Raw genomic sequence first — 70850 nt, forward strand, 5'->3', positions numbered from 1 at the left:
CAGACATTTCACTCTGAATGCAAAATGTCAACCTGCAAGTGGCGCTAGAGGGAAAGTCATCATACATTGTTCATTTTTTTTGCACTGATTAAATAAAGAACATATAGTGTGTTAATTACGTGAGCTCTTAAGGCAGTAAGGCTAGCTGTTTCCTCTGTTTCCAATCCCAGCTAAGCTATCCAGCTGCTGACTGTAGCTTCATATTTAGCGTACAGGCATGAGAGTATTGATCTTCTCATCTAAATATCAGCAATTTAGCAAATAAGTGTATTTCCCAAAATGCCAAACTATTTTTTTATTTTGCCTTTCTGGGAGGATATGGTGGACAAATTAATGGCAGCGTCCTCAGCCAGTGTTAAATATTCATCAATTAAATTCATAAAAGAAATTCTCTGAGTGACCAGGTTAAACCTTTTATTAAAAGTGTATTTGAGCTGACAATGGTTTGAGCAGAGAGATAGCAGGGTGTGCGCTTCCTGGTCTGCTTTGCAGGAATGCCAGGAATCATCTGAGTCCAACTCAGTTAAGCAGCGCAATCTTCTTTCACTTCTGCAGACGAAAAGGTCTGAGTGTGTTGTTTGGTGAAGTCCTACTTCACTTTGGCAGCATTCATATCAGCAACCGCTGTACTTATCACACTTTCTGAAGCCAAATAAACCTCTTGTGGTGCTAACCTTGTGAAGGCAGGAGAGTCAGGTGAAGCAGGTGGGGTTCCTTTTCAGTGGCATCCAGTGCCAAGTGTGGTGCCAAAAGGACATGTGGCAAACCACCACACACAGCTGAGGATGTAGCCTTTCCCTCCAGTAACATTCTGAAGTCCTGTTTGTTAATTATTCATCTCCTTAATCAGTATACTTATTTTTCCTTTTACATATATAAATCAGCCAAACCAGTCAGTCAGCTAAACAACCACATTTGGAGGAGGAGGAATTATGGTAAGAGACGATCACTGTGTGCAGACAGGGACAGGAGTCTGTTTTGGTAAAAACAACAGAGTGTTTGCATAGCAAGTCTGTGCCACTGAATGAATGGGCAACTCAACAAAAATGCCTTTAACATGAGACCTGCTGACTTGACTGATGCTGCCTTTCTCTGTGAATGTCAACATGTTACAAATAAAATGATTGCGCAACATGCATGACCAAGGGGCCACACCAGACCTGGTTTGAGGCGTTGGCGGTGGCAAAATGTGGACAGTGACGACCATGATGTCAAGAAACCTTTTAGAAATATCAAAGGGCGTGGTGATGGATGCCATGCTTTAACTTTGGTCATTTAATTGAAGACTCATTTAAAGGTGTAAATGTCGTATATGCCTCTTGCCGTACATTTGATAAACAATCTAAGATAGTTGATTTCACTTGAAGATGAACATGAGCTTTGTAAGTGTCTTGAGAAGGCAGAGCAATCAGGTGAAGTACATTTGTTTCTTCAGGCGTATATCCAGTGCCAAGTGCTTTAATTAAGTGATTGCTCAACATTTTTCCAAAAGGTCCACACCAAAACTGGTTTGTGTTTTGGTGGCAGGCAGCAGCTAAAAGACAGTCATAGCAAGGGAATCCAGGGCATCAAGAGGGGTGTGGTGGTGTGTTGTAAATCTTAAAAGTCAAACCTAGAACCAAACTGTGACTAAAAACTGAGGACAATAAGTCATCTATGTCTAAAACCAAAAGAGTCAGTACTGACTTTCACATGATCACATAGTCATCTTAGTCATCTATTGATGTTTTAATAGTAACAGCAAGATCTTGTGAAGTTTGAGTACTTTTTGGGCTTTCTTACTTAATGCTTGACTCTGACTCACTTTCTTAGCCTGAATCAAAAGGCCCTGGAGATTTCCTGCCATTTTTCTCTGGAGTGTTTTCTCTCAAAGAACAGGAAAGGCCGCTCTCTTTCCCACACACTCACAGAGGTTCAATATCAATGCCATTTCACAGTGCGACCGCCACAGCACACAATCAAGCAGCTGCAGAGTCATTGTGGGAGTCTCTGAGGCTTTGTGCTGCAATATCACGCTGAACGAATGATGCTTGTTTGTGTTTTATTGAGGCAACATTATGATTATAGCCTCTAACCGCTTGTAAAAGTCTTCTAGTACTGGTTATGCAGTCAGTTTATGCTGTTCATACAAATTCTGTGATCAATCTTGAAAATCTTATTTCATTTGTTCCCCCATCTGAGGCTGTTCAGAGTGGGAAACTGCAAATGTCTTTATTGGGCTAGCATCTGCAATGAAAAGCACGAGCAAGCGAGACTGTGAAGATGTTCTCGCTCTACATGCTGACCAGAATAAACATGTTCCCAATCCTATTTTAATGTTTCATTTTCACTGGGAGTCAAATATTTCCAAAGTGTCTAATGGCGAGTAACGATGCATTGTGTTTGTTCGCAAAGTTTTATCCCTTTGAAAAGATTGTGTTCTCATGTTAATCAGCCAATTGCGGCAGAGTTTCCTGTTTAGATAGATTCTAATCAGGCCTCTGCAAGAACACATGCTGCTGTGTGGATTGATGTGGAGCCAATTGAAACTAAACGAAGAAGCAAACACAGATGCTTCAAAGGCCAAAGGGTTAGACCCCTGGTGATATTGTTATCAGTTCCCTGTAATGCATCAGTTCTGATGTGAATTTGTATTTGAATGTGGAATCATCACAACTGGAATAGCCTTAAAAGGAAGCACCTCTCGGTCTTGTATTTTTCATGTGTCTATAACCTTTCATTTAAACTGTAACCCGTCTCTCTTAATGTTACAGAATGGCCAATGAATCAAATGACCAAACAAAATCTGTGTCATCACGCCGGACTCATCTAGAGACAACTGTCAGGTTTTCCACTGAAGTACATTTAGATGCATTCTACTTCTGCTAACTAACTAGTGAACTATAGTGTAAAATTGTTTCATTACTGTTAAAGTAAAGCTTTAACATTTAGAGAAATGCATTGTCTTGCTTAGAGTTTGATGAACAGACTGACACCACTCTTGTATCTGTAAGGTAAAGGTGAAGTACACCACGCAGCCTGTTAGCTTAGCATTGGAAATGTGACTAAAAAAGAAATAACCTTAACACTGAAATCCAGTGGCCCTGCAAACCCACTTCTACATGGGACTGTAAGCCTTTTAAAGCCACTAAATTGTTTTTATTCAAAGTCACACCCAAAAACTCAGTTAATCTGCTTCATCAGGCCTGTTTTGGTGTGTTTTGATCAGATTTGATTGACAGCGGCCTGGCAAAGCGAATAACACTCTTTTCCACTTTGGTAAAAAATACATTGTGTCTTATAGGATCGCATTGCTTTTAATGAGAAACTGATTGAGAAAATACATTTTAAGGGCCTTTAAATATGTGGTAAATCAATCTGTTTATTAATGATCACAATCACCAAGCAGATCAAATGATACTTTAGTGACTGATCCCGTGCTGGGCTACTGTATATCCTACAAGGCGCAGGGGACAGACCCCCTGCGATGCTCTCTGGAGGGTAAAGTGGGATTAGTCCACTGCCCCTGGACCCCTGCCAGAGTTTAATGGAGCAGGAGTAACTGAATTGACAGGGATGCTTGCTGGCCAACAAAAGCCCAAAAACACTTAGGCTTTACTTAAAATTGGGACATGCTGATTTACCCTAAGCTGATTCAGAGCCAAATGATACAATGCTGGTTATAATATTAATTCAGATTAACTGCAAATGCACTGATCCAACAAAAAAAGGCAAGGCATGCATATCCCCATTCACACAGTTACAGTGTATTCATAGAAGTAGTTTGTGCTTTCCTGAAATAACTGGCTAGAAGTGAAGAGTGTGAACAACAGGGGTCAGCTAGGAGGTAGAATCAGGTCTGAATTCCCATGAATCACTTGGTGCAGCCACCATAAGGTGCTACAATTCGAGTTCACCTGACAAGGGAGCTACATCCTGGTGCAAATAAACTTGAGCGATACATGGTATGACTGTCTTGGAGGAGAAACCCCACACCCTAAATAATTTCTTAGATGCCCTTTGTTAAAATACAGGGAAACTGAGATGATTAAAAAAATTGAAGGAGTCAAAATAGAAGTGAAAATGAAAGTGGTTTATTTTTAGCTCATCACAATTGGTGCAAAACATGACGTATTCAAAATGTGGGAGAGGACACAACAAGGTGGTCAGAACAAACAAATAGAAGTCAATAGAACAGAACCAGGCCCAGCTGCACAAGCTAAAGTCCTATTATGCTTATCTAAAAAACAAAAAGAACTTCACCAAAACAAAAACAGAGGTGGTACCAACCAATAATCCTACTGTCTCTAGAAAAAGGTTAACGACACACCAAATACCTTTCTCTAGAATCCATACCGAGTTCGCAACAATTCTTGAGGCGTGCTCCTTTTATTGAACACCCCGTACAGTGATGGTCCAGCTGGTAACCAGCAGTGGTTGGATAGATTACAATGAAATGTGTTACACACATTCATGGTCCCGTCAGGGTGAGTTATAAAAACTGCTATAGCACCATCATCAGGTTAAACTTAATATTTGTCACAATACATTTATTGTTTTTGACTGAGAACCTACAAAACCATTCCCATCAGCTTAGGCTGCTACATGCTAACTGTGGTGCTAATATTTATTTGCAGAACATGCAAAAATATGTTCTGTGATGCATCAGTGAAAAGTTTAAAAACTCTGTTCCCCAAGGGCAATAATTGCAAGTTATCAGTGAACTCAAAACAACTTAATCCACTCTGATCTCTGTTTGGTATCAAATTCAAGCAAGCAGGTCAGGACCTTTAGGCTGCTCACAGTATCACAGAGATTATTCTGGATTTACATATAGCAAGTGACAATGTGTCCTAGCCGTGACCCTAAAGTCACACCTAGGAACTAAAGAAGGAGAGGCAAGGGGCTCCATTATGTGAGGTCTCCCTGTGGCAGGAGCACCCATCCTGCTCTAATCCTCACCACTTAAGAGCCTTGGCAATATCTACTTAAAGAGACATTATGCAGGAAATGTTATGCAAATGGATTGTTTATCACTTCATCTGCGTGTCAGCCACTTCTTTTGTGGCCTGTCTACAGCGTGCCACGCTGATCTCTGGCTTAGGGAGGAGCATAATCTTTTAACACCTATCTGGTAGATATCTCTATTGTTGTCAAATCTGATATACGGCAGGAACTCAAATCGGATACTGTGTTTACTTTTTCGCAACCAGAGCAATACTTCAGGGAGACATGAAGGGTATGTGAGGTCTTCTTATAGCATACATTCGCATAAATTCACAGAAGTCAGACACAAGGTGAAATGGATTTTGAAGTGTGCTGTGTGTATACTGGGGGCCCTCCCTAAGCTGCACACATTGAGACACCCTTACTAAGCAGATTACCTCTATAAATCTATGTCAGGATACATTTCTGCATGTCCAGTCATGCAAAGAGAGAGCGAGAGCGTGAGAATGCAGATACAAACATGTTTACAGTTGCTTCCCAATTGATCATGTTTGGACGCTGAGCTACTGCTTAAGTCGTCAGTGCACTGCTGACATCTGCTGCACAGGTTACAGAACATACAAACCTTGCAAACATGTTTGCATGCAGTTGTGCCACAGTGCCTGTATTTGCATTTGTAACACTGAACAGCGGCTTACTGGTTGATCTGTGATGATAAAAGTGACTGTTACAGGAAAAAGAATCTTTGGATGTGGAGATATTTAAAGACCGTTTCCTGTGTTTGACATTTACCTTGGATTAAGGAACAGCATTGTGACTCACAGCTGCCAGAGGTGTAGCATGGGAGCCGAGCTGGCAACATGATGAGTGTGTGTGTGTGTGTGTGTGTGTGTGTGTGTGTGTGTGTGTGTGTGTGTGTGTGTGTGTGTGTGTGTATGTCGGGGGTGGGGGTGGACCAGATGTTGTCGTCCTACCACGGGGAATAAATTCTATCTCTCACACCGCAGGTGGTGGGAAAAAGGGGGAGAGAAAGGGAGAAGAGAACGAGTGAGTGAGAAACAACGGCAAACAGGAAGCAGAGACCTTACAACACAATGCTTGCAGAGTTTCCTGCAGGCTCAGACAGATAAGGAGCAACACTTTGTTTAAAGCCATATTTTCACCCCCAAACGTTTCCCGATCTCTGAAACCACATCTTGCAATGCTTGTACAATTTTTCTGCGCTATGGCTGTGATAATGTAGGGGCCTAATGCAGATTTTGAGTTCTTGAAATTGAAAAAAAGGTTAAACCCTGATCTCTCCAGACTGTAGAACTGCAGTGGTGAGTTTGATAAAAACAAAATACAGTAAGGCAATGTCTAATTATTGTTCTAAACCTTTGTTATTACCTCTATGACAATGTAGGCCTGCCTCGTAAGGTCAGAGGCCAGACACAAGAGTTAGTGTGATGGTGTGAAGGCTCTACCATAAGCATCCCCATCATCATAAAACAAACCATAAATCCTGCAGCTGTGCACCCAAAGCTGTTCAGTGCAAAAGAGGCAGTACAAGGTCAATGTGTTATATTGGTGTTTTTTGATGTTTTGTAGAGAACAGGTGCCCAAGTATCAGGTATTTCTTCAGTCCAACATCATTATGTTGATATTGGTTCCACCTGCACACACAAACCAAATGCATGACGGAAATTAAGAGCAAATGACATGATAATGTCAAACAGTGCAAATAAACACTTTGAACAGACTTTCTCTGTTAAGTAATCACATTACGACCCACTTCAGAAATACAAGTTCAGCATAATATTAGCAAGACTAACAGGGTTAATGACTGTATATGACATTCACAACCTCTTTCTTAGACTGCACTGTGACTGTGTGAGAAAGAACAATTGATCCACGCTTACAGTCCAGTTTGTGCACAGCATGCTGCACTAGTCACTGCACAGTGCACATTCCAAATGATCATTATCTTTTATTTGTGGTATAGTAGTTATTTTGCAGCGTAATCTGCCAGTGAGTGTTTGTAATAGTGGATTTGTGAGGAGTCAATTATCTCTAAAATCACATTATTATTATTATTATTTGTGTTTGTGTGTGTGCGTGCGTGCACACATGTGTGTGTGCATGTATTTATGAACCCAGCCACCCTGAAAAAGACAGGATGAAACATGGAGTTTCTGCTATAAACTGCAGCTGATGACAGTCTAACAATGCCCCCTCAGCTGTGCCCTTTGCCCCTTTTACATGGGAGAATAAAGCTGTCTTTGAGTGCTTTTCGGAAAAATGAATTTATAGATTGGGGAATATGACAAGGCGGCAAACAAGTCTCTGATAATTAAAATTCCTGTGATACCAAAGATACTGATGTTTAGAGAGCTTAACTGACAATGAATGAAAGTGATGCCAATTGAAAACCACAAATAGAGACCACAGCATATTACCATAGAAGTTAAATATGAGTCTGATTGACCGTGATTACAAGTCGTAGCAAGTTCTGTAACCGTAGCTTGACGGACAAAACGTTTAAGAATAAATTGAAGAATAACATCCTAATGAAGGTGCAAAGTGGACGCCAACATGTATTAACCGATGCTGGAGCGACACCTCCCTCTATGGACCGATAGTGGTATTACACTCCATTATTGGACGAATTCATTTTCGGTGCGACAGACTGATCCCTGACAACGACAAAGGCATCACATTATTTAAATATATTGCACAAAATCCGCTTTTAAAGACTATTTTGCATTTAAATCTAAAAGAGCAGGAGTTGTCTGCTGGAGTTTATGCATATGATAGACAGCAACGTAGAACTTGTATAAAGTTTACAGTCGAGTTTATCGACATAAACACTTATTATCAGTTACTTTACGGTCTTCATCATCATCAATCAGCTGATCTCGTGGTCATGCCCGTCTTGGTGGGAGTGACTATGTTCATCTGCATCAAACGGAAACAGACAGTGTTGGGGCATCTGATTGGCCGCCTTTGTCCTTTCAAATCGAGGTGTCCTCTCGCCTTTATTGGCACCAACGGGTCGCTGGGGGGCAAGACACGTTTTACAGTAATGCTGCACTCTTGCGTGGACCTTCCTGCTGCTTGGATAATGGAGTCATGATCTGAGGAAACATGGCCGGTCAGAGATCTGACAAATCAAGCAGACTGAGAGAAGAGCTGAGCTGCATGCTGGTCGGTGATGGAGCTGTGGGGAAGACCAGCATGGTGATCAGTTACATCTTCAATGGATACAACAGCGAGTACAGACAAACAGCTTTTGATGTGTTCACTGGTGAGTGGAGGTTCTGCTTTCAATGGTAATGGATGCTTGAATCAATGAAACTTATTTGTACTTAAATTACAGGTGTGGTTCATGTGAATGGAAATCCCACTCGTATCAAGCTGATAGATACTGCAGGACAGGTAGATATTCCCCACCACATCAGGATTTCTTTAGTTACTTGCTCCTCTCCTCCTCACCTCTCTGTATTTCTGGTCCAACAGGAGGAGTTTGGCCATCTTCGCTCTCTGTGCTATGCCCACATGGACGTCTTCATCCTCTGCTTCAGCCTGGTCAACCCTGTCTCCTTTGACAACGTCACTTCCAAATGGATCCCACAAATCCGTGCTGGCAACCCGACCTCTCCCATCATTCTGGTTGGGACTCAGTCAGACCTTCGCCACAATGTGGACATCCTCATTCACCTGGACCAGCGGAGCACCAAACCAGTGCACTTCAACCGGGCCAGAAGGCTGGCACACACGATCAGAGCTCATGACTATTTGGAGTGCTCAGCTCTGACGCAACACAACCTCAAAGATGTGTTTGACTCTGCTGTGTTTGCTGCCATCAAGCACAAGCGCACAGGCCTAAAAATCTCCAAAAAGCTCAGCCTGCTTAAACGTTTGAAGGCTTTTTGTGATTGTGAATGGAGGAAAATCTTCAGGTTCATCTGATGTGGAATCAAAGAGCACATTGATTGTACTCAGCCTGGTGGACACGGTATGTCAGGGGATTTTTAAGACAAATTATGCATTTTTATCGTGCAATGTGGATGGTTCAATAAAGCAGCATGATTTAAGACCACTGAAAACCTGCATTCAACTCCATCCCCTAAGAAATGTGACATTTGTCCAAAAGTCATTCATGAAGACGGCTAAATATTCTGCTCTTTTTATCCTCCCCTTCCTTCCATGTTTTGTTTGTTGCTGTTTTTCATATTTGTGTGTGTGTGTGTGTGTGTTTTTGTAATAAATGCACTACAGTGTAACATATTTAATTCTCAGTTGCTGTGGGTTTTTTGTTTTATTTTAAAGATTTGCTTGACTTCTGGAAACGCATACAGTCTGTAGGGTACAGTGGAAGGGCCTGTCAGTGAAGAAATGGAGGGAAAACACAAAGTGCTATTTGAGACAAATGGTCACCTGCTGACACTTTGAAGTGCTACTTTACAAGACAAAAGCCATTTAAATCCATCCCCTGATTGAAAGCCTATGCTGAGGCATGTTTCCAACAGTTACTTTGAACAGCCACCCACATGGATTTTTTAGTTACAGTAATTAATTTGCCCAAAATGTTTGGTGCTGGAAAAACTATTGCAAAAAATAATATTTATTCAGATATATTTGCTATACCAACTCAGACCAAGATCCCCTTATTTTACATTGTCTGTCTTTCTCATTTGTATGCTGGAAAAGAGCAGAAAAACACAAAACAGGAAAATCACCAAGCTCCTACAAATACCATGCACATCTCCAAAGGAATTTTAAATATATGGCTGTGCTTCTTCCTGTCATCTTTTAACAAATAGTAGTGTTTTACTGTGCAGAAATCCAAGATGTCAAGATGGTTTGAGTTCCTAACCTGCCTGTTGGAAGGACTGTGAAGAATGAACCGCTTCCCCTCCCTCAACAATTATCTACATGCTGAACTGTCTAAACCCAGCAGCTCTACGGCCAACAGGTTTAAGTTTTGCAGCAGTCATCATTTACAAAGCTTTTTCTTGTGAGCACCTGACAACGTCTATGAAGCTGCGTTTGTCCGCCGTGTAGAACTACGTTTCCCATCATGCAACGGCGCTTTACCGTCCTCTGACCCTGTGACTGAAAATAATCTGATCAGCTGATCTGACCTGGCAACAAAATAACGTAGCTAGAGAAAGCTGCTAGGGAGGGGGCTGAAGAACAAAACAATGACACTGCTCGGAAGGATTCAAACACAGTAACACTTTTTAAAGACTTTTTTACACGGAATCGCGCGGATTTCCCTCCCGTTTGAAAGTGAAAGAGTCCGCGGATATCCGAGCTTTTGACATCGACTGGCTGTTGTTTTTGTTGATATGTTGGTACAGCTCAGTTGACAGACTGGGGGCTAGCTGCTTGTTAGGACGGCTGTGTACTGTTAGAGCTCGCTGGCTCGCTAATTACAGTTTTTCTTTGGAAAAAGTTGAAACTGTCCGTCGAAACCAAGTAGCTGTGAACTACGTATCGCTGCTTTCTTGCCAAATTATCCACCGAGTTTGCCTGCGAGCTATTGAGGGTCAGTTTGCTAAGCTAGCCTGTTGTTAGCATCAACATTTGCACATTCATCTTTTCAGGGAGAGTTCATTGTCTCGGTTGGTACAAGCTACCTGCAAATGTTTCTGCATTATTTCCGTTTTATTCGCTCACCATACCCATATGTTATGTAACGCTGCAGCTAACTGCTAACTTAGATACATGAACAAGCTAACTTGGTGGTAAAAAGATATCAGGTGTTACTCAAGGAGACGGCTGTCTCTGCTTCATTGCCTCACTGTTTGTTGCACTAAATTATATTAATAAACCCTTTTTAAGTGTTTGAAATTCGTGCTGGGAAAATTTGTTTGACAGGCTATTATTGTTGGGACGTCATTGATCGGTAGCCTTGTTACCATGCAGCTGTTTTAAGTTGATGTAGTCACTGCGTTTGTTGTCAGTATTACTGCTTGTTGGACATTTTTCATTAATTGCAATTGCAATTAGAAATTGTTGGTGCTGTTGTTAAAGGTGTTCCAATCAGCACTGATTTGTATTTACTTTGTAAGAAACGATGAGTGGGCATGGCTTGTCTTCAGAAAAGGGAGTCAATACAAGTCTAATATGTCAGGAAAGTTATGCCTGTGGTGGCTCTGAGGAGGCTGCGTTCGAGTGTGATGAGTGTAAGAGCTTGCAGTGTGTTCGCTGCGAGCTTGAGCTCCACAATCAGGAGCGTCTGAAGAACCATGAGCGGGTTCAGATAGGTCCCGGGCATGTCCCTTACTGTGACAACTGTAAAGGAGGTAATGGAGACAGTGGGAAACGCCATAGATCCGTGGTCCGCTGCCAGAACTGCAAAGTTAACCTGTGCCAAGACTGTCAGAAACGTACCCACAGTGGAGGCAACAAGAAGAAACACCAGCTCACATCTTACCCTCCCCCACCCAAACCTGCCGTGGTCAGCTCTGTCCAGACATCTGTCCCACCCTCTGTGCAAATAGCCGATGAGACCAAATCTCAGAGAGCAAAACTTCTGGAGAAGGTTTCCAGTTTTCTGTTGGTCGATGAGAATGAGGAAATGCAGGTGAGTGAGTGCGAAAGTGACACTTGTCATTGAACGGAATGAAAACACCTGAAAGTACGTTCATTTTGATGTTAAAATAACTGATTTTCACCTCTGAACTCTTGTGTCCCTGAAGGTAAAAGATGAAACCTCTTTTGTAAAGCGCCTCAGCTGTGACCCTGACCAGCTGCTGAAGGTGGTGTCCATCTTTGGCAACACAGGGGAGGGCAAATCTCACACCCTGAACCACACATTCTTCATGGGCAGAGAAGTGTTCAAGACTTCTCCCACACAAGAGTCCTGTACAGTGGGTGTGTGGGCAGCATTTGACCCCACCCGTAAAGTGGTGGTCATCGATACGGAGGGGCTGCTCGGGAACAGTTCCAAACAGGGCCAGAGAACCCGTCTCTTGCTCAAGGTGCTCGCCATCTCTGACCTCATCATTTACCGCACCCACGCTGACCGTCTCCATGATGACCTCTTCAAGTTCCTCGGGGACGCCTCGGACGCTTACTTGAAGCATTTCACCAAGGAACTGAAGGCCACAACGGCCCGCTGTGGCCTGGATGTCCCGCTGTCCACCCTGGGCCCTGCAGTGGTCATCTTCCATGAGACAGTCCACACTAAGTTGCTTGGTTCAGGTAAAATATCTCAATACTTCTGTTATGGAGTGTCATTACTTAATCTGTCGCACATTCATTAGACAAGTTGAACCTTTGAATATAATTCTACTTAAAAGCCTCCATCAGAAGCATGTGTTCTGACCGTATCAGCCTAAGTGTAGGTCTGCATCACCAGAAGGGACAAGAGGAAGGGCCTTTAAAGTAAACTAAGGGTTAAGCATCTGCAGAAAATTACAGGTTTAGCAAATATTAGCCTTTGGCGTTTGTTTTTCCTTCTTCTGCAGGTAGCAGTCATCATTCTGACTCTTTGTGAAATGTGTAAACACTTCTTTCTGCATTAAAAAAGAAACACGCGCAGACTGTGTTGTGAAGTAAAAAATGACATATTAATAGATGTAGTCACGCACCTGGAAGACAACGACAATGTTTTTGCATAGCTCATACATTACTGTCAGCCACTTTCCTTATGAAATCTGTGCTCCATTGCCATGCAGCAATGAAATAAGTGAAGGAAATGAAAGACCTAATATTAACTGCGGTGCATTACATCGCTCAAGCCTCTACAAGTTGTTTTTTACACTTTATAGAAATGTATGGAAGCAAATCGCCTCTTATGAGGGAAAAAAGAAAAGAACAAATGATTTGTAGTAAAATTGCCAAAACTTAAAGGAACACTAGAGCCTTCAAGTGAATGTACGCCTGACTACTACTACTGAGTGCACCATTTCAGAGATCAATGACCTTTTCATTCTTAAGAACAGTCCAACATTGGAATTTGGAAAAAATGAAAATATCTGTCACGGTCGTAATTCAGATGAGCTGTCGCCACTGTTTGTGAACAAAGTCAACATACCAACTCGTTCACATTCATGGCGTCTCGTCTCTCACTTGTCGTTAACCTGAAATGTCCCCACACCAGAGCTCTGTGACTGCGCCTTTTAAAGCCAAGTCCATTTGGATTTGTTCTTCCTGACTTTCTGGCTGGATTATGCAGTCATTGGGAAAACACCTATTAGCTTCGAGTAAGGCGTTATCGTCACTTCACCTGGTTCACTCTTGCTGTGTGTGTGTGTGTTTGTGGAGGAGCTGCCTGAGCCCGGCCCACAGTAAACTCCAAAACAGAGAGCAGACAAGAGGACAGAAGCAGAATCACCAGAAATGACAGGAAAACGTGTCTCAGCATAGTTTTTTCCTGCTCATCCGGCTTAGGCGCTGTGTAAAAACACTTAGACCCTCTGTAAAATCACTTAGGTGCCTTGAAAAAACACTTAAGCGCTGTGGAAAAATCACTTAGGCCCTGCGTAAAAACAGGTAGGCGCTGTGAATAAAATATTTAGATGTTGTGAAAAATGACTTAGGCCCTGTGAAAAAATCACTTTGGTGCCTTGCACTTCAGTGCTATGGAATATCACGTAGGCCTTATGAAAAAACAGACAGTACTTGAAGAATTGCGTTGTTTCTGATGATAGACGAATGCTAACATAATAATAATGTCTCGTATTAGATAAGTCACTGGAGTCAGTGGATCGGCTGCTGACGGATCGCTTCAAGAAGCTTGCCCGCTTCCCAGAGGCCTTCAGCTCTGTCCAGTACTGGGGCACGCAGACTCTCAACCCCCCTACTGACTTTCGTGGCCTGCAGAATAAACTGGAGCAGCTCCTGGATAACAACGCCACACGTTCCCCGCGCACCCCTGTGGTCATTTTCAAAGCCCTGCAGGTAGGACTGTGTGAGGTTGGCTGGCTTCAGAGCTGCCTTCTTGTTGCTGTGAGCCAACACTGAAGTGAAATGATGCACATTTTGCTACTGAGATGAAGATTAGTGTATTTAGAAACCAGGTTTTAAGCTTATATATTTAATGAGTGTGTAAAAAGCATGTGGTGCAACACTTATTTTGTCTGGGTCTAGCTAATTTCTACTCATCCTTGATTTTCCTTCAGGCTTTGAGTGAGCGCTTCAATGGGGAAATTGCAGGTGAGCTTGTAGCCCACAGCTGCTTCTTTCCCGACGAGTACTTCACCTGCTCCAGCCTCTGCCTCAGTTGTGGGTGAGGATGCCTCCTGCCTTTTCATAAATTGTCACCAGCGTAATCCCTCCTTCAGTCCGTGTTGTTAAACATTCTGACATCTTAACTTTTATCCCAGATCCGGCTGCAAGAACAGCATGAACCACTTAGGAGAAGGAATGTGCCATGAGGCGAAGCATCGCTGTCGTTATTCTGTCCAGTATGATAATCGTATTTACACCTGTAAGGTAAGCACCGTGCTGTATCTCACCCATATCATCTGAGCTTTGCCTTTATACCTCTGACTGTGTGCTTACTCTTGTTCCATGACTGATGAGTGTCACTGTGTGGTGCATCACTTTAGGCTTGCTATGAAGGGGGAAAGGAGGTGATAGTTGTCCCCAAGACCTCGGCTTCCTCAGACTCTCCATGGATGGGTCTCGCCAAATACGCCTGGTCTGGGTGAGTTGCAGCTGATTTACCTGCAGGGTCGTGTGTAACTAGGCTTGAGTTAGACTTATGTTGCCTTTACAGACTCTAATTTTAGCTCTGGTGTTCCAGAATTTGTCTTTGTTTCTATTTACATTCACGTGAACGTAATGTTCCCAATGTCACATCAGATGTACTTGCATTTGTATGTTCACAGAGACTGAGTTGTACATTTCTGTGTCTCCTATATGTTCAGGTACGTTATTGAATGTCCCAACTGTGGGGTGATCTATCGGAGCCGTCAGTACTGGTACGGGAACCAGGACCCAGTGGATACAGTTGTTCGCACTGAGATCGAGCATGTATGGCCAGGGGTAAGAGAAAGAAGCTGTGTAATTCATTTATCTGATGCAGGTTATATGTCCATAATTATCTGTCATCACACAGACGTAGAATTACGGCTAGAGGGAACCATTTATCTACTGGTGTAGTAAAAACCTGTCTGCTTGTTGCAGTCGGATGGCTTTTTAAAGGACAATAGCAATGCAGCGCAGCGTCTTCTGGATGGGGTAAACCTCGTGGCCCAGTCTGTGTCAGAGCTCAGTGTCAAGCCTGCCAAGGCCGTCACCTCTTGGCTGACAGATCAGATCGCCCCGGCCTACTGGAAACCCAACTCCCTCATCTTGGTGAGTGACACACACAGCCCCACCCTCTGCCACCCGCCACCAACAGCCAAGTCAACACTTTCGTGTCCAGAGGGATGTTTACTGTCTGGTGTTCTGCAGCTATTACACAATCTTGTGTTTGCAGGTCACTAGATAAAACTTTGATCGACTCAGATTGCGGCTTCTTCCCTCCAGCTCTCGGTCAATAACAGCTTCTGTTGTTGTTGTTTGTTTCTCTTGTACTAGGTGTGCCATAAGTGTCACACAGTCTTCCAGGACAACGACACCAAACATCACTGCCGTGCCTGCGGGGAGGGCTTCTGCGACGGCTGCTCTTCCAAAGCTGCACCCGTCCCTGAGAGAGGCTGGGGTCTTGGCCCTGTCAGAGTCTGTGACGTCTGCTTCGAGCAGAGAGCCTCATACGCAGGTACGCGCACCCTCAACAATGTCAAATGCTCCTTTGTTGATGTTATGCAGCTGTTTAACATTTATCTGAGTTTGGCTTCAGCAAAGATATTTTCTGTATGCAGAGCTGCTTGAGGCAGAGCTTGAGGAGGAAGAAGGCGGAACCCTCGCCAGGAAGGTTGGAGAAGCAGTGACCAACACCATAGGGGTTGTGGTCACTGCTATTGACATCCCACTTGGTGAGTGTTGCCCAAAACAAAACCTAAAGAGGATTGTTACATAACAGGAATACATGACCCAGTAAATGTGAGCATATGGATACAATGCCCTCTGCTGGCAGAGGTGGAATATGCCTATTTACAGTGAGAGGGAGAAGTTGGGAGGTTTTGTTTCTAGTTTGAACTCATGTCATGCAGGAGTCGGACTGGCGAAGCCTCCCTAATAAGAAATACGGGATGCCCTGATGGCCTAGTTGTAAAAGAGTGTGTACAGTTACCAAAAGCCCCCAGTGTAAATCATGCAGATGTCACAGGTCAAGAAAACAGCTGATCTATGAAATGACTAACAAGTTGGAAAGAATATTAAAAATCCAAGCAGGAGCAGTTGATTCCCACCATGTATTGAGAGACTCAGATGTGTGATTTAAATGATGTGTTTCATTTAGCAGATCTTCAAATACTGAATTTTCATTTGTCCCAACAAAACATTTCTAAGTCCTCCCACAAACACTGATTACAGAACCTGAACCTGCCTTTGCAATGTCTTCAGGACATACCAGTGCTTCCGTGTAGTGGTGTTATCCTGTTTGCTCATTTCATTTTATGAGACTTCCTGCTGTAAACTCGCCTTTGCTGTATATTTGTTGAAGAGTCGGTGGTAAAAATGTTTAGAGGTTGCTTGAGTGCTCTGGATCCGTCACTCTGCGCTCGTGTCTGCAGTGCACTTTGACCCAGTCTTCATGAGAAGGACATTTTACAGCCAATATGACACATTTCTGTCAAGATAATCCAAAATGTGTTTTAGATTGAGAAAACTGGCTCTGGTGCTTGGAAAGAGATTGCAAAGTGTTGGCAAAAATAGATGCCGCATTCGATCAAATACACACCACAAATCATAGCACTTATTTCCCTTCTGGCTGTTGTTTCACACATCTTAATCATATTTTGAAAACCTCAAAAATGTGTTTAATCCAAAGCATAAGTAGTATTATTATTAAGGTATATTAGGCTGTTGCATAAGCCCACTGTAGACCCACATATACTGTTAAAGGGCAGAGATGCATATGTTTTTCATAACCTGATATCCTGCTGAAAACGTCTCCATATCCATCACCAACCCAAAAATACCTCAGAGCAAGGCCTGCTCCAATCACAACAGAATTAGCCTACTTACTTCCAAACCCAAATCTTGTTTCCATGTTTCTATGGCTACCCCAACCAGGACAGCTGAGGGCTTTGTTTTACCTGAAGTTTCGGTGTTCTTCAAACGGGAGAGAGGAAAAATAAGCATGAGGATAAACCTAAAGTAAAGCGACGCTAACTGAGAATAGAAACCAACAGTCTGGTGTTTTAAATAGAGTAAGTGAATGCTAAGAAATTTAGGCACTGCAGCATGAAATAAGCAGCATGGTGTAATGAATGTGGCTCATAAAGTGTTTGCGCCTCCAAATATCTGAAATAGCACGACATTTTGGGAAACGCACATTTTAGGCTGGGGTGGTTGTGTGATATGATAGAGGCATATGCTCCTGTTTCCAGCAGGACATCAGGTCTAACAGTAAATAAAGTGTAGGTCCACAGCGTCCTTTGGACAGAGCCAGGCTCACAGTTTTCCTCTGTTTCCAGTTTCTATGCTAAGCTAACAGACATGAGAGTGTTTTCAATCTTCTCAGCAAGAAAGCAAACTCATTATAACCAATACGTTGCTTGTGTACGTGTTTTTGCGTGTCCCCTGAAGGCCTCGTGAAAGACGCAGCCCGTCCTGCCTACTGGGTGCCTGACCAGGACATCCTGTCCTGCCACAACTGCCACCGTGAGTTCACTGCCAAGCTGTCCAAGCACCACTGCCGCGCCTGTGGCCAAGGAGTGTGTGACGACTGCTCCCCGGAGCGCCGCCCGGTCCCGTCGAGGGGCTGGGACCACCCCGTGCGCGTGTGCACCAGCTGCAACCAGAAACCTGGAGAACTTTAACAGGGACGGCCTTCCTTCCTCGGAGCACTGGAGAGAACCACTCGCTCAGTCAGCTCGCAGTCTGTCACTGCTTTACCTCTGTTACTCCAATGGTTCTGTCTTGTGTCTGTGGAAAGGAAGTTTTTAGACGTATATATATAGAAATATATATACAGTATATATATAGGACATTTAGCAGATTTGGGATTTTGGAGTTCCTGTGGCCTTTGTAGAACAGCCAGAACATTAAAGTTACTTGACTGAGTGTGAACCTGCATTTCCACTCTGATTATTCACAGAGTGAATATTTTGATTCTTATCAACACAAATCCCTAATTTTACTTTAAATAAGGCTGTTGAGCTATTTTTCTACTATCAGAAAATATAAAAAAAATGTATCATTTAAAGAATATTAGTACATGGAGGACCCTGCAGGGTCGGTGTGATTAGTTTCTCAGCAATTCTTCAAGCATCGTATCTCTGATGTCGTACGTGTAACGGCGAGGAGATATGTTATATCCGTGCAGGATCCATTGCATGCTGTATTGCAACATTTTAGTTTTTGCACTAAGCCTTTTCCAGCTGTTATAGGCTGTTGCTTACCATGGCCAAAATCCAGATATCCCAGTGATCAAGTAGTCTGTCCCAAACTGAGCTGAAATCGACAACAGTAGGTCTAAGATTGCGGATATCTGGTGTGCCAAAAATCATTCAGGTCACTGTGTCTGTGCTGGTATAATGTTTATTTTCTCATGTAATTTGTGGTTGTATGAAGACATAGAACTATGTAAGAGGAGTGTACATTTTGAATTGTTGAAAATTATTTATGTATGAAGATAAAAAAAAAAATTACTTATTCGCACTCTGGCATGCATGACAGTCTGATGAATCCATGGCCTTTTACTTGTTCAGATGATGGTCTCTGAATGAGCCTCACTGTCTTTTACCAAGCGGCGTTTTACTGTTCACATGCTATAAAACACACGTGTTTCATGTTCAGATTTGTTTTCCTGACATCTTGCTTTGAATTGTGTTCTGAATACCTGCAGTCGCTGCCTGCTTTGTTGTTTGGATATTGTTTAGCAGAACTGAAGAATACCCAAATTTGTCTTCAAACCAGTTCTACAAAGTACATTCACGCCTCTGGGTCTCTTTTAGGCACAGTGTGACGGGATAAAGGTCAACACATTTTTTTTTTGTTCCGTTCGAGCTTCTTTTTCCGTTATCGTACGTGTGTCATTGAAACACATTGTATATGTTGTTTTTCTGCTTTTTGTTTGACATGATGAGTTACTGTATGCATATTTATATACTTTGTAGCGTCCGTATGTGAACCACCCTGTCTCCTCATATCATTTTTGTCTTTTTTTTTTCTTTTAGCATTACGCATAAAAAAATTGATGCTCATCTGTGGCAACGAGGAGATATTGAACCATATTAGTGACTGAGAGCTTTAACTTGTCTTGCATCGTTGCTAATGTTCCGTTATTGAGTAATGAGACCGTCACATCTGGATGTCATATAAAGCACAAGGTGATGCCTTTAACACACATGCTTGTATTTTGTTGTTGAAAACGAGATAAAGGGGTCTTTGTCGATTGTACGCTTTGTAGATAAAGTTAATTCTCCCTTTGTTCCTAACGTGGAACTTTTTGGTTCTGATGTCTGATGAGAAGATGTTGTGTCTGCCTTGTCTCAAAATAGATTTATCTGTCTGAATATTGCATCACACACACATCCTCCTGTGAGAAGCTAATATTGCACAGTATAGAATAGTAAACACGTCATGTCGGATTACTTGTACTGGAGTTCATTCCCATGCAAATTTGTGCTGTCTGTTGCTGCAGATATCCTTTGTGGTGTCCCTTTTTTTTTTTCCTTTTTTTTTTTTTTTTTGATTAGGTTGGATGCCATCATCAACACTTCTCACCTACACACTACAAATCAAGCAGGAGTGATTGACACATCTAAAACTGTTGGACACTAACTTGAAGCGATAATGTGTGGATATTTGCTAAACTGATGGAAGATTTGCATAAGATTAAAGTTGCATCAGCCCCCGTCTGTCAAAAACATAATCTGGAATTGCCTCCATGTCTTCAGTGTGTGTGTGTGTGTGAGAGAGTGTGTGTTTGTGTGTTTAAATCTCCCTGTGTCAAACCACTTACTTGTACTGTATGTGGGAGGACTAGATCGTGTGCACGCCTGTGTTTTATCAGCCTTGCTTCCATTCTGCTCCAGCACTGCAGCTTCAGATAAAGTGAGGGAAAATTATTTGCTTGGTGCTTATTGATGATGATAAATGATTTATAATTATTTTAATAAATAATTAAACCCGAGCTTCCATGTTGATATTCTGTGCCACTTGCACTGCATGGTCTCAGCACCCAGGAGGGGACTGCACTTGATATGTATCCAAGCTCCAGTGAGGGTCTCTTTAAAAGTGCTGTTATTCTGTTCCAGTGTACAATATAAATACAAGGGAAAACCCTTTAAAATAATTTTGACAGTTTACCCCATAAAGCCACGCCCCGTCCGCGTATGCTGCGGATGTATTGGTCCACGGATTCACCCCGCGCTCTGATTGGTCCATTCCCGTAGGTTTCCCTCAGAACTGCAAGACGCCGATATTGCGTTACATTGTAGCAAAATGGCGGCTGTCATTCAGAATCCACTAAAAGCGTAAGTAATTTAGACATTTAGGAAATGTGTGAAGAATTACTTTGTTGCCAACTTGTACGTTAAAACTGTGTGCTCGTGCATGTGATTTCCAGCCGTGTGCATATGACAGATTAAGCTGTCCAAATTCATTTTGTGTACTTCTTGCATGGCAAAGTAGCCTCGCATAGTTCTTTTATTCCACAAGATTTTAACATTTAGTCTCAAACATGCGCGTACGGCTGCCTGACATTGTGACTGCACGGGGAGAGCCTTTCCTCCACACGGTTACACATTCAACACGAGAGAGTGTCGTCTTTCCTGGGCTGTAAATTAATTTGAAAACTGTCGACAACGTGCCTTTGCGCCGCTCCGAATAATTAAAAGCCGATTTTCTTCGTGCTCGTTTGGGCACAGCGGCGGAATATCATCTGACATACCGAAAGTCGTTTATAGTTGGTGTGAATTGTCGACATGTCAACTTTGGCTCCTCCGAGCGCAGACGTGGTCAGGACCCGGTAAAGCAAAGGGAGGAGGCATTTTGTATTTGCATGCTTGCTGGCGAAATGGACAAAAGTGACAGCAATTTGAGTCGGCCGATAGAAACAGGCTGTCACTCTGGGCTCAGAACGCTCGCGCAGGAGTCAAATTTATCGCTCAACTTCAAAGAAAAGCTCCACCTTTCCCCCCTTTTCTCCTTTGTTCGTCTGTATTGTCTCACCAATTCCTCCCAGACACGACTGGCTTCCTGCTTCTTGTCATTTCTATCCTTTAAGCTACATAATAATCAGGCGTTTCTTGACGTGCAAGCCCGCACGGACGTGCGTTATCACCATCATGGCTCGTTTGGGACTGTGGAGGTAGAGCAGACTCGCTCCGCTGTGCCTTTAAGTGGAGGAGTGCTGGAGATTAGCTTGGTCCAGGATCCTGGGCCCATCTGTCAGAGAGATGCTCCGACAGAGAGGAAGTGTTGGGCACAAGCAGGAGAACCATCTGCTCCTCCATAGAGGTACCCTGGCACCTCCGTGGACGGCAAAGCGCAGGGAGTGGACCACACACCTTGCACATCACCCCCCCACACACTGTTGCCATTGTTGTTGTGACATTGTTACTACACCCTGGAGAGGAGAGGTGTTTTTAATACCTGGTTGCACACTTGAAACAATTTTTTTTCCCCATATGATTCCACGTAGTGTCTGAGGCTAGTTGGCTGGAATATTTGAGCGACTGAATGTGATTGAATTCAGAGGGTGGATCCTGTCCAAGCAGACCAGACCTGCACAGTCATTGCATGGTGCTCAGGCTGGTGGCTGAATGCAAATTTTCTGTTGAATCTGTATTTACTCATTAGTCGACTGAGCGTGCTTGCACTTTTCATGCAATGCCCTGCTTCACAGTTTCGCTGAGTCCCACAGGGAGTTGCCCAGTACAATCACAGCCACCTGAACAGCTCAGCGAAGCACTTGATGTTAAAGTGCTCCATGTAAATGCTGAATGAATAATCAGCTGCCTTCTACATCCTTGCGTTCTCTCAGCCTTTTTTCATAAGAGCAGGATTATTATTGGAAAGTACGTTTCATTATTACCTTTGTTGGACTGTTTCCCTCTCTTTTGTCCCAACAAGCTTTTGTTTGCGTCTGCTGTCAAGCTGCCGCTTCATCTCGGAGATGTTTTAGCATTCTGATGTGGAATGTCTCCTCGCTATAAACTGTGCTTAATGAAGTGTTTCAATGTGCTATAATTAGCCTCTGTCTTGGGTTTCTGACTTCATTTCACACGTTTGTCAGATTATAATTAGTCACACTTGACACTAATTGGATGTCGCTCCCGTGGACCAGTTTGACCTTTTTTTTTTTGTATTAAGATGATTCACATTAGGGAAATGAAAGGCGGGTTTGACTTTGTTGTAGAGATGTGGAGGATGAAGCTGCAGTGTGCAAGCCTGTGCACGTCCGTCTGTGAGGTCTGTCCCTCCTATGAGCATGGGAGGACAGTAATCTCCAGAATCTGCTGATTAAAATGCAGTCTGGAATATTTGATTAATAAAGAAGCTCATAAAGCTGCTCATTAAAATTTTAGCCACAGCTGGAGCTTTCTGCCGGTCGGACACATCTTCCATCCTTCCCCATTTGTTCGCTAGCTTGTCACTGGTGTTGAGTAGACTTTGAGTGAGTCAGGCCTGCTGTGTATTGGCACTGCAGTGTGGAGGTGTACGGTCTGGTTTTGCTCCTGCCCTCACCCAGACTGTGTTGTTCTGATTGGTGTAATCAGAGGTTGTTGTCAGGATGCAGTCACTCTGTAGGCCCACCTCCTCCTCCTCCTCCTCCTCCTCCTCCTCCTCCTCTCCTGTTATGTGGTAGCTCTAGTTTCCTGTGAAGGAGCAGTGCACCTGCAAATTTGAGAAACACAGCTGAAGAGACTGAAGTTTTTAGATCCGATTTCTCATTAATTCTTCAGGCAAGTCATATCTCCCGAGTGCTGGGCCATTTTGAAGTAGACGCTGGAGTTTTGTCACGACTGCAGGCCACTTTACGTCTGTATGGCTGCTCCTCTGCAAACTGTAGTTTGCCTTCTGATATGCAAAATGAGTGATGACAATGCTCACATCACGGACGCGGCCATGTGACACGGTGAACCGTTGACAGGCACATGCTGATAGCGGAGGCCCCACTGGCCACAAGATTTGCTTTTGCGCCTCGCGCTCATGCACACACTCACCTTCTCTACTCAGCTGGAAGACATTGAGGATGTGTAGCACATACCTCTGAGGCACAGTTTTAAGCCCTGCAAGGCATATGAGTGCTTCTAGTTCAGTTTGATTCCACACGCCTCTGCCACCTTTTAGGCAGAGCTCCACTTCAAAGGATAATTCTGGTTTAGCGTGTCTTGTCTCGTTTTTTTGTCGTTTCACTTCTGACGGTTTTGGTGGAACTGAATTTGCAAAAGTAATTGCTGAGACCTGGAAACACTGGATAATTACCTTTAAAAAAAGTGCAATGGTGGTATGTATGAGCAGTCAAGCAATCAGTTTGTACGCAAGCCAACAGTTTAGCCAGACTATTTAAATAGATAAGATAAATTTGAGGGCCTTGAGATGATTAGCAAATCAGAAAAATCTATATTTCTGCTGCGCGATGTTGAACACTTTCGTTTTTTCTTCTAAATTGCCTGGTAGATTTGGTTCTTGTCGACTCTAAAAATTACTCATGCAACCACGACTCTTCACAAGCAGGCATTGTTTCACTTTAAAAGGTCACAAGCCAAAAAGGCTGATCTGAACCGCTTCATTTGGAGGCTGAACTGAACATGAATGGGCTTGAAATGTTGGTAATCATCTGACATCGTACAGGCAACTCTGTGTGCACATTTATGGTAAGTACGGTAGGTCAAAGTTGAACCAGGAAGCTGCTCTGTAAACTGTGACGGATATTAACCATAGACAGTGTGAACAAGAACTGAACTGTTTGTTTTCTCTTGGTTTAAAATCTCTATGATCAGAAGATGACTTGTGCCTTTTGCCCCATCTGCTCCTAAATTTCAGCACAGAGTGCAGACTAAACATAATTGATAGTGGAAAAACAGAAACATGTGCCTCAAAACAGACAACAAGGGCAACGCTGTGAGCGCTCATGTGTAGTTGGTGTGTATGTGTCAGTGTGAGTCTCTTCCCCTGGCGGCATCGGTAGTGTGGGTCTTGTCACTCATTACAAGTGTCAGAGAGATCTCTCACCTCAGCCGGTGCACCTGCTGCTCGGGGCGGTGGGGGCCCTGATGGAGAGCCTGTCGTTTCGGACAGCCAGCACCCACCAGAAGACTCTCACCACTTGTTTGCTCACTGTCGCTCCCCTCCGACCCCTGCACAGCTCGAGAGGGATCAGCGTCCGCCCTCGGTTTGTTCACCTCAAGTAATCTGGGGGGGGGGTTTCTTGGCAGCCCCCCCACCCCCTGAGTGCGTACCCTTTGAGCATGCACTCGTAGCTGACTTCAGGGAGCGTTTACAGCTGGCGTGCTTTTAGTAAACTGATATGTCACACTGCGTCCCAGTCGGAGGCTGTGTGTTGATATCAAGGAATGGCAGCGAAGCCAACAGGTTAGCTCGACGGCTGGATTCCCCCTGCGCTCGGCCCACATATGGCGCAGCTCTGAGAAATGCAATTCAGCTGCGTGATGTGATGTCATTATTTTGTTACGAGCCAAATATTTATCTTTCAAAGAAATTCTTGATCAGGCTACTGGTGAAGATGTCAGACTTGTGAACTTGCTGCTTTATGGCCAATCTGTTTTGAGTATATCTCTGCGTGATTCCTCTTGTAAAAATTCCTGCATCTCAAAGGGTGAGAAAGAGCAGGTAGATGTGAGAAATCAGTGTTTTCTTTGCTTTGGAAGCACTGAGAAACACTGTTTGACATCTTTACAGGGCAGAGAGGGGTAGTGATGTGGTTATTAAATGCAATAAAGTCGCTGTCTTGGTATGATTGTAACACCAGGAAGGAGAGTCCCAGAGTTATTAGACTATTAGACATGATCTGCATGTTAGCTTTTAACCTTCTTTATCGCCGTCATGTCTTTTGATCTCCTCTGTTGTTTTTTTTTATTCCTCTCTCTCTCTCTCTCTCTCTCTCTCTCACACCTTTCCACCCCTGCACTCGCTCTGTACCTGTGTTTACTCTTCTCAGTCACACGGACACGAAGCCTCTCTTTCCCAGAAGCCTCACACACACATACACACACACACACACACACACACACTCACTCACTGTGGCTTTGTCTGAACTGCAGAGCAGCGGGCTTTGTGCGGGACAGCATTCCTAACACGGCTGTTCATGCGCTGGACGTCGTCTCATCGAGGGGCTGAGGGGGTAAAGACCAGAGAGAAGGAGGGCACAGTGGGATCTGGGAGACGCTGACAAATGGGACTCCTCCACCTCCACTTTAAGATTCCAGGCTCGACTCTCTGCCCCGCAGCTCATTAGTTTCACTTCAAAATGGCCGTCTTCCTAATGTTGTAATTGAGAACACGTGGAGGAACTTCATTACTTGGATTGTCATACTAGAACAGGCAGTAGCTATTATTTGCCCTGTTGAACCTGTGACACAACAGCAGACTGTGGAAATCACATACGAAGTACCACGCCATGATTCCAGAGTTGCAGCTTTTACCCCCATCTTTGATATAGTCAAATTAGAACCTGCCCTTGTGCTAGGCACTCTGCTGAGATTAATTAAGTAGGCTAATTACCATAGCAGGCGTGTGGCAGCGATTGAGGGCTTGAATGTGAAATATCCTCCCCCATTTCACTCTGAATATTAACATTGAAACCCCGAGGGACTGCCAAAATCTCAGCGGTGCTAAGAAAAGTGGAACTAAAGTGTGAGAGTCTCAGCTGCTCGCTGATCGGAGCACTGACTTCACATCAGACCCCACAGTCTGTGTTGTGTTTTGATAAACTAAACTCGGTCAGCGCTGCCGTAGCTCACACGGCCCGTCTAGAATCGGATCAGACAAAGAGCCCACAGAGGTAATAATATGTTTAACTTCAGGAGTGGGAGCAGCAGAGCTGTAACCGGGGTTGCATTGTTTTGTTTTGTTTTCCGTTCTGCAAAATTCTTCCCGATGGCGAGCTGGAAGAGGAGAGAGAAGCTCAGCTGTCAGTTAGAGACTTGCGTTGAACAGCGCAGATAAGAAGTTTGAACAGATGATAACAGCATTATGTGGGTTGAGGAGGGTTTCTAAGGGACCTGCATACAAATGTTGTAGCTGCTCCAGCTGACTGATTTAATGATCTGCAGCCAGCAAAGCAACAGGCCATTATCAAGACATTGATACCCGATAAAAGAAGAGAAAGGCTCCATGTCCTATCAGAGATTCTGTAAATATGATCACATCGTGGTCCTTCTTCGAACCAGCTGCCACACCAGTGATTCAGCTGTGTGGAGTCACCCAATGTCACTGACCTGATGTTACCCCCCCCCCCCCCAGGTTGGGCGACCAGTTCTATAAGGAGGCCATTGAGCAGTGCCGCAGCTACAATGCCCGCCTGTGTGCTGAACGCAGCGTCCGCCTGCCATTCCTGGACTCTCAAACCGGCGTGGCCCAGAACAACTGCTACATCTGGATGGAACGACACCACCGCAGCCCCGGTGGGCAAACACACACACCACACGCATGCATACACGCATGCATACAAAGGATGTTTTATGTGTGTTTTTTAGTCCATGAAGCTTGCAAAAATGATGTCTGGTGGCTACATAGCTGAAAGTATTATCTAGGGTTGTAAATAATGTATTTTCATTATTGATTAATCTGTTGATTACCTTTTTTTGCTTAATAAATCATTTAGGCAATAAAATGCCATAAAAAAGTGAAAAATTACCCTCATAATTTTAACACGGCCTGAGGTGACACCTTCAAACGGCTTGTTTTGTTCAAACCATCCAAAGCCAAAAGATATTCAGTTTAAAATGATGGAAAACAAAGAAAAGCAGCCAGAAGCAAAATATTTGGCATTTCAGCCATGCGACTCCAGGAATGACAAATAGTAAGATGATGCCTCCACAAGTAATGGATGGTTTGGTTTAGATTTTTTACAGACATTCATGAACCCCAGAGGGGAAATCCTGCTATGAACATCGTCCACCCCCTCGACTTTTCCTCTCTGCGCCACCAGCAGGCCAAAGTTTTCATTAATACTTGGGAATATCTACATGGTGGATTGCCACAAAATGTCAAAAAGACATTCAGCATACAGAGGTTAAATGCCACTGGCTTTGGTCATCTTCTGACCGTTCCACTAGTGCCACCGTGTGACTCTAGTGGAAAGACATTTTTTGACACATCTTGCAGTTTTGAATGAAATGTCCCAAACTTTGCTTTATGACCAAATATTTGCACAACAGTCCCATCAGTCTCAGCAATGTCATTGTGAGCATGTTAGTACGCTAATGTTAGCATGTTGCTCAAAGGGCCTTTGTGGCTTATTACAGCCTCACATGGCTGTTGACTCGTTAGCCTTTTTGCTCCATGAAGGGCTTAAACAATGAATTGACTGTGAGAATTGTATTAATCAATGTATTAATCTCAGTCATGCCTGAGAATCAAAATAGTGTAAAAGTCCATATAGTCTGTTTGAATTTTAGAGCTGGAAGGTTGTTTTTTTTTTTTTCAATGTGTTTGGGCTGAAACTGTCTCATTGCCTTGTTTACATCCGTTAATGTCCAGGTGTCGCAGCTGGCCAGATGTACACATACCCCGCCCGCTGCTGGAGGAAGAAGAGACGGCTGCACAACACCACTGACCCTCGCCTGGGCATCTACGGCCTCCATCTCGGTAAGATCCCGCAGCCCCTTCTCCAAACCACCTGCTCGTCGCTTTCTCCTCCTCTCACTTTCTCCTCCTGCTCAGCCCTCCTACCCCGCGCCCACCCCACCCGTCTCCCACCCACCTCCACCACCTCCTTCAGCTCATGTGATTACTGGTGATGATCTGGAATAATCTGGCTAAAAGCATATCGCTCTGTCTCAGCGCACTGAGCAGAACAGGCTGCCAGTCATTTTTCAGAGGATGAAATGTGGCTGTGTTCGCCCAAGCTGGTAAACTTGTTTTGTGAGAAGCAGAACATGTAATTAGATTTACCACTGCTGGGAGCAGCGAGACGGAGTTCGGCCACTGAAGACAGTATTTAATAAATGTTATGGAATAGAGTTTGGCCTTCTCTGACTGCCACTCGAAACAGCTCACTCAACACATTTACCTTCTCCTCTATCTTGTTTTCTCCTTGCCACCTCCCTTGCGGATGGGTTTTGTCTCTTTGTCTCTGGCAGATCTGTCATCTCTCCATCTCTCTCCGTAGTCTGTGTGTGTTTTGTCGCCAGTCTTCCTGAGCTCAAGTAACTGGTCCATTCTGTGCCCAAGGCTTGCATACCCAACGGGATGTTACACTACCCTCAGGAATGAACATGACAAAAGGCAGAATCTCACACAGAAACACTGTGTTACCTCTTTCACTGTCTAGTAGTGTCTCTAAAAGGCTGTGAAGAATCCATTGTGTATTCATAGAAATCTCCATGATCATGATGCCTTTAGTTCAGATTTAATTCCTGCAGTGCACACTGGAAGGACAAATGTTTGGGAAGTGGAGACAGTAAGAAAGAGGGAGAGAGTCTGGAAGGAGAAAGCAAGATGGAGTGATGCCATATGAACCAAGCCTTTGTTTCCCAAACACATCCCATTGTCGCCTATTGTTTTCCACTGAGCTCATGCTCGCTAAGACCCCGCCACCACCACCCCGCTGTCCCTTCCCTTCTCCAGCAACAACGGTTTGTGTGTGCTGTCTGCGAGTGCACAGCGGAGGGGAAACGTACCCTGATTTGACCTGGCGTCTCTTTCACGGAGCACGTTGTGCAGCTGGCCAGAGGTGGCCGGCACAGGCCAGCAGAGTCTGTCTCGCTGCCTCGGCTGGCTGTCTAACTGATGGTGTGCTAGAGACTGGGGCTGCATGCAGAATCAGCTCCCTGCTGCAGGCTGCTGCCGGCTCTATTTTTAGCCCCCCAGCTCCCATGGGTTGGGAGGGGGGGGGGGGGGTGGTCTGTCTCGTCGCGGAGAGTTGAAAGTCAACGTGTGCAGACACAATGGTGAGAGGCTGCCGCCGCATGGTGGAGGAGCCCATTTTAGAGGAGCTTCTCAAGCCTCCCTCCTATATCAGCCTCTCACTCATGCAGACCTCTGTTGCTTCAGCACTCCACATTCAATATTCTGCAAAAGTCTTTCTACTGGGCGCAGTGGTAAGATGGAGGGCTCATAGAAGGCTGGAGTCAGGGGTCTTTGAAGTGCGTCCTCATTTCAAACATCCACAAAGCCACCGGATGACCATGAAGCTGCCTGTGTAGAAGAGATTGTGTAAATAAGACCTCCCGATCTGACTGACTGTCAAAGCTTTTGTTTGCTCTGCTTTGTCTGCTCAACCTGTTTGCCTCCTACACTGTTTGTTTAGATCTTCAGCTCGCTGCAGGAGGAGATATCTGCGTGATGCGTTCAGGTTAACGTGATAAGCCACTTATCTACAGAGATTCCTGTGGACAAAGTCAGGCCAGTGTTATGGAGAGCTCGCCAATGACAATGCATTTGCTTTCAGAATGAAAATGTATGTTTTGTCAGTAATATAGTGCTGTGAAAATAGTTGTGATGACACATTCTGGTGCAAGCAAAAAAAAAAAAAAAAAGATGACAGCCGCTATAACAAACAATTGCTCCAGCAGTTTGCCACATGCTTTTATTAGGTCTAGTGTGATTGGAAGAGGAGTGACAGAATGGTAATGTGCCAATAGAAAGCTGCTCGCAGAGGTCAGAGATTGTATCACTGGTGGTTCTTGTCACAATTACAGCTCTTGATGGTGTTGCAGGGGACTGTAAGCTCATTCATCAGTAGCAGTGTACAGGTGCCGTTGCCTCAATTATACGTCCGGTGGAATGTTATGTTTACCTAAAGTGAACAGTGGAGTGATATTTTGATGATTCAGCACACGTGGCCTGTTTTTGTCTTTATGCAGAAGGAGGCCTCATGTCCAAGGACACCTTGCCCACCCAGAGCACCACGCTGGAGGCTCTGCTACGAGGAGAGGGTCTAGACAAGAGGAACAACTCCAAGAATGACGAGGAGAGTCTGCTGGAGATCCAGGTGAGTTGGTGTTTTTCTCTGTCTGTGTTCAGGAACACGTTTCAAACTAAAGACCAGTTAATCGGGGGATAAAAGATGTGTCACCAAGCTGATTTTGGGTCAGTGGTTAAGGTTGAAGTTGGGGTAAGTCTGCAGGAAATGAATGTAAGTCTGTGTCTACAAAAGTGACCCAATTCAACATTTCTGTGCTGTTCTGTTTAAGAGCATCAGCCAAACAGTTAAAATGTAAATGTTCAGCGATATCACTCAAACAGTTGAGGGCGCTGGCACTGACAGTGAAGTGTTGCGCCCCGACTGGTCGTCAAGGCATCTTGCCAAGTTTTTCCAGCTGACCTGCAGGGCTCGTTAGCTGACTGCTGTCTCACTGAGAGGCATTTTGGACAAACAGACTGCTTTAACTTTGAATTCACACTTTCTGATGATGATACATAATAATAAGTGATAGTCACGTAATGATGTCAGTGGAAATAGGAAAAACTTCAGTTTGACTTCAGTCTCTCTGTTTGTGCAAAACATTGCTGATCTCTGCTGTGGAAAGCAGTCATATCTCAACATCACACATTCCACCAAAATGCATGTGTACACATGACTATTTACAGGAAGAGAGGGCTTGGAGCATCGTTCCTCATCCCCTTTCTCGGGACAAATTCAGGCTCTCTGTACTTCAATAAAGAAACTGTCTCTGGTCCTTTTTAAGTAGCTCGATGATCTGAAAGCATTTCAGCATGAAACAGACATTTATGCAAAAACAGAATATACACCACTTGTGTCAACACCAGAACTGAAAAACTTTTCCATCCTTTCTGTTGCACATGTGTGTTTTCAGCAAACTGGTATTTTAATCAGAGCTGAGCGCTGAAATGCTTTTTCCTCTCGGCCTCTTTCTGTCTCAGAGGGTTCTGGAGGCAGACGCAGCAGAAGACGCTTTCAATGATGATGACGACTATGAGGTGGACACTCCCAAGAGGAGACATCGGGGCAAAGGAAGAGTAAGTGTGTAATACACACCTGTGGAGCGAACGTTGTGCAACAGCTTAAATGTGCATGTTGGAAGGCTCTTGGCTCAGATTTAACTGCAGACGACAGTTAAAAGATTTGGATGCTTTCCCTCAGGGTCGAGGTTCAGGCCGCAGGAGGGCAGATGTGGATGACGACAAGCCATACGTCTGTGACAGTAAGTGGAGACGAAACATGAGCTTCGTGTTTGGGTCATATGCTTTTAATTGGTGAATGTTCAGTGCCGAGTTTACAGTGTGCTAGTTTGTGTATTATCTGCTGATTTTTGACTTTTTCTGTCATTAAGGCCTTTACACACCGAGGATGTGACGAATAAACAACACAAAAATGCTAAATAGTTGTCTTGGAATATTTTGCATCAAAGCTGTGCGTACGGGCAGTGATGCAGATTTGTCACAGTTGCAGCACTTGTTCGAAATAGATTCTTACCATCTCACACTTTAAAATAAATAAATAAATAAAATGGACTAAAATTAAAAAAATTATGGATTCAACATAGTTCAGTGATGATGATCTTGTCCTCCTCCTCTTCCTCCTCACTCCACAAAAGAAGACGAGATTTTTGGTACATCCCATTTGTGCTGTGAGCATGAGAGGAGCACCACGCCCACAACATACGCACACGCACACGCACACACACACACACACACACACCATCAAGTCATGTTTTATTGGTTGATGCCTTATTCATGGTGCGAAAGCTCAGAAAAAATGACCTTGTTCTCATCAGCACAGTCAGTTAAGCTGGACAGTATATGCTATTTTATGAGACTACCCGTTTACCTGATAGATAGAACGCCACGTTACTGTACAGACAGTCTGCTTATTTAATTTCCTTTATGTATGGCAGCGCATGGTTTCCTTGTCCATATACAATAAATCAGGAAAAAGTACAAGATTGGCATTGAAGCAACCCTGGTGTAAATGAGCCCTTACAATCGGACTTCTTCTTCGTCCTCTTCTACGCTGTGTATGTGTCAAGAAGTTATTCCAAAAATAGCATCAGAGCTTCTGTTGTCAGACAGTTGACTCGCTGTAACTCAATCACCAGCACCATAACCACAAGACGAAACAACCACAACCACAAGATGAAACGAGGTGAGTTAGTGTCACTCAGGTATTCCTGTACATGCAAGTTGCATGTGGAAAATCCAGGCAGGGGGTATTGGATTGTGCTCTGTTGACTCCTCTTTAAAGACACTTACTCCTGCTGTTGTTGTCTCTTTGCTTTTCCTCTTCTCCGTTTCAGACAGATACAAACAGAAGCAGAACTCGAAATCTTCGACCTCAGGTACGGTGGGTTGTTGCCTCTTTTCAACAGTAGTTTTTTTTTTAGGACATTTGCTTTGATAGATTGAGTGGTTGTGTCACAAGTGCTGTGATTATTGATTTAGCCCCTATATTATCTTACTCTCCTCAAGCTGAAAAGTGCCCTTGGTGCTGTGAAACTGAGACATGGTTATTATGTTGTCTGTGTTTGTGTTTTATTTGACTGACTACTGTAATCAGACCCGAAAGCGCTTCCCTTTTTTCCCTTTTTGAAATAGAATAGTCGCCTCCGTTGAACTCCCTGAGTCCTGTTTAGTTTTCTGTGATTGATCAATATCAGTCTGCACTTTGTTTTTTTCTGATAATTCAAAAACTACTTGTCGATATTTTCTAGTTCTGTTGCTTTATAACTTCACCAGACATCACCAGCCCACTAGACACCGGGTGGGTGTACTGATAGTGAAATGCAACCAGTCATTGGTCTAAACATCTGTCCTCTGTTGCAGTCTGTGCGAAGCGCTACAGGAACCGTACAGGACTAAGCTACCACTACACCCATTCCCACCTGGCAGAGGAGGACCGAGCCGGAGAGAGAAGCTCGGTGGCGTCCAGATCGCCCTCTGTACAACAGACTGACAGACACAAACGTAAGGAATCAGACTGCTGCACCTCTTGTATCATGTTGAGAACATTTGGTTTTAAAAGCTAGCTCACAATAGAAATACAGAAAAGAGGATGCAAAAGCGGCACAGCATTCATTTAACTTTTAAATCTTCAAGATAAAATACAACAAACCAGAAGAATACACATACACAATATGCATTACATTCAAAGTAGAGAAAGAATCTGCAAAATCCAAATCTGCAGCATGAAAAAAGAGAAAGCTTCCCGTGCAGTGACAGTGTGCTGTGTGCATATGCATAAATAATGTATGGCTGATGGGATTAAGACTCCAGTGGAGGTTCTTGGAAAGTTTAGTTTCCAGAAAGCAAAAAGTTTATATTGAGCAAAGTAAGGCACAAGAAGTGTAAGACTTTTGTATCAGTACCAGAATACAAGTATTGTTTTTAAAATAGTCTGAGCCGCCAAACCGTACACAAGATAAAATCAACTCACCCTAAAACCTTTATATCTGTTGTAGGTCCAAAGGGTCCAGGTGGGGCCAGCATTCCCAACAACTACTGTAATAAATGCCAGGGCTCGAACAAGAAAACGGGTAAATCGGGGACTCCCTACTCAGCCTGCCGATGCACAAGTGAGTCCAGAGACACCAAAGTTTCAAACTTTTCTAGTATGTGGACGTGTGGGTGAAGGTTGTAACTGTGCTCTCACTGTGTCCATCTCCTGTCCAGCTGACTGCGGAGAAGAGAAGGAAGACGGGACTTTTACCGGAGCAGAGGAGCTGTTCGGCACCACCTCGGAGAGCGACACTTCCACCTTTCACGGCTTCGAGGACGACGAGCTGGAGGAGCCCGCCACAAACAGCAACGGAATATCCAACCGACACAGATAGAGAGAACCTTTAAAGATTTAAAGAGACAATTTTTTTATATGGATTAACCTCTGGCAAAAATCTGCTGCTTCTTTTTCAATGTTTTTTGTTTGCAGAAAGCACAAAGTGATAATTTCAGGACAGAAATGCAAGTGGTATTTTATCTACTGAACATTGTTGAATAATTTATGAACACCTTTTTATATATATAAATATATATATATCAACTTTGAAGGCGATGAACAACTGTCAGTGTTTCTCGACGAGTGACTTGGTCTCCATGCAAAACAGAAGATGTTTTTGGGGTGTTTTTCCCCCCCTCACTGGAGCAGAAGGAGCATACACGTTATGAACAAAAAAACAAAACAAAAAAACACTGGAAACATTTGAAAATTTGAAAGGCATAAATGATACAGTACGTTTGGGAGAAGATTGAATGTCATTGCAGACCCACACTTGAGCTACTGGATGTTTTTGAATCAGTAGTCGCTGTGACTATGAAGGTCTCTAACTCTGGATTAAACTTGTATGAAAATGAAGGAACCAATGAAAGGACTGCCACAGGCCACTGAAGGTGTTTGGAGATGAAGAAACCTATAAATATAGTCTTTACAGACATAGGGGACTAAATAAATGAAAGGTAAGCAACTGTTTTTTTTGTTTTAATATAAGAAATTCTGCAGATGAAGCAGTTCTGCCTTTTAATGAGTGAAATTAATGACATTCCCATCAGCTGTAGTTGCTAATAAGCAAATGTTAGCATGCTAACATGCTAAATTAAGTTGGTGAGCATGATTGTAGCTGCTAAACATTAGCGTTTAGCTCACCTCTGTCGCGGCCCTCGCGCAGCCTCAGAGCTGCTGGCACGGCTGTACACTCCTGTTGAGACGTGTTGCGTGTGAGTCTGACCCATGTTGTCTGTGTCATATACTGTAGGAGCACTCAGCACATTGGCATGTGGCCCAGGAGAGGGTGTGACCAGTGAAGAAGAGGATTTAAACTCTCAAAAACTAATGAGCCTTCAGGTCCCTCCTGATTTTGGGCCTAAAATAACAGACTGAAATGGATGAACAGACATCCACTGCTTCTACAGGCCATGTGGTTTAATTGAAGCAACTGCTCCCTTGACGATATGTATCGATCGTTTCTGAACATTTGAAATGTGAGTCGATCCAGCTTCATTTCATCCTTTCTGCACTGTGCTGGAGCTCCACTGAACTATGGGAACACTAAAGGCCAGGCCTTTCGGACTGTTTGTGCCCGAACGGGTGCATTTGGGGCCCCCGCAGCCCAGCCTGCCCACTCCTGCTCTGTGACTGTGTGTCTGCTGTGTGATCCGATGTGACACTAAGACGTCATTATCCTCATCACTGTGCCAGCCTGCCGCTCTGCACTGGAAACCAGCTCTGACAGCCATGACCCTCCAACCTGATTGGACCAGTGACCCCCTGACCCCCAGCCATAGAGATGGTGCTCAAATCCACCACTATTACATGCAGACCTCTGGACTACTGTATTAATACTCTGACATGGACGCAAAGGTTTTATCTTTCTGCTTCTGTCCCTCTGTTTTTCCTCTCTATTTCCTGGGTCTCGAATGCCTCACAGTAATTTAGACATTTTTTTTTTGCATCTTTTCTCTGTTGTATAATATTTCTATGTTTTGAACTCTTTAAAGTTTAATTAGTATGACTTCTTGGGTTTGTTCAGACTGTATTGATACCTCTGTCCTGATCAGGTGCACAATAGCCACAACTACTCAGGCATCTTTCATTTCCTCTGCTGTTGATTGTTCAGCCACGCAGCCCTGATTCATGTGATTGTATTCAGTTGGCACAGAGGGACAATAACGCCACACAAGAAACCTGTTCTAATCGACTCCCAGGAGGGATTTTTGGGATGCTGCAGTCTCACGCTATAGGAAAACATCGCAATAACAAGCTTTTTCTCGTCTCCGCTGATTTTGCCCGGTGTCACGTTCGCCGCGCAGAACCGCTCCACTTTCTGTTTGAAACAGCGAGAGTCATCTCATGTGCATCGGAAAACAATATTGTCATAGAGAGACACAACTCTGCCCAGATCCACATACTGACATAAGCAGAAGTGCAAACTGCATCTGTGACATTTCCATTGAGTGCTTTAGAGGGCCTAATTGCTTTATGACATTTAGAAGGTGCTTGAAGTTCTGTATCAAAAAGCCTTTGAGTCCATAGGTTGCACATGCTGTGTAAGATGTCTGTGTCCCTCCATGTGATTATTCAGTATCGCTGCGAAATAATAACCGCCGCTCCGTTTTTGAAGCTAACCATTAATCCTATGTGTCTGGTATGACCTGCGTATGTGCTTGTGCATTCACACCATATTTCTTCACTTCCCTCAGGGACCCTCCACACCGCGGTTCATCTCCTCTGGACAAAGAATGGATCTGAGACTTCTCAATTATGTTGTCTTCTTGTAGTTATGTGGTGTTTCCACTGTAATATGGGTAGTTGTGTCTTTTATCTTCCAAAGTCATGCCAGTAAGTGAAAGCATGTGTCATCAATCATAAACCTGCTAATTGTTACCTGCCGTGTACAAACAGGCCTAGCGTGGTACAGTTCTGAACAAAAGGAGAAGCTCCTAAATGCAAAAGTCAGTGATGTCCGCTTCGAATTATGTGTCACCAATCATTGAATAGCCTGTATACCTCGTCAAAGACACAGCAATAGGCCCTGGTACTCTCTTGTCAAGCCTGCCGGGGGTGGAGAGGGAGGATCGGGGTGGGAACGGAGCCAAGAGGAGATGAAATGGACATGACTGGGCGTTTGTTTCATCTTCAGCTGTAAATACGAGTCGAAATGGAGAGAATGAAGAAGTCTTTGTTTGTTAAACTATTTTTATTGTTCTGGAAAAAAATAAAGAATGAACGGTAATGCTCGATGCTGGGTGTCTGTTTTCTTTTCATTGAGAATGAACACTGGTCATTTTTGGAAAGGCAGCTGATAAGCAGAAGAATCCTAGACTGGATCAATAGGTTGGAGTGACCCTCAGACTCGGAGTTTGTGAGAGCAGTGCTGGCCACGGACTCTAAACAGGAACAAGATAACAAAAAGAAGCACGGAGCTCTTATTGATCCGTAGGTGCTGCGTGAGAAATCACAAGTAAGTCTGTGGAGCTTACAGAGCACAGGTCCCCAACCGTATTTGCGCCACGGACCGGTTTCACGTAAAGCATATGCCGGACCGGCATAGAAACAAACAAAACAAAACAAAACAAAACAACAAATTATTAAAAATACAGCTCACCATTACCCTGAATGTAGTTGTTGTAATTAGTGGGAGCCCTGCACTTGTTTCTTTTCATCGAGAAGGCTTCATTGCCTCATTTGCGAGCCTGTCGCCTCATATTACGCAGAGCGGACTTGGTGCGTGAGAATCACCTGAAGCGATAAACCCGTATTTTAAGTAGGACTGCTGATTCTGTCTCTTAAATGCAGCTTTCTTTCTCTTGGAAGTTGGAGGCTCTTCTTCTTCTGTCTCATCATTTGGCCTTTTCCTCTTTCCGAAGAAGCTCTCCAAAGACGTTTGTGTTTTACGTGACCGAGACGATCGACTGGACATGACAGCTGACTGGACCCAGCTGTTATTATCACTATCATTATCATTAGCGTGTGTGTCCCGGATCGGATCCCGGATCTGGATCCCGGCCCGGGTTGTTACTATTATTATCATTATCATTAGTGTGTGTTTGTCGGGTCGGATCCCGGGTCGGCCCCGGGAACTGACCTCCAGAAGAAAAACCACTGATAGACTTCAGCTTGTTCAAAACTCTGCAGCTCGACTATGAACCAGAACCAAGAGCAGAGAGCACATTAGTCTAGTTTTAGCTGCTCTGCACTAACTTCCTGTAACTGTTATTATCATTAGCGTGTGTGTGTGTGTGTGTGTGTGTGTGTGTGTGTGTGTGTGTGTGTGTGTGTGTGTTTCACATGTGTACAGAGGCACAGGCTGATGCACCTGATTTTAAAAATAAAACTTCTTTGAGACTCTGATGATCAACAAAATATTTTTTGTTCAGTCTCTCTGTGCGGCCGGTACCAAATGGCCCCGGTGGCTGGGGACCGCTGCTCTAACTGTAACTGTTATCATTGTCAGTGTGTGTGTGTCCTGGGTCAGAGCCTGATTCATCTTCATCATGGATCAAAGTAAAAGACCAAAGAAGCCATCAGGTGCCCAGTTCAGAAAAAGAAGAGGAGAAACGGGCAAAAGATAAAGGTATGCAGGTTTCTATGAGTGACGTGAGTGACAGCAGCCTATAGCTATTTATTAGCCTCTTGCTAATATGTTGCTACTTAGCCACAGAAGAAGACTGTATTTGGTTTTTAGTGTTGCTGAACTAGCAACGAGGCATCATATGATCATTTGATATGTGTTATCATGAGTGGAACAGCTCAGATGGTATTAATAGGATGATGCAAAACAAAACTCGTATGTATCACAAAATACGAAATAGTTTACTGCACGAATCTGTTTTTTTTTAATGCTCCATAGAGTAGCCTTTTTTTTTTTTTTTTTTTTTTTTTTAAGCTTTCTTCAGGGATTTTTCAAGCATGGTTATTAGATCCTCAGACTCAAATATTCAAATTTTCTATGCTTATCCATGTGTCAAATACTATTTTTTTTTTTCATTTATTTACTTTATTTTATTAATTTGGTCTTTATGTGATGAAGGATTTGTGCAATTTACATTGCCGTTCACATACTGTATTTCATTTATTTATCTTGTTTTTTCTTGTCACCTTTTTGTATTTAAGATTATATATAATAAAATAATACAAATAATATAATATATTGTTGTGTTGGTGGGGAAGAAGAAGAAGATCACTATACTGGAGTCATGTAAAAACCTTCAAAGGGCAAAGCAACACCTTCATAACGAGACTAGTGGTGAGTCACATCTACTAACATGTGGAACTGAATCATAAAGAATGTTAGCAGAAAGATATTTTAGGCCTGGGTTGGGGAACCTGCAGCCTCCGGGTCCTAGACAGCCCGCAAGATCGTTTGATTCTTTCCCTGTGGCAAATTATAAATGGAGAATGGACAGGCAGCTTGAGCAAGCTAATAGCTGAGAAGCTGAAATGTGATTCAGAAGAAGAATTTATGAAGGAGCTGCTAGAACCACACAAAGTCAAATTGTTCCAAAGTGTCAGTTTGTCTGGAATAATTCATAGAGATGAAAGAAAAACTGATGTGGAAATTCAATGATAGTAAGTGTGTGTGTGATTTGGCCTTCATGGTGGACATTTCAAAGTGCCTCTCAGAGTTAATCCTCAAGCTCCGGCAGCTTCTCAGCTCTCTGCTTTAACATGTGAAATCATTTGAATGAATTTTTAAGCTGTCAAGTGCAGCTGAAAAGAGGAAACACTGCAAGAACTAAAGCCTGCGATGATCTGAATGTGACGGTGAGAGTGGAAACTCCTTCAGGCATTTGGTGAGAGGTTTCAGGACATGAAACGTAAACAAAAGGAGCTGAACATATTTGCTGTGTTTAATGTGGAACCAGCTGATGTGCCTGAACAACCTACAGCATGAAACCACTGAGCTGCAAAGCAACAGCCCGCAACTAAGAGCAGCTCTTTTCAAACTTACTGCTGCTCAGACTCAGTTCTGCTCAAGACTGAAGGACCAAAACCTGGAAAACCAGCTGTGAGTAACATCATCATCATCATCATCATCACCATGATCACTGCCATCTAACATCAGATGTTTCACCACACAGAGGTTAGTGTGATATATGTGTTAAATAATGGATAACAATTAGTGGTTCCAGTGTTAGCATGCTAATATGCTAATGTGGTGAACACAGTAAACGTTATACCTGCTAAATATCACCTTGTTAGCATCGTCATTGAGAACATGCTCATGTTAGCATTTAGCTCTTACACATAGCATCACAGAGCTGCTTGTGTGAACCACCTGCCGTGCTCAGGAGGCTGTAACTGCTCCTGACGAGATACTACCAAGGACAGAAATTATGAGTGTTGTCAGACCTCCGCCGACACAGAGGGAAGGGACACATTTGATGTTTGTTTCATGACACCAACCGGCAAACACCAACAGCAAACAAAACAAAAGAGACAGGTCCAGAGATTTTATTATTTGGTACCCATGAATAGATAGCAGGTGCTTGAGTGTTTGGGAGTGCCAGTAGTTATCTTGCTGATTGAGAAACTAAAAGCACAAAATGCCCTGAATATGTTACATGCATAGTAATGTGCCCATATCATAATAAAGTGTGCTTTTGGATAATGAAATGTCACCAATTTACATGGACAATGCACCCTGTATATAATGTCATTGTGTTTGTGCTGAGAATAACATTTGGTACATTGAGTCGAGTTAAGCGTCTCTCTCTAACGTATAATCAAGAGGTTACTGGTTTATGATAATAATGATGATTATTAATATGACCTGTACAGTGCATTGCAACGACTCTAATAGAAAACAATAAATGATCGCCTCATTCGGCAGAGTGGTTTGGAGCTGTAGCAGTCACTGGCCTCAGGGGGGAGCTGTGAGACTAAAATCTCTTCAGTCCAAGCGCTTTCTGTCTGTAGAAGAAGTTTTAAGCCACAGTGGAGCGCAGAGGCCTTAGTGTTCAGTGTGTGGCACCCATGACAGGTCAAACGCTGTTGACTGTTGTATTTCAGGGCATTGATGTCTGTTCATTGTAGAGCGTTGCTTCAGTCCAGAGCTTTTCCCTGACCTGTGCGCTGTCCTCAGAGAGTCAGCTAACACTCCATTGTGGTCCAATAACATGCACCATTTTCCCCATAGTCATTAAAACACATGACGATTATCAGATGGAGAGTCACGGCATACACTCTGCCAAAAAAAACATGGGCAGATTTCATTGTTTTGTGAAAACAACAGATGAGATATTCATGCAGCAAAAAAAAAACAACAAAACATAAATGATCCCAAATTGGGCTGCAGGCCTTGAAATGAAACTAGTTTTGACATCATGATGTCTTTCCATATGATGTGAACACTGCTTGATACAGTCATGTAACACTCTGTTGCTTGGTCCTGTGGTTCAACCACCACTAGATGGACCCATGGCACTGGAAACATTAAAAACTACACTACAGTGGGAACCCAGAAGGCATGAGGACGTTTTATCACGTGATTGAACACACTAGAGCTGTGACTTAAGTAAAGCCACAAATCACTGTGAATTCACACGGCCATGTGGGCCACTGTTTGTGCTGAAGCTTCACACACACGCTTTTGGAATTGATGAATTTGACTGTGCAGCCTGAACATTTTGGAACTTGAAGCCTGGGAGGTTGTGAAAGCAGTGAACCAATTTGCCAACTGGATTCGATTTGTCTTTGCCACAAGTCTCATCGCAAAGCACTGTTGTGGAAACGAAACATTAATCCTGAACAAAGACATTAAGGTGACCCGTGATGGTGCAGTGTGAATGCTACATTAAGCCCTTATGCCAGATTTTGGAATGTAATGAAGCATGAAAAACTATACCTTCAAAAATCAGTTTTGTAGACGTCATTAAATATAACTTATGGGGAAAAAAAAAACATCTTTTTCTATTCTTCATTACTGCCAAAAACTTTATAACTGACATGTCATGTGCTTTTTAAGGAACAGATATAAACTTCAAGGATATAAAAAGAGGTTTGATATATTTCTAAAAAAAGAAATAAGTGGTCTCACGCTTTATTTATTGCTGGCTGCCTTGTGAGTACAGAGACATATGCAAAATATTGTAGATTTGTGTCGATGTGCCTCTTTGACCTTGTATTGAAGCAAGTATGTCTGAGTCGGGACTGGCCCCAGCTGCTTTAGGACAACTAAACCAATAGTCAATTCATTGCAAACGTTGTAGCAAATGTACATGTATTGTTTTTCATCAAAGAATATTGTTGCAATACCGGAGATGTGCTTTTAATATCCAGTACACCTTTGTATAAAACAAAACAAAATCAATAGAAACTGATCAGCTTAGTCGACAGAGAGCCTAACAACCAGTTTACGACTAAGTGATGAAAAGAGGGCAGCCCTAGTCTGAATGTGCTTATACTGTATGCTGCATGCCATGTGTTGTGTTGGCTGAGGTTCCCTCTGTCAGCATCGTCTTTTCCTCAGTGGTTCTGTTTGGGGCGGTCGCCCCGGCGGGTCCGGTGCTGCACTACCAGTATGGCAGCAGCAGTCCTCGGAGCAGTGTCTGAGAGCCTCCACAGCAGCCCTGTCCAGCCCAGCTCCACTGTCTGTGGCCCTGCCCCGGCCCCTGTGTGGCGGTCACTCCCCCAGCAGGGTCTGGCTGTGCTCCTCCAGCACAGGCTGTGTCAGGATGACTGCATCAGGCCTGTCAGGCGCTTTCCCGTCAATGACTTGCCCTAGAAGGTCAATTAAAACCAAAACCCATTACCGCACTGAGATGCTGACAATGCAAGAACTGAATAAATCACAAAAAACAAAGGTGCTTTTTTAATCTAAAATGCTTGGTTGCAACCATTCATGTGACTAGCATGTGCATCTACATACGCTTCCTATTACAGGTATGAAGAGCCATAATAGAGTGTAATATGGTTATAGTTGCAAAAGCCACTGATAGTGCGCCAGCCAGTGTGGTTTGTGATATGAACAGCCCCAGCTCCAAATGACTTACCACACTGCGGGTGAACTTCTCCAAGGAGGTGCGGCGGCCCTGCTCAGTGTCTGCTGGCTGCTGTTTTGGGAGGGGGAAGCAGGGTGAGTGTTTGGGTCAGGTACGGGTGTTGATGGGGTTCGGAGGTGATGTAGTTAGTGAGGATAAAAGGGGCCAAGCATTGCAAAAATGAGGGCCGAGAGGACAGTGGGGGAGTCGTATTTTATAGGAAATGGAGTGGGGTCAGTGACCGGCCAGCAGAAGGAGTAGTGTCCAAACGGGAAAGGGCAGAAAGGCTAGCATGAACAGAGGCAGCAGTGATTTGCTGGAAAGCTCCATATTACACAGTAACAGCTAAATGACTGATTGTTTAGCTGTGCACATCTTAAAAATGACACTTATAGTCTACAAGAGGGAGAAAAAAATAACACAAAACTAACAAAATCATCACTGCTACAACCTTGGGACACATTAGGCTGCATCTGTCATCTGTCTTACAGAGTTTCTCTTCTTTTCTGGCACATCTATGTTGGTAATTTCTATTCACAGCATGTTGTTCCTCTTTGTGGTTGGCATATGATGTCATGTGTTTTGAGACTCTTTCCTTGACATTTTACATAATTTAGCAGTTTCCTTGCACCTGTGTCTTGGGCACAGTTGTTTTGCCTTTTTGGGGCTCTGTGAGTTGTCTCATAACAGTGTTGAAGTGGAGACTGACAGACCTGGTTACGAGCTGCCAAATGACATTAAAACACCCACCCTTGCAGCATGTGCGTGTGATCAGATTACCTTCAAGTCCTAAACTCTGAGATGTTTGAATTACTGTGCTTTCTTCATGTACATCACAAAAATACCACAGCAATATTACAAGTAAAAGTCATGCATTTAAAATTTGGAAAGTATTAGCATCAACCAAAAGTCAAAGTACTCATTATGTAGAATGGCCCATTTCAGAATAGTATATATTGTACTCTAGTATATTATAGTGGATTATATTATATTTTTGGATATTAGTTATTGATGCATTAATGTGTAAGCATCACTAATGTTACAGCTGGTACAGTTAGAGCTAAGTGTGACTACATTGTGCATTTAGTTACATTCCATCACTGTCAATAACTCCTTTGCAGTATGTAATATTGACACTCAGGGCTACTATACTATTTTCTTGGCCTTGACAGTTTGGTAACAGAAGAATGCTTAAAATGTAAATAAATTAACTTAATTAAATAGAAAACACGCCCCAGCCACTGGATATGTTTAAATTGCCATAAAAAAAATAAGCAAGACCTACCACCTGGCACTTGTCGTTGCGCTTTCACCATTAAAATATCCCCTTTTACTGAATTACTGAATGCATAAAATAGATACCGACCTTGAATGTCTCTCAAATCATAAAAAAGAATCTAACCAATATGACAAGTGCAGTAAGAGTGATTAAAAAAGAAGAGGTGACATCGGGGTCAGTGAGTGCAGCTCACCTTCTTCCTGGCTAACAGGAGGTCTTGGTAGATGTTGGATCGCAAAAAGCGTGCATAGCTGTCACTTTTCATTAGCTTGAATATGTGCTCCTGCAATAGAAAGAAAGGCTGATGAGTGAGTGCTGGCCAAAGGGAACCAAAAGGAGGAATGAAGAGAAGTGGAGAGAAATAAAGGATGTCTGGTCATGGTGATGCGACGCATGCATGTGCGATTCAGAGGGGGTGATGCAAACCGAGCGCGCTGACGTGAACAGCAGAGTCCTGTGAGACAGAGCTGAGTAATGTCCTGCCAGTGAGAGGCGTTCCACGTCACACACCAACCCACTTTCAACCAGAGGAAACCATGATGAACAACCTATTCATGGCATTATTTGTCTCATTAGGCCCTGGCATAAACACACTCCATCATTCTTCTTCTTCTTCTTCTCTTTTTCCTGTCACGTGTGTAACATGAGTGGGATAGAAGGGTTCAGGGTTTTGGTGTGTGTGTGGGTTGTAAACAGGAATGTAATGGGTTAAGCCATCTGAACTCAGTGAAAGGACCTTTTTACTGAAAAAACAGAGCTTAAATACCATAGGGAGTATTGTTAAATTATATAATTAAGTATTTTCTGGACCACTAAATCACTTTCTGTGTAGCACTAGAGAAGGTTGGTTGTATCTGCGCGTACAGGCGCAGGTGTGTTGCCGCTGTATGTATCTGGTGTTTATTCAGACTTGTGTGAAGGTGTGTTCATGCGTGCGTGAACATGTACAGCCATGTGAATTCATCCAAGAGGAAGAAACGACACGGGCCACCTGAGCGTCCTCGTAGCTGTATCGTCCGGGGTCCTTGAGGTTCTGGCTGGTGCGCTCGTAGCTGTGAGAGTCCAGGTTGATGGAGCTCGGCGCTCCCTCGGCCAGAAACTCCTGCCAGATCTCCTGCGCCCTGGAGGCCACTTCCTGGAGTGGCCGCCGCTTCAGATCCTGCACTGCTAACCAGAACCTACAGCAGCATCATATTTAATCAGTGACAACTTCCTAGAATATAAAATGCAATGTGCAAAAAAAAAAAAAGGCAGTTAAGTTGCAGCCATTTTGCATTATTTAGTATTATAATATATGCTGACAATGCCATTATTACTTATGATATGTTACTGGATTATTGGTGCTGCGTGATGCAAACATGCATGATGGTAGAGTTCAAAGCGGAGCTAATTTATGTATAACACAAGATGATCAAAGGTTTATATGTTAAATCTTAAACAGCAAAGTAACCATAGCTGTTGCATAACTGTGAAGTAGAAGTATGTTATTTCACAGTGAAATGTAGTGAAGCAGAAGTATAAAGGAGCATAAAATAGAAATACTCAAGTGTCTGAAAATTGTACTAGACTAAATGTTTGGGTGACCCATTTCACATACAAGCAATTGTGTGATTCATTGTTATTATAAAAAGTATTGATTCTTTCAGAAAGGGACATGAGGGAAAATGACAGTCTCACCGCAGGTTCTCTGAACTGAACTCTGACTCTAGAAACTTCAGGAACTGGTCTCGTCCTGCTGGATCTTTCAGCGCCTCCTCCAAAGAGAAGCCCCACTTCTTCACACGCTGCTGGCTGGGGTCACGACTGCTCAGAAACAGATTAGAGAAGAATAGAATAAAATAGGATGGAATAGAAAAGGGTCCACAGAGAGCAGAGGCCGGGACATCAGAGCACAGTAAACCTTTGCCGGCGGTGGTTCTCATTTGAGATGAGATCCGAACAGACAGGCCCCTCCTAATTCAGGACAACAAAAGTTCATCAGCAACGAGACCTTCATGCTCAACCCAACCTCAGCGTCTGTTTATAGCATTATCAGCCTCTGGTGAACTCTCAGCCTGCATCCCCACATGGTCCCTCCAGCCTCACCTTGCCTCTAAGTCCCAGAAGGAAGTGTCATCACTGATCCAGGGGTTGGAGGGCTCTACGGACGATACAAAGGGGTCATATTCCATGAATTGCTCGGTGTAGCTCATCAGACTGTCGGCCACTTTGGAAACCTTCATGCAGTGTCTGTCCAGCTGGGTGTTCAAGAAGGTAATCTGATGGAGAGGGAGAGAGAGTAATGAGGAAGCTAAATAAGGTAACAGCTCATCAGTCTGCGTCCCCGACTGTCGTTATGATGGATGGGTGAGGCAGAGCGGCGGTAATGACCTATGGAGAAGACTGTCACACCGTGAGTTACCTCCTTCTGAACGTCCTCTTTGGTGGGCTTCCTGGTTGGCTGGGAGCTGATGTGGCTGGGACTCGGCTGGCTCTGGCCATCATCCGGTACCCCGTAGACCGACTGGAGGAGGCACAAGGAGAGATGTGTGAAACCTCATTGTGTTTGGATGCCACTGGGTTTTGATGAACCTTGACAGACCAGTATTGCAGTTTGATAAATGTCAGGTAATAGTTGTGGGACCACTGAAGGGTCACAGCCTCAGTATTGTGTCTGGGAAGTTGGGGTTTTAACAACTTGAAGAGAATTTTCACAGAAATTAAACAGGTATTTTAGACTAAATGTCTTTGGATCTATTGATCTATTGATCTGGATTTGGTTGTTTTTTTACTCACTTATATTTGGAAATTTGTGCAAATTAATATTCATATATGTTTTGTAAAATATTTATTTGCTATATATATAATAAATACTTTTAAATAAAAATATACTATATACAGACATTGGCGTTTTTATACTTTTTAGAAATATATTTATATCATATTGAAATATATTAATTAACTAAGCAAAACTACAGATTTTTTGTCATCTTGTAATAAGAACTAGTACACACTACACTACAGTACAACTTAATTTCAGATATTTTTGAGAAGTTACATATTTGAGAAAAATATTTTCTGACTAACTAAAAAATATACAATTATCTTTTTTGTAATTTTGTGATAAAAAATGTCAGTGAAAAGTTATTTAAAATATTTAACAAAAAATGCATATTTTTTTATACAAATGTTTTAATTAAACTAAATAAAAAAGCATATACAGATTCTTTAATTTTAAATTTCATCTTAATTAAAAGTTTTATAAAAATGACAGATTTTAGAAAAATGTTTTCTTGAGTTTCAAGTGTTTTATAGAAATGATATTGATTGATTGTGATTTGGGAAATTTTTGTAAGAAGAAACAAACATTTCCTCAAAATGTAAAAGGGATTTAGCATTTCTGCCCTCCAGAATTACATCCTGGCACTGTGGACAAGGCTTTGAAGCAATGAGGGAGGGACGGGGTTTGGATTTATGACCTCAGTATTTCTAAAATCCCGGTCACAGCCCTGTGTGGGAAGGACGTGGGATGATAGGTCTAAAAACCAGTGTTGAGATAAAAATATTAAGGCTCTGGAAGCTAAACTGTCATGTATCACACCAGCGATGTCTCCTCTGCTCACCTTTTTTACCCTGTGTGGGTTCCTCTCTCTTCGGCACTTGCGGATGTCCATCTCTGTGGTGTTGACACAGCCTGGCTGTGGGAGGCGGCAGGAGACAGAGAGTGTTTCTGGGTCAGATAACAATGTTTCTCCAGCATGTATAGTCTGCCCTTGCCCCCCCCCCCCCCCCCCCCCAATGCAAAGTAACCAAATCTGATTAACAATCCTCATTTCTTCCTTTCTTTTTTGTCCATTTCCATTTTTATTCCATCAGCACCTTCTTTCCGCTCCTTTTCTTTTTCCATGACTTTGGTCCTAACTCACCACTGGCCGATGGACGTCCCAGAATGCCCTCTCCTGGCTGTCCAGGATCTTCCTCTCTGCCTTGTCCTTCTTCCTGTCGATCCTTCGAACATAAGAAACAGGCCACTCATATAGAGAGCACACACCTCTGAAATACCAGGTCAAACCCAATAAATCAGGCCCCGCAATTAATTCACACACTCTCACAAACACACAGCCACACAAATGGTAATACAGGCCTGAAGAGTGTGGGTCCTAACCTGTCTGCTCGCCAAGCCATGCCTGGGTTTGCCGCTGGTGGGGCCGAGCTCTTACATAACTGACATTTACTGATCGGCCCTTGGTAAGGTATTATTTACTCCCCAGATGAAGGAAGACTTATTGCTTTCCATGTCACCCCCACTTATACAAAACAGCAACACAACAACACAATGACAGAAGATTTTAATAGACAAGAGAGGAAGGTTGATTCCTCACTGAGTGTCGAGATATTAGCGCTGTACTTACACAAGCAAGCCACCAGATGGAAGTCTTACAAAGAGAGGGAAGTTGGTGAGAGTTGTGTGTGTTTCATAGGGGAATACTTGCTGTATTTAATGCACGAAACCCTCCAGTCAAAGCAGGGCATGAAAACAGAGCATTGCTAACGAGCAGAGCGCTGGCCCAAGTGACACTGCACACTGAAGCGTTTTGTCTACCTTGGGGAAATAACACTCAAATCATGCATGTAGCCAAATGTATAAACCTGATTTCAACGACATCTCTGTATCCCCACAGCTCTCCTGCTCTAAGTGTGTCACACTAGACTGACAGTGATTTCAAGAGGTGGCATGTTCTGACTCACATGTACACGCTGTCATGCACTCACTTGACTTGGGCCTCAGCTTGCATGAAGATAAATTCCCACTTCCTGGCAAAAGCCCTCTGCAGCCGGGCGAGGTTCTCCTGGGGGAACCAATCAGGCGCAGCGTCAGGGGAGAAGGTCATTTGAATTCAAGGCCTTTAGATGATTACATTATCCATTCACTGTGATGGCGTGCCATAACTTTGGATTACCGTTGCTGAGACGAGACGACCTCTCACCAACATGTCCCTGAACAAGTTTCTGAATTGCTGTGGACTTTGATGCATCTACGCCATTATTGAACAAATCAGTGCATTAACTGTAACCGATCACTGTATTCAAAAAGGAAGTCGCTCATAATTTTGGGAAATGTCACTTTCTTGGCGAGAGTTAAGTGAGAGGATTCACACCGCTCTCATGACGCCACTGCAGACAGCTGGTTAGCTTAGCTTAGCATAAAGCTGTTCTGACTCTTACAGGTTATTTACTGACAATTTGTTGACCAGGAACATTAACCTCATGAAGTCTTGACACTTTTACATTAAACAAACACTGTTGGACAAGACAGGCTATCAGATTCCCTGTTTTCCACTCTTCATGCTAAGATAAGCTGGCTGCAGGCCGTGGCTTCATGTTTACTGTACAAACATGAGAGAGGTATCAATCTTCTCAGGTAACTTTCTGCCAAAAAGGTAAACAAATACAAATGCATCCTGAATTGTCTTCCTTGTAAGCATTGGCCATTTGCCAGTTTGCCAATTTGGACTCTTGAATGTATGAAATAATTGGGCTCACAGTTCCAAATATTCATCAGTTGCATTTTTAGAAATCATCTCTGGTGTGAGACCAGCAGGGGATGATTACCAACAATGGTCACAACCACACACTCATGAGTACATTGAGTGCAACTCAGCATCACGTGATGAGTTTTGCTCTGCTAAAACAAAATAAACAGCTTTACAAGCTCTTAAAAGCTCCATAATCTACACATAGCAACGGTGCATGCTGAACAGTACGTCTGTAATGGCACCATCATTACGAGCATCTGTCAAAGATATAGTACATCATCTCATTACAAAGAGAAAAATAATTCTGTGCACCAGCTAGCAGGGATGATAACAGTGAGAGAAATGAGGCCTGGAGGCATAAAGTGACCTGAATAGGAGAGAAGGGAAGTCTACTGGACAATAGTTGCAGAGTAATTTAGAATATTAAAGTGCAGTGCATTGCTGTTGTATAATAGCAAGAGATCAGCACTGCAGTAATGCCCCTCTTGAGACTGTATTGATCTGCTGATGCCAAGTAGACCTACTGTATCAGATACATTTGTATGCATTTTATGGCCAGTAAATGAGTGCATTGTATTCTGCCAAATGGTGCTTCTGAAAAGGAAAAATGACCTCTGACACATTTGCATAAAAGTCTGTAACTTGATAATGGCTTTTTGCTGGGAAGAATGGATTTTGGCATTTCAGGGCCCCAGAGGACACTGTTTCAGCTCTTTCGATTTTCAGCAAAGTGAAAGAAAACAGGAAATTCAGAGTGTCATCACATTATGGTCCATGCACAATGACTGCATTGAACTGAGAGCTTCCCAGCGATCGCTAAAATCAAAATGACAGTGTACTTACAGCCTCATAGTCAGCTAACTCAAGCCTGGCCTTATTCTGCATGGTGCGCTTGCACAGGTAAATGGCTGGAGGGGAAAAGAGAGACAGAGAGAGTGAGACATGAAGAGGGCAATAGAGTCAGTCACATGGGTTGTCTGGTTTTGTAACCAGAAAATAAAAAAGGAATATCTCTAATGGATCATGCTCTTTTTTTTTCTGACTAAGGTCTCAGCTGTGTGAACCAGCACTAATGAATGGAGCAGCAGGCGATGTGTTGTCCTCTGAAATAACAAGCCTGGAGTAAATGCCATGCAGAGAGCCGGAGACATGCTCATATCAGCGACTGTCCCTTTATTTTGTTAGGCTAATCTTGTCCCACAGGATTGTCTGTAGTGGGGTTCCTCGAGGGCAGATACATGACAGGGAACGGCCCTGTGGATCAATAGTCAGTGAGTGTCAACAACAGATCTACAGTATGAGTTGTGCTTCAGCTCTGGAGGAAGAGAGACAGCCGAGGGCGTTAGCGAGATCTTACTGGTTTGGAGAAGGAGGCAAACATTGAGCGACAGCGTGTGACTCACCATAGTCTGTGTTCTCCGGCTCCCAACAGTTTGAAGGCCAGAAATATGGAGACTGATCAGAAGGGGATGAAACAGAAACAGACTTTGTTTATTTACTCGTGTAATCAGCATTACATTCTTTTTCCAGATAAACAATAATAGTCTCCAGCATGAAGGCTGGAATCTCATTTCTCCCACCACTCAAGCTCCCACTGCGCTTCCACAAAAAGTCAAAAGATGACTCTGTTTTATGATCCTTGACATCCGTGTGCTGCACATAACTATCTGAGGAGCAGTGGTAACTATATTCTCTCGATCCATATTTTATTGTCTATTGCAAATGATATTAACCATTCAAAGTTCATTCCCAAGTCCATTAATAATGGATCACTCACATCTATCATGCATTCTTAATAAGAGGGGCAGAATTAGAAGTTGGTGGTACTCAACCACATATTTCATCTCCACTATTACTCAGAATGGTGATTAGCCTGAGAACAAAAGGCTGACGCTGATGAACGCGCTTGTTTGAGTGAAATGAACAAAAAGGTTAACATCCTCTCATTTTAACCATCAAGTTGAGTCTATAAGACGTCACCACTGCATGCTAACATCTGCAAACAGAAGACGTTAAATCTGGGTCTTCTACCAGAATAGTATCTATTTATAGACCAGCAAACAAACATTTCCCTGTCACTAATCCTTACAGCACAGCTATGGAGTCTGGCCAACACATTTCAAATGCACCGTGGACTCTTTCTAGATGTTCTGATGACGTGGGCCTGTTGCATCACGACAACATCAGAGGGAGTATTTTTAGCCCCCGCTGAATGAGCAAGTGTGACACATGCTGCCCTCCCTACGCAGGCACAATAATGGCTTTTAATCTTGAGCAATAGAGGTGAAAATAAATGCATTCAGAGGTAGATTGAGGGGGAGGAGCAGGGGCATGCTGGTGGCAGCGAAAAGTGCAGAGCCAGCGTGCAGCCAGCTCAGTGCGTCCCAAAGGAGCGCCTGCCTGGCTGGCTGGGCTAAGATGCTAATGGCCCAGTCACAGTAATGAGTCATCGTGGAGCCCGTAGCCATCAGAAGGACCTGTCAAAGTTCATGCTGGATCAGATGGAGCGAAGAAAAAAACACCCCTCTGACAAGCTGCGCGGCTGGCCTGTGGGCCCTGTTCTGCGGCCCACCTCCTGCTCTGACGCAGCGTCCAGCAGGGATATACACTATCGACCTTGGTGGGATGAGTAATAGGCTTAGTAAGGATTGCTCCCATTAGCATCACGCAATAAACATATCCCTCTGATAAACTACCATCATCTTATTGTTCTATATTCAAAGGTGACACAACACATATCAGCGACTCTGCTGTGGTTTAGATTTCCGTACCTGGAAGCGATAAAGGGTTCCATCATCCTTAAGTGTCAGGACATGGTCAGAGATGGGGAAGATGTAGCCATGGGCAGCGACCAGACTCCCAAGGTGGATGGCTTCAGCTGTTGACATGAGAGAAGGCACACAGACGGGAGGAAGGCATGATTTGAAATTGCCTTCCTCTTCAATTGAGCTCTATTGTGCTAACATGTAATGACAGATTGCTCAGCAGGCATACCTGGATCCTCAATGGAGAGGTTTTTCATCAGCCACTGCACAATGTCCGCCCCTGGTATTCAGAGAAGGACATCGGTTAGAAGTGGCATTACAGTTCCACATCTGCAATAGTTTCAACAAAAGCTGCAATCCCCAAACACAAATGAGCTCCCAGGAAGTCTTTGTGAGTCGTCTCTGTTCAAAGCTGTGGGTCAGAGCTGTCAAAGCTGAGTGAGCGTCTAAATATAACATGATGGTAACAGGTTTGCAGTCATCTCTCTCTGTCTGCTCCTGGACAGCACAATATTTGGCCTGGTTTATGTGCTTGGCAGACACTGCTGAGAGAGATCTTGAAGCCATCGGCCTGGGGGAGCCACGTGAAGGAGTGACCCTGAATGCAACCTCTGGGAGAGCGGGAACGACCCCCTCGTCCAACGCTGGTGACTCATTTCATACACAAACACATGAAGGAGTACAGTGCATGCGCACAGAGGGCTACAGACAGGACAGAGGAGGAGAACAGTGGCTTCTCCGCGGTGTGACAAGGGCAGTGTCACTCCACAGGCAGTTTCCTCAGTGACTGAGGTCATATTGGCAAAGACATCATCTGCCTCCAACTGTAGTAGCAGTCATTTAAATGAGCCCAAAAGGTCAAATTTGCTTTCCTGATTCTGACGCATACGCCTGCCATTAGTCCACTCGGGTGGCTGGGTGAGACAACAAAACACACACACAAACACACAGTTATCACAACACCCAGTAAGACAAGCCCTTATTAAAGAAGAAACACACAGGCATATGTATGCAGTATATATAGAGAGAGTAAATGAGCAATCACACTGTGTACAGTAACCAGGCATGCATTCACAAACACTAACCTGAGACCACACTGGGGATCTTGGACAGGAAGCTTTTGACAGTCCGGATGGCAACGCCTCCTGCTTTCTCATCTTGTATTCGTGTAACAATGTCTTCAATCTGTGGGGAGGCCGGAGGGAGAGTGTGTTAAAGGTTCAATTATCTAACAACACACAATGTTTTTCACCATTTTTTTCCTTAAAACTCATCAGAAGAGAATCCAATTTAAGGACATTTTGACTAATTTTCAGTAATTACAGGAGCTATTTAAAGTTAAACATTAGATTCAGGATTGAGCTAACGCTGCAACGGCTGATATTTTGGCCACCTGGGGCCAGAAGAAGCTGTAAACTTTGTAAAGGTACCATGGTAGCAAACAGTTGCCTCTTTACTCATCCAGCAGATACAGAGAAACAGTAGCATTCATTTTCACCACCTGATGAATGTAAGTGAAATTTTTAGTTCTGTTTTTGGTCTTTACCAACTCCTGAAGGAAATATCTGGCTCTTAAGCAGCTTAATGCTCCTCAGTGTTCACCAGCTCATAGCTAGCTTCGTCCTCCTGCTGCTTGATGCTGGTCAGACACTGTACAGTGGGTTCATCAGGGCTTTTTTACTGCCATGTCTGGACTGGACACAAGGTTGATGGGTGGTGAGAGTGTATCAACACAGAGAAATTATGGCTCATTACAAAAAAAAAAAAAAAAGCCCTTTCACATCACACTGAGTCATCTGATCCATTGTTAACATAAAGATACTGGTCAGTGCAGCTTTAAATAGAAAAACGAGACGCAAGAGAAAATTCTATTCATTGCTTTTTTGCTTATTTATCTCATCTGCATCTTTTTTTTCCACTGGGGTGAAATTCTACATGTAGCAGCTTTAAGTGTTTGGAAATAAATGTAATACTCAGTGGACACCAGTGTAGTGATGCTGGAAATTGACCAGAGGCCAGTCCAAATCAGGGCTGAAGCTCAAACAGTTGTATTTAAACATATGTGGTTTTGATAGTGATAGAGAGTGACGCCCTGTGGTATGCACTCTATGAAGCTTGAATGGGCCTGTGTCAAAGCTTCAACACAGCGAATTGCTTTCTGAAAGACATACATTTTGTATGGTAATGTAGCTTCACGTTGAGCTGATTTATTTAGCGGTAAGACAGGCTTTGGTCAGAAGCTTTGACGAATTGAAAAGGCTGTCGCAGCTATTCCCCACGGGAAGAGATAAACATCACACCTCCAACACAGCCAGAGCCCCAAACACATCACACATCAGCAGCCTAAAATTAGGCCCAGGGCGGCACAGCTCGCCACTCAGTACACTCACGACACAGGGGAGAGCACATGCAGCAAACAAGTGAACATCCAGTCACTCAAGAACATGGACACGCACGTCCGAAACACACAAACATACAGAAACTCTGAATTCATTTTTATAAATGGGAGCTTGGTCAAGCCCTTGAGCAGGTTGTTTATGTGCATAAGAAGTCAGGTCAGGTCAGGTCCTGTATTGATGTGAGCAGTCTGTGCTCTGTTGCCTGATGGAGTCTCACTTGAAATCAATCAACATCAAAAAGATCCTGATTTTGCACACTTAGCTGAATTATCAGCGGCCGACCATACGCAATACAGTAGCTGCTGAGGTCGTTGTGCTGTCTATTAAATTCTTTAGAGCTCCCTGAGCATTTGTCTGGTAAGTAAGCACACTCAGAGGCTCACATACACACACACTCCCACATGCATATGCAGAATAAGCACACACACGCTGCAACATAATGAAAAAGCTGATTAGGTGAATTTTGAAGCTTCAGCTCGTGGCTTTTCTGTTTCCTCTCATCTAAAGTAGGCTACGGCACGTTCCCTCCTCATCCCGCCACATTCACAGCTAACTTTAAGTCACGATCGCAGGCACGGTGCGTCACGCTCTGCTCTATCTTAGGCCATTCCAGCACACTTCTGGACCCTCTCTTCTCTCTTTCCTCCTTCCTCCACTGTTTATTCATCATTTAATACCATGAGAGAACTCCAAACACTATGGAGGCTAGACAGGCTCCAAAACATTGAATCAAAGTATGAACTGTATATGACACTGTACCTGTTTATGTGTATGTTTTCTGTTGTTAGCGATGCTAGCCTGTAGGAATGGCATTGCCGGTCTGTGAGTCAGGCCAGCACTTTGGTCTAGACTGAAATATCTCAGCAGATATTGGATTGGATTGGATTGGACTGGATTGTCATAAACTCTTTCGATCCCTTAACCTTACATATAGCACCACCATCAGGTCAAAATTTGAATCTGTGTAATCGGGTTTGGGTTAATGACATCAGCTTCAGCTGTCGGTTGTGTTTCGTGTTAATTAGCAAATATTAGCATGGAACATGGAAAACATTATATATGCTAAACATAAACATGTTAGCATTGTCATTGTGAGCATGTTACCATGCCGACATTTGCATTTAGCTCGAAGAATTGCTGAGCCTAAGTACTGAGAGCTCCTCGCATGGCTGCAGATCTTATACTTAGCAACATACATGTACTTTTACATGCAAATATAAGCATTCACATTTACACAATTCTCAAGTTTAAATGGGCAAATTGGTAATTTTGGCCATAAAATGTGTTTCAGGTACAGGTGAAACACACCTGTAAAATATGCTTTAAAATAAACTTTAAAGTAATAGTCAACCAAAAGTCTGCAATGTGTTTTGGAAAAGAGGACAGTAGGATAAACAGAGAACAACAAGCGGAGGGTTCAGTGTGCTACAGCATATTTACTCAACCGCCATTACAATCAAAGGTAATCACCCTCCCTCGCAAAGCATTAAATGGATGATTCACAAACGGGCCCATAAATCTACAACAAAACACCAAGATGTATATGGATTTAATAACGCACATAATACAGAGCAGAGAGGAGGGAGAGAGCACCGCCTGGCAAGACAATTACCAACCTCTCACCATAAGCTTGAGAGAGTGTCTTGACATGAATTATTGAACATCCACTATGGAGAATTACTGCCTCAACTCTTGTTGATAAATCTCTCACAGCGAGTGGGGGGAGGGGGGGTGCTGCATCTGCCCTTCGTGTTGTGAAGAGAACCTTGGTATTTTAGGCCATCTTACATGTGAGCATAAACAGTTTTACATGAATACAATCAGGGACCACAACAGATTACCACTGAGACATCGCCATCTTTCCTTTGAAGACAAACCTTCCGCCCAAAACAGAGGGGAAAAAGCTTTGAAATGAGCGCTGTTCGATCCAACTCTGAAGAACTCCGCAAATCCCTGGAGACACAACAACATGGGAAGGATTAAGTCCTTTTGTTCTCATATAATAATGGACCCTGGACTGGGTACAGCAGTATAGAAAGAAGAACTCATTATCTCCCCATAGGATGACAGCAGACAAGAAGTGCTTGGCACAGCTACAGAAAGTGCACATCATATCTGCTGGATGTACAAGCTAATGGTGTTTGCAGCTTGGTGTGGAGGGTCTTTGAGAGCTGAAAATTGCTGCTAGCATGCGATAACAGCACTTTGCCCCTCACCACCGAGCTCTATAAATGATTATCAGGAGAACACTTGTGTATCTTGCCACTGTATGTTTGCATTCGCTGCACTCATGTGTGCAGACTTGAGCCGATGCATGGCTGTGTGTGTTTGTGTGTAGGTGTGTTTGTGTTGTCATTTGTCCACCTTATCTTTTATGTCTCTGAGGGCGGCACTAGCACCGTGTGGCACATGTAGGAGGGTAAAGGTGTAGGGAGAATGTGAGGGAGCAGCTGGGGGTGAAGTATAACAATAGAAACAGCTAAAGTCACCAGTTAATAAAGAGCATTTAGTCCACATTAATGTGCGCTCTAATGTATAAAACAAGATGTCACGACTTCCTGTGACATGGTTTTGTAATTTGGATTTAATGAAGTGAAATAAATGAGAGCATGAGCGACATAAATAACCATCACGTAAATGCGACATGTTGAACTCTGGTAGGCAGACTGTTAAGTATGGAAACATTCACTTCTCCTACTAATTGAAACACCGTGCCCTTTTTCCAGAAATGGCCAGAGATGAAGCTATTAAAAACTGGCCCAGTCTTCAGAAATGAGACAGCTGCTGCTAAAAGATGTATCAGGCGGTAATAGCGCCATTAATGATTCAGCAGTCATCAGCGGGCTCAGGCACACTTGTCACTGTTGAAAGACATTCGGGTCTGTGAGGAGAAACGATGGATGTCCAGGTGACGGGCAAAAAGATAAATTTCTGGCCTGCAGATAATTATGACGTGTCCACTGGAGCTGGATGAAGATGAACTAGTGACGAGGCTTTGAAAAGTTTTTTGCCAAGTCATTTTCTCAAGGAGCCCTTTTCTGGTGTGTGAATACCTGTCCTGTTATGAGCATCCCAGGGTTCATTTGTGGTTTAAATGCACTCATATGCCATATATTAGCTTGTCATGCCAGCAGAAAAACCTGTGTTTAGTATATTCACCGTTTTGTTTGTTTGTCAGCAGGATTATGGAAAAATTACTGGACGGATTCTCTTGAAACTTGGTGAGGGATAGAGCATTTGGCCCTGGTGGAAAAAATATCATACATCTCAAAATCCAACTGATGGTCGTGGTGGTCAACTGATGTGGGTTTTTCAATGGCTGACGCAGATATTTAGACAGCAGGGTGGTAGATGACCGATATAAAATGTCAATATCGTGTTGGATTTTCATCACATCTGATAAAAATAATACTAACAAATGAGACGCAATTTGCTGAACTTAAATGAACATTTAATTAACACTAACATTGTTCACTTATTTAAAAACTTACTGGTTGCACTTGCAGATCTGTGTATCATGAGCCTGGTGAGGCCTGCGTGAGGTCTGTGCTCTACCAGCTCCCTTCTAGTTTCTAATGGTTTCAGTGTAAAGAACCTACTGAATAATGGAAGAACATAACAACAAAAACACAACCATATTTAACATGTATTAGGATTCATTAGATTGTATCACATTATGCACAATGATTTTAGAAATGAGAGCAGCTGGCTGGATTTTACTGCTTAACAAAGCAGCAGCATGACATAAGTTCCTAATATGACAAAAGAAAGCCTGTGATCCCTTCTTCTTCTGTTTATTTTAATCTGGAGAGGAAAAAATAGTGCAGATTATTAAGAGTTCATTTTAAATACCTCCCAAATACCATCGTGAGGTTTAAAATATTTCCCACTTATTAAAATAATCAATACTGTTTACGAGGACTCTCCACAGTTCCTGCACTGTAATCCTCTTCAGTCTGATAAAATATGAATAAATCTTAACTCAGCAACCTTCAACAATAAAAGGGAATAAAGTAGTAAGTGATTATTCATCATCTGACCTCAGCACAGTTGAATGACTTTTTTAAAAGGTCGTTGAGGTTTGGAGCCTGGTCAGGGCAGTTGGAAATTGACAAGGTTTTTGAACTACAAAGGAGACAAAAATACTTTGTGTATATCAGACATGATGGAGGCCATTGTTATTGCAGTCCTGAACCAGGAGTGCATGCGTCACGCAGAATCCTTCATGTCTCTAAACTGCAGTTTCAGCTTCAAAGTCTGTGTTGTTCCATAAAGTAAAAACACTTAAAATGACCACGTCGGCTTTCTCATAAGCCAGTAGTTCATTCAGAGAGGCTTGTGGAAAAGTCTCCCTCTCCTCAAGCTGCTGATAGTAAGTCTGGCCGGATGCAGCGCTTGATGCTCCAAATCTGGAATTTTATGCATTAATGTGTTTTTGGTTTGGAGAAGCAACAAGTCAATCGTTGTCTCAATAATCTTGGGCCCAGATGAACTGTTTTGCTTTGCCCTCCATCAAATGAACTGTGTTATAGACTGTTAATTCCCCCCTTGCCTCAAAGCAGTATGGCACTGGACACTCTCTGTCAGTACATTGTTTGCATCGCTGACTGCTGCAGGGTGTTGGAACATTGTCTGGCTTTAAATTTTAACTCTGCTCCTTCACAGTGAGCGACTGTGGCTGCACTGAGCCCCCGCTGGCTCATAGAACAGTAGCTTTCCCCATGCGTGTGTTGTCAGAAGTGCTGTCTTTTGCAGTGCTTATGTTTCCAGACACTTGTGGGCTAGTAGGACACCACTAGCAACTCTTGGCAGTTGGCCTGTAGTCCTCCTTTCTGTTTCCTGTGTACTGTTGCCTGTTGTTTATTCTAAGTTCTGATATTTTAACATTTTGTGCTGTATTTTGTTGTGTATATTACACACATTCTATCCTAGCCTATAACTTGTTGGATGATGTATTATGAACTAACTTCTCCAAAGTACACAACCTGTCACACACTACTTTTTTGAGTGCCATTTTGACCTCCGCGCCATACTGGGTGCATAATTAAGTGAGTTCCAGCTGGTGTGTGGTGCCCTGGGGAATGAGGTGAGAATAAAGCCTGCTGGAGAGAGAAGACCCCCCCCCACCGACGCCACCACCACCACCACTACCTCCTCCTCCCAACCCCGCCTTCTCTCCCCTGTCTCCCCCTTCCACTGCCACCACCGTCCAACTCTCTTAGCATGCCAAGTCATGATGAGGGAGCTGTGAGAGCTCCTCTGCTGGATCTGACACACCGGGGAGAGACACTGACAGCCGCACAAGGAGCAACACAGCAGACTGGAAAAGCCCAGCCAACCAAGTGCGATGGTCGGGAACTTATACTGCTTTGGAGACGTGTGAATGAATCACATTTGCACACACTAGATCACACTCTGACACATATCCACGCACTGTCATGTGTGCAGTACGTGCCCAAAATCATAAACAGTTACTTGAAAACTCTTGGCGATCCTCATCATGACCAAAAAAAAAAAAACAAAAAAAAAAACCCCGCTATGTCAAATATTGCACGTCAGCAAGGCATCAACTATATCCTAATGGTTCGGAAAGAGACATATTCAGATGTTCAGTGATCCATTTCGTTTCCAAATTGCTATCTCCACAGGAATGCCCTGCAGGGAAAGGCTTTTCTTTGCTGCAATAAACAAATGTTTTCCCATCAGGTCCTGCAGCTGAAAAAAAAATACCTTTTACACTCCAGTGAAGCCATTTTCCTTTTCGCCAATACCCTTCATACGTAATCCCTGTCATCATTAGTGGCAATGGATTGTGAATGCACTAAAGTTAATTGTCTGAACATGGAGAAAAATGAATCACTCACATCTGGGCTGTCTGGATTACATAATTTCGAGAAAATCCCACTGAAGGTTAAATGTACGTTGGCGCACATCTCTGGATTGTTCTGCTAAATGGCTTCTTCAGGTTTGCTCAAACAACCTGTGTTCCCAGTTACGCAGGTGTGAAGATGTGACAGTAATTATTAACACCACCAGATAGCACCGCTTAAATTTGGGAACCTCCCTGTGAGCGCAAAGGATATCAGGGTTTAAAACAGAGACTTGGAAGGGGGAAGCCGTCTTTTGGGTGGGGGATTTGATAGTGACAGCTGAAGGGCGACAGGGAGAGGTTGACCTGCAGTAAAGGGCGTGGGCTGGACTCAAACTCGACTGTGCTGTACAAGGTGCGCTACCTGGTTTTACCATGAGGTGGACATGTGATATTTCTGAGTATTATGGGCAGTTGTTGAAGGTAAATATGTCGTAAAATGTTACTGTTAGCACAACATATCAAGTGATATGGAAACCTACAGATGACATGTTGCACACTGATGCGTCTGTATTTGCTGGATGTTGACAGATACGCAGACAGAGAGCTTAGTCTTGGGAGGAACCCATTGTAATTGGTGTAGTGTTGTAGGGTTGGATGATATGTAAAAAACTTCTCACCAGCCACCATCAGCCCAACATCCAGCAATTGCTGACATATTCCCCCAACCCCCTTCGTGTGGTTACGAGTCAAGTTGGTTATGTGGGGTTTGGAAGGCTTTATTAACTGCTACCGAATTGATTAACTAAATCATTTTAACTACAGGATCATGGATACGCATTATTTAAATGTAAAAAAGCTTAATTCACTGTGTTAGATGTGGAAATATTCTGGCTCTACTCGCTGTGTCTCCCACTGCCTCTCTCTCCTGGCCTCTCTGTGCTACTGGGTTAGCTTGCTGAACAAGAGTCTATGGCTGAGCAGCGGCTCTCACTTGTTCTATGGACACAGACCATTAAACTAGCGAAGACTCAGCCAATCACCAATAGCTGATATATTCGTTCAATTGGCCAACACCGGTGGTGTCCTGCCACCACTCTGTGCACCAGGACAGATGCACAAGTTACAAGACCTATGAATGACTATGTTTCAATTACGCAAGGCTGCACATTTAAACAATCCATTGTAGCATTGAAGACCTTTCAGCATCTATTCCTGTGAACCAGCAGCTCAAATCAAGGCACAATCTTCAGGCACATTCTTCCCTCAGTTCAGGTGTTGCCCTGTAGATTCATTCGTAATTTAATCACATACCAGCCATTAACAGTCTCTTTAGCTCAAGTGGCCACACCACAATAAACACCCTGTTCTGACAAAGAGGCCCAGAGGTACAGGACTCTAAGAAGAGTCTAATTAGCTGCTGCTTGATTGCCCACCCAAGCTGGATGCTCCTCAGGGAAACATGCTCAGATCCAGAAGTGTCCGACTGTGCAGCCGCTCCTCACTTTGACTCATATGCTGGGACAGAGAGTGTTGATGAGGACGTTTGTCACTTGTTTGGGCCAGTTGAGGATCCCGTATGGTAACTGACGTGAGTGCGATGTGGAGATTTTGGAGACAGAAGGGGTGTGTGTGTGTCAGCTCAGATTCTCTGTCTCCATGGCAACGTGGCGGCAAGAGGAGCTAAGCAATTAAAAGTTTGTCAAGTTGGGCTCCAGCATGGGCAGGAAGCCAGCTTGACTAAATTACAATTACAGATTGAGCTCTTTGGATGGGTGGGATAATCTTGTCAGTGCTTTCTGACTGCGTGTGTGTGTGTGTTTTTTTTTTGTTTTTTTTTTTAAAGAGGAATAATAAGAGCCTCCAAATCAAAAGGAGACGCTTTAAATCAAAGCCTTTGAGTCGGAAAAATTCTTGTGTGTTAAGTGCAGATGGAAACGCTGCTAGACGAAGACAGGCTACACTCGGGAGAGTACAAGCCTACCCACAAACCACAGTGACTCATCAGGTCACCTTTCTGTTGATGAGACTCAAGGAGGACAGAAAAAGATCATCTCCCCTCTCGTAAATGTCTGTTGTTAGATACTTCACGGGTTGCTAAGGGCTTGAGTGCAGGGAAAACATGAGTCTGCTGCCCCTCTGAATAGATAGTCCACTCTAAAACAAAGTGCCCCTGTGCAGATACAGGGGCTACTTTTGAAAGAGTCACTGTCTGAAATGAAGGGCATCAGCAGCCACACGCTCACCTGTCTGCTTTTACAGGCTGGTCTCACTCTGCTGCCAGTTTTATCATAACCACGCTGGTTGTATTATATATAAAAAATGAACCGCAGCTACAGCAAGCAACAAAAGGTCATTTGCTCTGGAGGGAGAGAATCACATTACCTGCAGTTCACTCCTCTGCAAGATTTACCTTAGAGATCATTTACTAACAGCAATTTACATGCAGGGAGGATACTTTCACTGCAAACACCTCTCACACCACCTGCATTTTGAGTGCCTGTGGGACTCTGTAAAGGTTCAGCTTCCAATAAAGTTCGGTGTCCTTACAGCCTGTAGTCTGTGATTAGGGCAGAAAAGCAAAGGAAGACTATTTGCATGTGGTGTAATGAAAAAACAACAGAGGGGGAGAGGTGGGATGCGACAGCTCGGTGTGGAGAACGCTGAACAGATTGCGGCAGGCAAAAAGCATCTGCTGCAAACTGCCTGATTGCCAGTTTCAAAGTTCTTTGCAGAGAGGGTTTTCTATCATTTATCAGCCTTTCTCTCAGTCACAGGAGAGTCTCGCCTCTAAGTCACAATGTGTTCACTGTTATGCAAGACAGAGGTAAGCTGCTAGAATGTGAAAGAGGAAATCAACAATGGTGTGACAGTGACGGGTGAGAGGCAGCGGATAACGCTGCGCTATTTTGAGGATGCGGGTGAGGATGCTCACCGTTTAGAGCCCCTGAGGGGGGCCTCAGACTGGGCACAATTCTCTCTGCTGCTGCCAAGTTTGGAGCTCAGTGCCTCATGGAAGCTGTTGCTGTCTGTTTGAAAGAGGTGATAGTGAATTTAAGTTCAGTTTGAATCTTTTCCACTTTCTCGATCGATACGTCTTCATCCCGGCTTCCTATCTGGGGCACTGCACCAGTTAATCATGTAATAATGTCTGCAGGAGATTGGTTTGAGGTGGTAAAACCTCAGGACCATCTGTCTATCTTTGATGTTGGCATCGTCCCCTGACACGCTACTCCTGCCGGTCCCATTGCTTAAGGCCTGGTGGTAATTGGGTTACAGAGAGAGGAGAGGAGGCGGCATCAAGCCCAGGTCTGCCTCGTCCCTCGCTGGGCCCACAAGCCTGTTCTTGATGTCTGACACACAGGAGACAAACTCTCCCATCGCAGCATTTACTCATCTCTGAAGAAGGCCAGCCAGTGCCACAATGACGGATTTGGGCTTCAGAAGTCGACAACATAACTCGTCCCTTTCAATATTCACACCAGATTCTATTTCATTTTGCAATAGTTTGCAATACACGGTCAAAACTAGTCATTCCCCTTGCACTCTAATCAATGCGTCCTTCTACTGAAGCATTTGTGCATATTTGATAAGCTGACCACTGAAGACATGTAGGCACAAGGCGATTATTTGAGATGACAAGATGGGTCCTCTAGTAACAATAAAATACAAGTGGTGGCAAGGTACGGCCTCTCCCACCTGTACTCTGCCCCGCGCATTGCAACACACACAGATGCTTCTTTAGCCTGTCCTTAGTAAATTGTTGAATGGATATGGTGTGATGTGTTCGCATGTCGAGGGATTTTGCAGCCAAACGATGCATCACATCATACCATCTTTGCCAAGTTTTGATTTAAAGGAAAGGTATTTCTTTTTTAAGTTTCATCATTCTATAATGCCATCTGCTCGTGATTCCCTCTCTCTCGGTAGACGGTATGTTTCAATCCTCATGCACATTTTCTACCTCAGCTCAAAATTACACTGTTTCTCAGCTCTGCTCCTCATGCACTCCTATGCTCACATGGAATCACAGAGTAAGAGAGACCCTTGACCTTTCAAGATGCATGGATTTCTTGTCATGGCTGCTGGTATAAGATGAGTTTTATTGCTCCGCTGCTCCATCCCCTCCCCCACTTTCCTAGGTGATACAACAGCCACTCACACACTGCTGTTACTGCAGACTTGACATCCCTATTATCTGTGTTGGTTCTCCGCCATGAGTATGAGAGCGCTGACAGACTTTTTGGGGCAAGGAGTGACTTTGACTAAGTGGAAAGGGCTGTTATGAAAGGGAGAGGAGGCATAGTGGAGCACAGGGGGAAATGCACTTCTGGACCCTCACAGATCTTTAGAACCTCACACAAGCAGAACCCGCTGTCAGACAGCGAGCGCCACATTCACCAGCAGTTCTCTGTACTGGCAAACAGTGTTAGGATATTTTTTTGGAACATCATTTCAAGTCTGGTGAGGCGCTATGACAACAACTCTGTTCTCTTGCTGGGTGACAGATTTCCAGTGCTCACAATAAAGCCTTGTTACTTCCAACTCACAGGTACAGGTAATGAAATTCAGGCAGCTGGCCTGACACGTGGAGCGGAAATCTCATCTCGCAGTGCCACGGGGCAGCTGGCTGCGCCGCACACCTGTAATGTGCTTTGCTGCCTTCAGGCCCTGTGGGGATGACTCCTCTTCCTGACAGGGGCCTGCGGAGGATGTGTCAGCAGCACTGGCCTTTGTCACACTGTCATCCTCTCCCTCACATGCCACTCGACCAATTATCATCCTCTAACCGTCTTTTAATAAATCCGAATGATCACCTGAGGTGGTCGGGTGATCTCCTTTAACTGCATCACAGGCAGAAAGAAAATGTGTTTCATCACAGGATGTGTTACAGAGCTGTGTCACCTTAAAGGCTGATTGACTGACTGAATGATAGAATCAATCGAAAGGAAACATGAGCACTACAGTGGGCGTTTTATGACATCAAATCCTTACTCACTGCTGATTGATTATCTATAATGTCAGCAGACAACCTTCAGTGCTTGCTAATGCATTGCAAGACAGCAACCAAATTTGCTCATAAGTCTTTCATTCTTTCACTGCTGGGGAGCCAAAAATGAACCATCTATTATGTCTGCAAAGCTAGAATATGCAACCTAACCATCACACCCCCTTGAGTTATTGAATAAGCTTCCTAGAAAAGGACTAGCCATGCTTTGTGATCTAATATCCTCTCAACATATTTCAAAGTGAAGTGAAGTGTCCTTTTCTGTTTTCATCCCCGGCTGTATGCTATCTCTGTGTGACAGCTGGCTGTAATTTAGCAAGGGTTTGTGAAGGTGATTTACTCAGCCACACCTGCTCCAGGACTGTGCACATCAGAATTGTCTAGTTATTTCCATACAGGCACTTCTCTGACCAGGGCTTATGATATTCCTATCATTACCCATGAATGAGATATTACACAGAAAGAAGAACTAAAAGAAAGTATTGTATTCTGAAATATCACTGTCTCACTACAGCAGTGAAAGTTGCCGTTTTTGAAAGGCAGGAAACTCTGCACATCCTTGCACATTGATTCTAACTTATCTGCTAATGCACCCTCTTTCTTGTAATGCAAGCGCATTCATAATTAATGGATCCTAACATGCAAAAAGTTGATTTTTGTCAATAAATATTGTTAACATAGTGACTTCCACCAGACATGCAGCAGATGTAAATGTAAATGTATATTTGAGGCTGAATGTCATACTTCAGCTGAAGAAGATCATAGTTTGGCTAACAGGGTTATTTGGCAAGAGGAGAGGATTAAGTTTATTGCGTCTGGTGCTTTTCTATAAAATGGAAACAGTCACATGTGAATGTCAGTGTGACGTGGGCACAGACAGACAGTTTAATAGGATGACCTTCTGTGACAATGTACTGTATGTCCCTGTGGTGTGTGAGACACCTGCCGGGAAGCCTTTCCAACACACGATTAATGCCACAAAATACTTTGTTAGGTTTAGGAAAGGATCCCGGTTAAGTACATCACATATGTTGCATTACGTACAGTTTCCTGGGTGAAAGCCCTGTGTTTCACCCATCCACCCACCCCAACCTCCTCCATACATAGACTTTTTTTGCTCTTTATACTACATCATCTTGTTCTGAGTATCTAAACACTGATGGATTAACTAAAAGTATCTTTCGAGGGGCGTAAATGTCGATATTTGATGAGCTGGGAGTGAGAAAGGTCTGCAGTTACACATTACTGAGGAGCATGTGATCTATTTGCAGTACTTTTTTTAAACATTACAGATAACACCAGTAATGTTTTGTTACTTCAAGATTTTCAGGGGTCCACTTATTTGCTGTCGTACTTTAAGTTAAAATGGAGGGTTGATTTCGGTTTCGTGGTCCAGGACATGCTAGCTTGGCACACGGGCTGCAGGTTGGGGGCCAAAAGACAAGAAACCTACCAGAAACTCATCAGTTGTCTCATTTCCATGTGGCATCTTCTCAGCTTGCAGGTTAGTCACTAAAGGCCTCTGTATACGTTGAACAAAATAGTTTGTATGATGTGTTATTCAACCATGTCTAAAGGCAAAAATCTGCTGGCCTCACTTGAAGGCAGAGACAAAAGCTGGATCCCACTGCCTCCCTGATCTCTTTCTTTTGCATGTCTTTGCAGTCTTCAGGCACTTCACACAAATGCGGATAATGTTGCATATTTTTGGACTGTTTCTCCCTCAAGGCATTCATGGTGTTGCACTCTGGTGTATACACGAAAAGTGCTCTAAGGAAGGCGCCTTTGGCGAAGCTGGGCTGAGTAATGAAAAGTCATCTAACAAGTAGTGTATCTCTGACTCTCTTCCTTTTGATATCTTGCAGTTAGTGAATTGAGCTGAGTCAAGCTGAACCGTACCATGCAGAGGAAACAAGGCTAATGTGACAGAACTGCAAAACTAACTGTGATGGAAGTAGACAATGGTAATGGAAACGGAGGGCAGTGTGACAGCGGATAGTGCAAGGCAGGGCAGGGATTGGCTGGTCTGACACTCTCATCTCTGGGGTTGAGTGTCAGTGAAGTTGGCTGAACTACTTTTGAACCCGACGCTGTGCAACCTCCTCTACTGCTGTCTGCTGTGACTGACCCCTCGGCTGACAGAGCTGTCAGCAACCCGGCAGGAGAGAAACTCTGTGGTGCACCAGGATTTTACCATCTCATTTTATTTTTTTGAACTGTGACAGGGTTACGTGGCTTTACTTTATGTAAAATTCAAGACTAACATAGGCTGGAACATTTCTCATTTCTCACATTTGTTGACAAGGTGTATTGAAAAAATGAGACTGAAAATCCTGATTCAGGGATAGTCCAAGCATTATTCAAACCCTGAACTCTTACTGTGAAAAAAAAAAAAACATACATTCATGAATGTGCATTTGCTCCTTGCTGCCAGCTGTGCCTCCAAAGCGTGGGAATAATCGCGTTAGCCTCTTCTCGTGTTACCACCCTATTGCAGCATCGTCACTGCCTCTTTATCTGGCCTGAGCCTGATCGATCCTGATGATTATTAAGCTTAAAAGCTTCGGCACTCCCTTCCTACTGTCTTTTCTGTTAATGAAGACCAATTCCCATTTAAAGCAATTGCAGTGGTGTCAAATTCAAAGCTGGATGTATTGAAGTGTCTAAGTAAATTAGGCTCATGTTGCCTGACACGTGTAAATAGCTGAGAAGGAAGCTGGGATTAATAAAGGTTTCTCACTCCGGTAGACGATATACGATCCTCGGTCGAGAGAATTTGCTTACGTGTACGTGAAATCTGAACCTACTGTATTGAAACAAAACAAAAACCCCATGTAAATGACTGATGGAGCTAATAGAAAGCCCTGAGACCAAAATGAGCAGGTTCAACCTCCACCAAGCCAAACTCAAACATTCTGCATTTTCCCCTTGCTAAGGTTTTTCTTTCACTCAGTTTGATGGAAGCAATCACGGCTTTGTTATGGATTTGGCCTCTGCCATATGAGTTATTGACGGAACAATTGGAGTGGAAATAGGAGTCGGCACACGGCAAGGTCTCCCACAAGGACATTTCTATTATTTTCAAGCTGAGGAGGGAAAAAAAAAAAAGAAGAAAATCTGCCACTGATTATCTAACGCACTCACATAATGTCAGTCAGTATAGCCTGGCTAACGTCACAAATTCAGTTAGAAGTCTCCCTGCGTTCCAGAGGATAACGCTGTCACTTTTGACAAATGGGCTGTTTAGACCTTTATGACTGCGGCTGTGACTAAACCAGGAAAACACACAAGGACATTTCAGTCATTTGTCCAATTAATTTTTAAATGTTGGGGAGTTGTAGTGACAGTGTACAACTTCACTGAGAAATCCCAAAGGGGCAGAGTTACAGAACCAGGGTCGTCTGAACTGCACTGTTGGGGATGTGGTTTGGGGGCGTAGATCTGGTCTCTGGAGTGAGACCAAACGGTCTGGTCTCTTCTCCGAGGGCTGTTTAGTCAGACTAGCTGGCCATGGTGATTAACATTTGGGGCCTGAGTGACTCATCCCTGCTTCAGCCTCAACCCAGAGACAATTACAGCGAGTCACAGCACTCCAGCAACAGACACTCCATCATTACCTGTGGCTCAACAGTGCACAGATGACACTCTGTGCATCTCATCTGAGTCAGACCTTCTATTTTCAGGGGAAATCATTTCTATCCATCAACCTTTCAGATGTGTCTGTAAACAATGCAAATGGGGGTGTTGGCAGATGGTGCTCCAATTACCGTGCATTTGTAAGGTTGTTCAAAGTGTTGTTGATCAGCATATTTCACGTACAGTCTCGCGGTGTGACAAGCTGTACTCTGCTGTTTTATGCCCTTTGTCTTTGCCATAGGTAATTAATGTCATTGTCATGTTTGCTTGAGTGAAGCTGGATTCTTCTGATGTCTTTCATTCTCTGAGAATGTCTTTTAGTTTGTGAGCAGAGACGGGGCCACGTAATTAGGCGTGCAAAGATTACGATCTGAAATATTTTGTGATTTTTCTTCATCAGCTCTCTTCAGCACATTGAGGACATTCTCATCAACGACCGGTCAGCCGATTCAAAGATAAAATGTATCACCGTCACAAAAAAAAAACACTGTCAGCAGTGACAAAATACTCCTTTTCTTTGATTAGCAGTGTAGTCAGAGTGAAAATGGGACAAGGGGAGGCGAGGAGCATTTCTAGACGAGATCCCCAGAGGTCTGAATAAGTCGCAGTTAAAGTTGCAGCTGAAATTGAAGCGTAGGGAAAATAAAGTTGTAAAAGAGCCGAGCAGCAGTGAGATTCCAGAGGCAAAGTCAGAGCATCTGAAAGAAAGTGTTTCGAATGCTAAACATTAAATGAGAAATACTTTTGCCGAGTTTACAGACTTTACTTTTATGAAAGTGGGAACTCCACACTGACGGCCTCTGATCACATGAGTACTGCCTTTTAATGTTCCTTTGAAGTTATTATTTTGCAGGACAAATGGACCATCTGTCCTGCATCCTTAATGCTCAGCTAACTATTACATATACATCAGCCAAATTGAGTAAAAGCAGACGTACATCTCATTCTGCGCATAGACGCACAAATGATTTGGTTAGCCACTTTAATGACCTTTGCTCATCAGCCCTGGATGTTACTGCACCCTTGAAAAGTAGATGAGTTCACAAAGTTAATCCATCTCTATGGCTTAATGACGCAACACCGGTCATAAAAAGAGAGGACGGAAAAGCTTCATACAATTACAAACTAAACCTTCTGTAAGTGTTGTTTCACATTATGAAAGGCATGTATCAGGACGGGGCTGAAGATGCATAAATGACATACAGGGCTCTGATTCTGAGCACTTATAGCATAATAATAATCAATGTTTTTTATGTGCATGGGTCGCTCATAGTGATAAATTATTACCTGACATTGCTGTTCCCCTCAGTTCTATGTAGCTTTGTGGCGACTTTTAAGTCATTCCTCTGTTCTTTGGACTTTTGCTTAATATTTCCTGCTATCTTTGCTTTAATCTCTAAATTGCTTAACTCTTCTTTTATATTTAATGCAGTGTCGGTAAGTATTGTCACTGTTACTGTGAATGCATTTGTTTTTTAAAATATCTGACAAAACCATGTGGGACTGTAACAGCTTGTTCTCTATTCACATCCTATTTTTTACTAATTCAGTTTGTCAGCACTTCTGCAGGGCTCCGGTTTGCCCGGCGAGTCACTGCTGTCAAACTTGTCAAAATGTCACCCCAAGGCACTGTGGACCAGCCGCTTTTAACACACTAATGTCAGAGCCAGTTCCAATAAGGCATTAGTATTTACCGTACATGATGGGACAAGAAATCATTCTTTAGCAGCATCATCAACAACAGTTTAACTGAGCATCCGTTTCTTCCTTATGCTATTACACATCAACCCCAAGACAGTTAAAGGGGATTTTATCCAATGTGGAAATTCTCTCCAAGTCATTTATTGTAATTTCACACATATTTCTAGTATTTTCATACAATTCACTCTGTA

At 43.5% G+C, this 70850-nt stretch overlaps 4 protein-coding genes across 7 annotated transcripts in view; 3 read left to right on the forward strand and 1 right to left on the reverse strand.

Moving 5' to 3' along the window:
• Positions 1–7937: 7937 nt before the first annotated feature.
• Positions 7938–9026, forward strand: LOC143332055 (rho-related GTP-binding protein RhoV-like). The gene is made up of 3 exons (XM_076749297.1): positions 7938–8212; positions 8285–8343; positions 8425–9026. The coding sequence occupies exons 1-3, from the start codon at positions 8053–8055 to the stop codon at positions 8875–8877; spliced, it is 672 nt and encodes a 223-aa protein (XP_076605412.1). The 5' UTR covers positions 7938–8052; the 3' UTR covers positions 8878–9026.
• Positions 9027–10045: 1019 nt separating this feature from the next.
• LOC143331421 (zinc finger FYVE domain-containing protein 1-like) lies at positions 10046–20113 on the forward strand. Its single transcript, XM_076748271.1, has 11 exons — positions 10046–11500; positions 11616–12120; positions 13607–13821; positions 14043–14149; positions 14247–14355; positions 14472–14569; positions 14793–14910; positions 15052–15222; positions 15448–15628; positions 15732–15845; positions 17563–20113. Exons 1-11 carry the CDS (start codon positions 10991–10993, stop codon positions 17793–17795), a joined length of 2361 nt encoding a protein of 786 aa, XP_076604386.1. The 5' UTR covers positions 10046–10990; the 3' UTR covers positions 17796–20113.
• A 263-nt stretch (positions 20114–20376) lies between these two features.
• On the forward strand, positions 20377–36802 carry LOC143331422 (zinc finger protein DPF3-like). The gene is made up of 11 exons (XM_076748272.1): positions 20377–20456; positions 26413–26573; positions 27652–27759; positions 29979–30106; positions 31000–31095; positions 31220–31280; positions 32373–32414; positions 32899–33039; positions 33534–33647; positions 33745–34524; positions 34821–36802. The coding sequence occupies exons 1-10, from the start codon at positions 20425–20427 to the stop codon at positions 33903–33905; spliced, it is 1044 nt and encodes a 347-aa protein (XP_076604387.1). The 5' UTR covers positions 20377–20424; the 3' UTR covers positions 33906–34524; positions 34821–36802.
• A 3197-nt stretch (positions 36803–39999) lies between these two features.
• Positions 40000–70850, reverse strand: part of LOC143331398 (regulator of G-protein signaling 6-like) — a 40434-nt gene continuing 9583 nt past the window's right edge. For 2 of the 4 annotated variants that reach the window (XM_076748226.1, XM_076748227.1), the window contains 15 exons: positions 53192–53291; positions 52336–52386; positions 52113–52219; positions 50745–50796; positions 50185–50249; positions 48578–48654; positions 47731–47812; positions 47428–47502; positions 46227–46328; positions 45911–46083; positions 45503–45628; positions 44817–45003; positions 44019–44108; positions 42559–42618; positions 40000–42286 (listed from right to left, as the gene is read on the reverse strand). In XM_076748226.1, the coding sequence (XP_076604341.1) occupies positions 42236–42286; positions 42559–42618; positions 44019–44108; positions 44817–45003; positions 45503–45628; positions 45911–46083; positions 46227–46328; positions 47428–47502; positions 47731–47812; positions 48578–48654; positions 50185–50249; positions 50745–50796; positions 52113–52219; positions 52336–52386; positions 53192–53291 (1398 nt within the window). In that variant the 3' untranslated portion in view covers positions 40000–42235. The remainder of the gene's footprint in view (positions 42287–42558; positions 42619–44018; positions 44109–44816; positions 45004–45502; positions 45629–45910; positions 46084–46226; positions 46329–47427; positions 47503–47730; positions 47813–48577; positions 48655–50184; positions 50250–50744; positions 50797–52112; positions 52220–52335; positions 52387–53191; positions 53292–70850) is intronic. The other 2 variants (XM_076748228.1, XM_076748229.1) reach the window with 2 other exon arrangements.

Source organism: Chaetodon auriga, chromosome 14 (genome assembly GCF_051107435.1).
Source record: "Chaetodon auriga isolate fChaAug3 chromosome 14, fChaAug3.hap1, whole genome shotgun sequence".
NCBI classification, from domain to species: domain Eukaryota; kingdom Metazoa; phylum Chordata; class Actinopteri; order Chaetodontiformes; family Chaetodontidae; genus Chaetodon; species Chaetodon auriga.

Excerpts from the sequence above, each read along its gene's own strand:
- LOC143332055 (XM_076749297.1), top strand. The coding sequence starts at position 8,053 with ATGGCCGGTCAGAGATCTGACAAATCAAGCAGACTGAGAGAAGAGCTG. Across the intron at positions 8,213-8,284 it reads AGCTTTTGATGTGTTCACTG|GTGTGGTTCATGTGAATGGA; the intron begins GTGAGTGGAGGT and ends CTTAAATTACAG. Across the intron at positions 8,344-8,424 it reads TGATAGATACTGCAGGACAG|GAGGAGTTTGGCCATCTTCG; the intron begins GTAGATATTCCC and ends CTGGTCCAACAG.
- LOC143331421 (XM_076748271.1), top strand. The coding sequence starts at position 10,991 with ATGAGTGGGCATGGCTTGTCTTCAGAAAAGGGAGTCAATACAAGTCTA. Across the intron at positions 11,501-11,615 it reads ATGAGAATGAGGAAATGCAG|GTAAAAGATGAAACCTCTTT; the intron begins GTGAGTGAGTGC and ends GTGTCCCTGAAG. Across the intron at positions 13,822-14,042 it reads TCATTTTCAAAGCCCTGCAG|GCTTTGAGTGAGCGCTTCAA; the intron begins GTAGGACTGTGT and ends ATTTTCCTTCAG.
- LOC143331422 (XM_076748272.1), top strand. The coding sequence starts at position 20,425 with ATGGCGGCTGTCATTCAGAATCCACTAAAAGC. Across the intron at positions 26,574-27,651 it reads ACGACACCACCGCAGCCCCG|GTGTCGCAGCTGGCCAGATG; the intron begins GTGGGCAAACAC and ends GTTAATGTCCAG. Across the intron at positions 33,648-33,744 it reads CTCAGCCTGCCGATGCACAA|CTGACTGCGGAGAAGAGAAG; the intron begins GTGAGTCCAGAG and ends TCTCCTGTCCAG.